This window comes from Bidens hawaiensis, unplaced genomic scaffold (assembly GCF_021521415.1).
Source record: "Bidens hawaiensis isolate Kalapana, Puna unplaced genomic scaffold, B.hawaiensis_p1.1 tig00020885_1, whole genome shotgun sequence".
NCBI lineage: Eukaryota > Viridiplantae > Streptophyta > Magnoliopsida > Asterales > Asteraceae > Bidens > Bidens hawaiensis.
The window spans coordinates 8,872-80,541 of record NW_027493212.1 but is presented as its reverse complement, the minus strand read 5'-3'; the positions used below and the strand labels follow the sequence as shown (position 1 = coordinate 80,541).

Below are 71,670 nucleotides of genomic sequence, written 5' to 3'. Positions count from 1 at the left end.
TGGTGATGTGGTGCCACCCCCCCCCCCCCCCCACACCCATTTTAATGTAACCATTTCACATAGCCTAAGACTATATCCAACGTATGAAGCGTTTTTTACTTAGGACGTGTCATGTACTCATGTCAGCTCTCATCAGCAACATTTCTATCAAAAACTTAAAGAATAAAAGAATAAAATTATAATGGAAAACGATAGAAAAAAAAAACAAAAACTAAAACGTGGTACACTTGTTCATCCGTAAACTCCCGGCTCACCTGCCCTCACAAACATGAACCTGAAAATGATTATGAACAAATCCGGACAATGTAGGCGCCAGTGACTTGCTCATCCTTGAGTGCTCTCGTCCGTTGTCCGTGGGCTCAAAACGCACCCATTATGGGTTCTCTAAAGGTTTTTAGAGTATTAATCTGATAATTAGTTTGGATGAGAAAAAAATAGGCTGATCAAATTAATTTAGCTAAATCTTTTTTTTTTAATATAAAACCAGGCCTACTAACCAGCTTTAATGTCCCCAAAACCCCTAAATTGGGTAAGTTATGTTATTACCGAAGGTTGTTGCAGAGTGTGTCATGAACATTTTAGCTTGTTGATCAGTTCAGTTCCGCCAAATAAAAAAAAGGTAATAATAAATTGATGTTATTTCATAATGGGTATTGCAGAGAATGTCTATTTATGGTGAGTGTTTAATAATGTAAGGTGACCCATCAAATTTGTTCCATTCCTGGGTCTGAAAACCAATCTTTTCTACATGGGTTTTTAGGGATCTGTGGGCTACCTTCACTTCTTTATATGTCTTCATAGGGAAGATGTTTAGGGCTTCATAAATATCTAAGAAAATAGATTTTTCGTACAATATATTTATTGAATATAAGAAATTTCATTAAAAGTATAGCAAGAAAATTAGGAGTTTGTAAATTCTTTAAATGAAAAAAATGGTTGTTAAGTTGTATTTAAACCCATATAATAGACATTTCATGTTATTACGTGTTTATTTATGCAGTTTAGTTAATATTAAATTAGCAATATCATGTTGTTGATTGCAGTGTCTCTCATAAAGAGATGTTATGCATGTCGAGCAATGTTGTTGAGACCGGATAGGCCGGAATGCGGTCTATTGACTGGTCCGGTTCTAAGCGGTTCGCTCAAATCCATAGAACCGGCCAGTCCGAACCGGTCAGACCGGAAAGCCGGACCGGTTGAACCGGTTTTACTATAAAAAGATTTTTCTTTTGAAAAAAAATATTTTCAGCCCTAACAACCATTTTTTAGACGGTAGTTGTTCGGCTGGTTCACCCGGTTGAACCGGTGATCCGGTTACCCGTCCGGTTCGCTGTCTTATCCGGTTATGAAAACGTTGATGTCGAGCATTTGTATAATGATATTTTTATATCAATCAGACTGCATCAAGGATAAAGTTCATTTCTCAAGGGTTAAAAATACCGGTTGTGTTTGATTTGACTTACATGACATGTTTAATCTGAATAAAATGTCTTTTATAACATCAAATTGCCAATCTTATGTGTAACACATTTATTACAACCCATCAACATATACATATATGATTGTTAAGATTGTTTACAATCTATCAACATGTTAAAACTGATCAACTTGTTTACAACCCGTTTGACACTAGAAGATCAACTTGTTTACGACCTGTTTGACCCTTAAAAATAACATGATTTCAAGTGTTTCTGAGTTATGTTGATGATTATGACATGAATGAAGTAAGAGTTGTATTATGGTTCATCAATTCAATATGTCAATCCGACACATGACAATGAAATACAACTAAATAACAAATTCCAAATGAGCTAGCTTTTGTAATTCAAACAATTATTTTAAGAACAATCATAACGTACGTGCAATCCAAGTGTCCGTATAAGAAACCACCATATTACTACTAATAGTTACATGTTCTATTTTGTTGTGTTTATGGCTCGGTAAAGTGTTCCAACGGTCACATATTAGGCTACCAATGGAATAATCTTGGCCCAAAGGTTTTAATGTGAGCTAATTTGTCCCATTTGGCCCAAAGGATATTATTTAAAGTCGCTGATATATGTTGAAGTGAGCTTTTATGTACGATAGACTTGTCGCGTAGGTCCATAAGATGCTTGAATTGGTATGATATGTTGGGAACCTTATAAAACCACTTTGAAGTTTCGTGAATGAAGTCGAGAGACTTATGTGTTAATTGTAAAGCTTGGAATTTGGCTAGTAAAACTCTAGAGACTAATTAGACCTATGCTTAATCAAATTATTTGTACACAGTTAGACTACTAAATATAAGTATAGTCTTAGTGTTTGTTTAACTTATATAATATATTAAGGATTAATTAAATCCTTGAAAATTGTTATATATGCAACCAAGTCGATTAAATCTTTTACAAATATAAATGATATTTATAATATTTATAAAAGAGAGTTAAATATACTCATCTTTTTTATTATATCCTTTAAATGAGGGGAAAATTCCCATAATGGTCCATTTAAATAATGTGTTTCCAATATTATCCCCTTTAATTCTAGTTTCTAACTTTGTGCCTTTGGTATCTCGTCGCCGACGAAATGATAGCGAACACCGACGATGCGTTACTGAAACAAATAGGATAACGACACGTGGCTGGAATAGGTCGTCGACGATGCGTTAGTGGATAACGCATCGCTGCTACCATACATTAGCAACATAACGCATCGTCAACCCTATGTTATACCCAACAAGTCACCGACCATGAGATCCGGCAGGTCGTTGTCGGTGATGTGAACACGGGTGTCAGGTATGGCAGCCCATCATTGACGTCGTTAACAAGAACACATCGTCTGTGATTAAATGGGCCGAAGAACACATCGTCGACGACCTATTCCGGCCACGTGTCGTTATCCTATTTGTTTCAGTAACGCATCGTCAGAGTTCGCTATCATGTCGTCGACGTTCATTGTCATGTCGTCGGCGACGAGATATCAAATGGACAAAATTAAAAACTTGAATTAATAAGGATAATCTTGGAAACATATTTTGTAAATAGACTATTATGAGAATTTTCACTTAAATGACAGCCTCTCTTCGCAACTGTTTAACCTATAACATAGGTTTGTATAAATGGCCTAGATCATTATAGGATCTAGCCTCTTATCTATAAATTATTTGGCCTTATAAGATCTAGCTTTGAAGTTTCAAACCTTGTTTAAAACGTTAGGTGTTTGTTTATGGGTTTAAAACTTGTCATCGAAATTTTGTAAAATATTTATTTTCACTATATATTTCATAGAGGCCGTTATGAGATTATATTTGATAAAATTGACGTTTCTTCATCACGAATATATGTGTCAAAGTATTCTTTCTTTTATTAATTTCAATTAAACCAACATAATAGTTAGACTATTAGTCTATCTGTTTGGACAGCCCTATCTTTGTTTACGAGGAAGATACGTTCTTTTAATAAAATCTTTGAAAAAACTATACTTATATAGTTAAAAATATTTATATCAAGGTTTGACAATACCTTGTCTAAGATCCTTATCTTTGGCAAGTTTAAAAACTAACTGTAAGACACTAAGACAAACGACTTCTAACGCTCGAAAAAACCTTCACACTTATTGGCGGCGAAGCAACGCTAGGGTAGGAGTTCGGGTCGCGAGAGAGTTAGATATCACTACTGCGTCATAAAACATTAGGATTTTAAATTTTATTGTGCCCTGAAAAAATGTGCACCACCGGAAGTTCACATCGCACACCTTTAGAGCCGCCCAAACATATCTTGCTTCCCTTCCCAATATGACCAGTTAGATATCATAAATAAAACTTCCACCGCATGGTGCACTTGATGAAACACATGATCCACTTATTCCACCTTCGAAGAGCAAGATTGGCATATACCATGATGAGCATTAACATATGCTAATAGAAGATTAATAATAAAATATTAAAGAATGTATTTAACTCTAGATTATATAATTGACACTTGAAGAAAATGCAATAAAATATTAAAGATCGGACTATTTCAGAAAAATAAAATAATAAATAACAAGTTATAACTTTTAATAGTCCGTCATGATTAAAAAATATAACGGGGGAGATGTATGTTGTGTACGAGAGACAGAATTGGACCCCAAATAAAAAATAAGTAAAGAATAAAGAAAGTAGAAACGTGTACGGATGGAGATAAAGTATGATCCACGTCAGTAAAATAGCCCACGTGTCGATTAGCAAATAAAGGCTTCTGATATTCCCAGAGGTCGTCAATCCACTGGTCCCACACGTGTCTCCTCTTCCAACTTGTTCAACTCTCATACACAGATACACTACTGGGACATAGTTATTTTATATTTGGTGTCCACTAGAGTTTAAACTAGTTTTCAGAAACCATTTTTGTAGCACACAGTTACGGTATTTTTAATGAATTTTAATAAATATATTGTAATGTAATAGTTCTTTAATCATTTTATCTTACTTTAAATATTGTATTGTGGTTCTAAAATCATATTATCTTTTATGACTTTCAACGGGGCAACTAGGTGGGAATCAAGAAGGTCCGCTGACCTCTAGCCTAGTCATCAAATTTTATTTGTATTTTATATATAAAAGTTTAATTAAAAAAAATTAAGTTTGACCCATAATTATGATTAAGAAGTTATAGTTCTATCAATGACTTTTAATACGAACAATGTTAGATGTTAAATAAATTTTTTCATCATAATAAAAACATGATCTTTCCTTCTAGTATGGGGATAAAGATAAAATTGTTTTATTACAAAAACTCAAAAAAATTCTATTTCTATTCGTGTTTGCAAAAACAATATTTTCTTCTCTTTCTAATATTTATTTATACTATACCGACCTGATTAAATCAATAAATTAGAAATTAGAATGAATTGACTAAGTGAGGGTCTATATTTTATGGTTAGTGGATATCTTTAGATCATGATTCTAATATAAAACTGTTAATTAACATGGATATTAGTCTGGATTCGTATTTAGTAACATATTAGATGAACGTGACATATAATCATCCTTTGAGTCTACATAGGTAACAGTTGTATTGTCATATTAAAAAAGTACAGCTCTATGTGATTAGACTCCTGCGTAAATGAAATTAGTTGCCATCTTGATTACGATAATATTTCTCTCTTGTATGAGACGGCAATTAAAAGTTTATATTTTGTCAAATATAATCCATCAAACATCATAACAAAATTCAATTTTGACAAATATTATGGATTTCAAAGTTATAATAAATAACGTTAGATTTTTCTCAATCATCTTTCTACATCCATTTAAATCATATCCAATGTCCATTTACTATTTAGAAAACGGGTAATATAATCGGGTCGGACCCCACAATTTAGGACCACACCCGTGTCAAAAAAGTCGTCTTACTTCACTTAACAACTCGTGGTGGCTTCTCATTGGGCCACGTACCCATCTCCACACGTGTACCCTCAGGATATCACCAGCATAAAGATTTTATTTAAACATCAACAGTCAGGATTCCATCTTGAAGTTCATATTTCCACATCATGTCCTTTGAGCCTTCCCGTGATGTTGACGGGCAGCTGCCCGTCCTTACCACTCCTGTAACACGTATTATATGATCTCTCTTCCCCATCTCCTTCCCACAAAAGTTATGTTATATATTTCAGCATCTGATAATAATCGATATTATTATTATTATGGCGGGTATGTGTTGCGGTGTGGTTGCTGATACTAATACTAGTACTAATAATATTAATATTAATACACCGTCGACTAGTGAACCTAGTGGCGGTGTACAAGCTAGGCGAAGAAGGATGGAGATACAACAGCTCCAATTATTTGCTTCATCAAGCATGATGGTTTCTATCCCTGTTGGTAATCGTAAACGGAAAACTATTGAAAGTAGTTGTGCTGATATTAATATCCCATCGAAAAGGCGCGTAAACTCGGATAATTCGAGATTCGGTTTGACGGTTGTGTGTGGAAGGAGAAGAGATTTAGAAGACGCGGTTGCGGTAAAACCGTCGTTTTGTAAAGCGAGTGGTTCGGGTTCGGACGATCTGCACTTTTATGGCGTGTATGATGGCCATGGTTGCTCACATGTAAGTTATTGTCTTGTTCTGTGTATTATGTATTCTGACTAGGCGCTGACTAATTGGTATATGCATATTTGAAAAGTTACATATTAATTTATTAATAGTTTTTTCTGTACCTGACTAGCTTCTAGCAATTTCTACAACACTATATAAATGAGAGTTAATTTCGTATGTTGATATATTTTCTTTTTAATTGTTTAGGTTGCAATGAAATGTAAAGATCGGATGCACGAGATAGTGAAGGAGGAAGTCGAGAAGTCAATCGAATGGAAGGAGACGATGGTGAAGAGCTTTGCGCGAATGGATAATGATATAACGGAATGGAGCACCAGTGCTTCCAGCTCGAATTGTAGATGTGAGCTTCAAACTCCTCAGTGTGATGCGGTCGGATCCACTGCTGTCGTTGCGGTTGTGGCTCCGGATAAGATTGTTGTATCAAACTGCGGTGATTCGCGAGCTGTGCTTTGCCGGAACGGTGTTGCTATTCCTCTTTCGACTGATCATAAGGTATGAATATAGCGTAACTTCGTATAACCGGATCCGATTCCCATTATTTTTTCAATCATTTTGTTGACAATTAATTTTTGTATTTAGCCTGATCGACCTGATGAACTTAAACGAATCGAAGATGCCGGTGGTCGTGTTATATATTGGGACGGCGCTAGGGTTCTCGGTGTTCTAGCCATGTCTCGAGCAATCGGTATGTTCTTATTACTCTAAATCGTGATTTATATTAATTTGACGATTTTGATCTATAATTAGCCTGTTATATAATTGTAATCTTTGTACCTTAAGTTTATTTAATAAAAATAAACTCTAGTTGTATTCGCGGTGTTATGTCAATTTGACCGAAAAACATAGATTCATACCATGTTATGTAATTGTAATATTTGTACTACCTTAAGTTAATTTAATATAAATAAACTCTAGTTGCAGTCGCGGTGTTATGTCAATTTGACCAAACAACACAGATTCATACCATGTTATGTAATTGTAATATTTGTACCTTAAGTTAATTTAATAAAAATAAACTCTAGTTGCAATCATGGTGTTATGTCAATTTGACTGTTATGTAACTGTAATCTTCGTACCTTAATTTAATTTAATAAAAATAAACTCTAGTTGCAGTCGTGGAGTTATTGTCAATTTGAACGAACAATATCAGACTCAAGACTCATACCATGTTATGTAATTGTAATATAAACTCTAGTTGTAGACTTGTGGTCGTGGTGGTGCTATGTCAATTTGACCGAACAACATCAGATTCAGTTTTTATTAATTGTTAATTTTTTCTTGCTAATTCTCAGGTGACAATTATTTGAAGCCGTACGTGATACCGGAACCGGAAGTAACCGTAACGGAACGGACGGAAGACGACGAGTGCCTTATCATCGCGAGTGACGGACTATGGGACGTTGTATCAAATGACGTCGCGTGCCGTGTGGCACGTATGTGTCTGAGGTCGGAGGAGGTTCCATCGCCACCACGGTCCGATGGTAGTCCACTTAACGTGGCCAGTGGTGAGAGCTCCGATAAGGCGTGTTCGGATGCGGCGATGTTGTTGACGAAATTAGCCTTGGCGAGACACAGCACAGATAACGTGAGCGTCTTGGTGGTTGATCTTAGGAGGGATTTATAACCATTATTAAGATTTATAATATGGTTATTTTTGTTTTAGAAGTCTAATCCTGTTTATTTGAGCACCGTTGATTGTATTACTTTTTAATGATCGTGTAAATGTATAGTTGCCTAGTTGGTGTAGAAATATATAATTAAAGCTATCTTAATATAATATACATAACATATAGTAGTAAATACTAATTACATGTAAAATATGGTTTACATGGTGTCTTTACAACAAAATACGTATGTCATTCATTCTTAACGTTTTTTAATCCGTATGAATCAATTGTACAATACTAAATTAAGCAATATCTTTTTAAACATAAATGACAAAAAAAAACAAAATATATGTCATAAAAACCATCCTGGCATATTTCTTTAGTCTAGTTGTGGAAGTTTAATCCACCAGCCCTTGACCTCATCCCTTAAGGGTAAGGGTGGTGAAGAGGAACGAAACACTGCGCCAAGTGGGACGCTTGGTGAAAGCAGGGCTTTAGTTGGTTAGCGCTCGAAGTGGCAGGACTAGGGCACAATACGAATGATGGTGGCGGCATTGCTGTTAAATTTCACATGATCTTATATATCAGGTCCGATCTAGGGGGCAGTGTTTGACCGGCCCTGACCCTAGGCTCAATTTTATTTATTTATATATATTTTTTTTGTAAACGAATATGTAATTTTAATCTTAAACAAAAGGTTGTGGGTTTAGTCTCACTTAAGACATAAATTTTGTTGTACGACCTAAATTATAATCAAGCAAAGCTATTTAAAAACTTAAATGTTAAAAAAAATTATTTTATTTATGGCCTAAAATTTATTTCGTCTTTATCTTAAAGGCATCTCGAAGACGGCCCTGGATTTTATTAAAATAACACATGAAATGCAGTACTAATAAAATGAATTAATTTAAATCGATACACATCTCTGTTCACATAACATATTTTTCTAAGAATTGGTCATTCCTGAATCAAGTGACCAACTGACCAAGTAGTAGTGGTCCATGAAGACGGCTGAGGTGGAAGTACCTAGGATCGATGGATAACGGTGAAGTCTTAGTCAAGTCTGGGAGACACAAGCCAGCATAATGTTAAGCCACGTCACCATTGGGTCCAATCCCACGGCCATCACTCTCTGTGTGCTGGATTTCAATCCTCTCAAGTCTCACCCTACACTATTCACATCTTTGCATATTTCGTCCTCCATATCAACTCTTTGTTGTTGAAAGAATTCATTTTACATGTTTCAACCTATGTTGTAATTGTTGGATATAGCTTTGTTGGTTATTAACGGGTTGTTTTATTTTTTTGTTGGTGTATGTTATAGACTGGAATACAATTATCAGCTCTAGATATTTGGAGGAGTATATTTTTAGAATGAAGATGTGTAAGGGTTAGAGTTGATATTGCTAGAATGAGAGCGCGGCTACATTTACGGAGTTTGTTGATGAGTTTAGGATTGACAAATTTCACTTTCTCGTACTTCGCCTACTTAGGCTTACAATTTTGTACATGTGGTTAGCAAAGATCCACCATCTTGTTATCTTCCGGGCAAAATGGACATAATACCCATATACTGATATACCCACTACCCACCCGTGTTTCTTCTCAAAATTGGCGCAACACGGGTTGCTATAATTTCCAACATAAAAATGTCACTTTTTTAGGTACCCAATTGTTTTTTTGTTTTTCAAAAGTCTACTAGCCTAATGATATGAAGGTGTGGTAAAATAAGATGAAGTCATTCTTGAAGGTGAAAGCTCAAGTCCCAATAGTACCAAAGTAAGATCAATAGTACCAAAGTAAGATGTTAAACCAATGGTAATTATGAGTGTATAATTGCGGGGGTTATGGGAAATCTGCAAAACACTTGTTTTGTTTCATGTGGTTGCAAATTTATCGGGAAATGGTGCAAGCTTCCGCCAATTTTTGTGTTTGGTGTTAGAGATCTTCTTGTGCATAAGTTCTATTTCGATTCCAAGAAGTAAATTTGGTTCACTCAACAATTTTATCTACTTTTTGGTGTTTGTAGAGACAAGAAATGATCTTGTGTTTAATGAACCCCCCCCCCCCCCCTCTTCTTTTACTAAGCTTGTAGGTGAAACAAAAGAACTCGATTTTCTTTGGGTCCATAATCGGTCGAATCACTCTCGCTCACTTGGGAGGATGGCAGTCTTTTAGTCTAATTGTTTAGAATCTTAATTGTGGTGTTTTATGTATAGTTTGGAGGTTTCAGTTTTGAATTTATGGGTGGCTGGGGTGACTTACAGACTTCTAACTGTAGTTCGTTTATATTTATAAAGATTTGTTGGTGGTTAAAAAAAATGCAACACTCTACATTATTCTATATAGTGTTACGTGATTAAAAGCATATCGAATAAAATGTCAATTCCTTCCTGTTCTTACCACAAAATCATATTCCAAGACAAATATTGTTCTTAATGAAACTGAACTACCTTTTTGCATGTCAAAGACAGTGATATCCATTCAATCATATTTTTTTGTCTATGATGGTATAATAAAAGAAAATGGTTTAACTTCAATATATTCTCTAAGTCCAGTATAAAAAAAGGTTGTCTATAGTTCAGGAAGTCTGGTTTAAAAAACGAAGAAATAACGTTTGTTTAAAAAAATGATATTCTTTGAAGACAATGTTTGCTAATGAATATATCTGTTTTCTGGAAAATAATGTGACTTTTCTGGTCAAAAAGGAAAAAACGTTTTTCTGGCAACCTGTAAGTAACGGTGTTGGGATCATGTTAGTCGTGGACTGTAGGAATAAATGGGTTAAATGGATCAGCCAATTTGTTATTTGAGACCAGCAACAATTAAAAGATGATCATGGGAATTAATAAAAACAATATACAACAAAAAAGGAAACACGTTTATTGCACATTTTAATATTGCTAATCTACGAGTCCCTTGCTGTAAATTTATGTAACATTCGGGTTTTTTTTTTGTTATTTCTTAGTGATACTTTTTTCAAATGAAAATATAGTAACTAAATAAAATGTGTGCTGTTAAAAAAAATACAAAACTATTTTATAATTTGAAATTTTATATTACTTGCTTGGAGATTTAAAACTATTTTGCAATCTAATTTTCATGTTTGTGATATGATTTACCCTTTACTACAAATTGTATATTTATAATTTCTTGAAATGTATACATTCGAACAACATAATTTTGATTTCTATTATATTCTTTGTTTCATTATGTTATTACCAACATATTTCATTTTTTCTTCAATTTTGATAATTATCTCTACATTCGACATTCGATTATTCTGATAATTATCTCTACATTCGACATTCGATTATTCTCTCTACAATTTTCGTAAAAGCTTCTCAACAATGACTGTGGAAGACTGAAAGTGTAGATTGAAGTTAGATTCTATATTAATTTAGCAATCCATCCTATTTTAAAAGCTATAGTTAACATTTTGAGCCCATATGCTCTAAGTTTGCTCAACCCATTTAGTAGCCCAAAAGTATAAAAAGAAAAAAAAAGAGAGAGAAGAAGAAGAAGAAGAAGAAAGAAAGAAAGAAAACCATTTCAACGACCCATTTTTTAGCCCAATTACCAACTCGATTACCGATTCCGCCCACCCAAATCAACATGAATACAACGACTCGATTACATATTAAACCGAACCTAATTTGAGTCGACATTCAATTAGGAATCTATATCGAGAAACGCGATTTAACCGACCCGTGAAACTTAAAATTATTTCACAACCCGAAGGACAACCCTATCAGATATACACTAATAGAGTAAGAGGACTCTTTTGATCCAAAGTAAACAAAGTGTTGCAAGATCATAATTAGGGTTGTTCGTGTGTCCAACACTCCAACTAGCTCGTGGATTGTAAGTGCATATAATTAGCTCGACATATTCACTTGTAGGCAAAGTTAAATTCACTTTGAGGAAAAGAGAAATCATAATAAATATTGTTATGAATTAGAAATGTGAAGTACATATTCTTTAAAACTAGTCTAACTTTGAGCAACTAGAAACTTTTAGCGTTCCAAGGGGCGAAGCCCCTAGACCCTGAGGATTTCAAGGAGGCAACGCCTGTGGTTAGGTTACAAAAATTATTTTGTTTTATATATAGAAATATCATTTGGATGGTTCATTGGATTTGCAAGACCGATAAAAGGTTGTATGAAAATGGCCGTAAATGGAAATTAATTATCAGTAGTAAGTTTCTGTTTATCATCAAACTAAGATAAACTGTGACAACTTGGTTCGGTTTTAAATTGTAGCAACGGTAAATGTGAGTAATAGTAACCCTGAGCAGTGAACAAATTTTCACCGATTAATTACAACTGAGTAGTTTCAATGATGCACGTAAATGTATAACTAACCAACAACTGTCATACCTCTTTTACGAAATCGCTGCTACATTTCAACATAATTACGTGGTGGTTCACTATATATAAGAGATGGAAACTTTGGTGTAAATAAAAAAACGAAATTTGAAGTCAGAATTTCACTTAAGTTACATTCTAGATCTTGTAAAAATTTTTGAGTCTTATCTGATTAATTAAGATTTCGTACTCTTGAAATACTTTAGTTTAATTGTAAATACACAATATATAAAAAAGCTATCCAAACAAGGTGAAAAAAATACTAAACATGCACAATTATGAATAAAAATGTCAAACAATGAGAACCAAATGAATAGACTTGTAGGAAAGTGAAATGATGGAATCTTACTCGTGGTTGGTAATTGAACAAGTTTCCAAGTATATAATATCTATCTTATTCTTTTATTGTGTTTTGTAATATAGAACGAAACTAAACCAACAAATTGAAGACATGATCATGTGGTTAGGATAACGACACCAAAACTAAATATGCAACCTTTGAATGATTGGAATCATCATCACTTTCTTCACAACACGTTCGCAATTACCAAACTGGACCCATCATACCTTATCAAGAACCATGTTGTAGGTACCACAACCCGCGAACACTAGGCTAGCTTTGCACATGTACTAAAAGACCGGGTACCGTACTGTTGGGTCCATCGCGATTGCGAATCAAACCACCTGATTCGGGGTCATGGGTAGCACTTGTCAGTCTACAACTCTTGTCATAGCCACAAGATTAGTAAGTTCATGATCAACGACGTGGAAGAGTTGTAACCTTTGGCCAAATTTTGTTTTCAACATTCACGGTCTTTGGTGTTCCACATGAATTCTTATTTAAGATGCAATAATTAACAACTTACATTGTAATGATGATGGTTAATGTTGGGTTTGTGAAGGCTTAGGCTTATTTTGGCCCGGTTTACTTGAAGCTATGTTTTGGGTTATATGAAAATTGGAGACATGGGTAGTCCTTGGGTTGACCATATATGATATATCACGTTATTGAGGTTTGTTTATGTTTTCGTGTTCTCTAAGCTAGAACCCTATGTATTGCAATCCTTATACTTGTAATTTCTCATCACAAGTGTTGAGAGGAAATAATAAATTATTGGTTGCACCTCGTGTAGGTCACTTAGATCGAACCACGTAAATACTTGACTTTCATGTCCGCTTACTCTTCGGCAGTTTCATTGTGTGTTTTTGCATTACTGATCCTAACTGCTTACGTGTGATAAATAAACATTAGTATCATCAGGGTTGGCTCAACGTCCTCGGAGGCCTAAAACTAACTAAAATGTTGAGGCTTTTCTCTTCTATTTTTTTAAGTATATATCGCTAGAGAGTATACAATAATGGATAGAAAGCGGTCCTCCTTAGCTTGTGACACATAAATGAATTACTAATTTTAAAATAACTCTATTTTCGTAATTCAATAATACATAACTCATATTTTAAATGGATGTCCTATAAAACTAGAGGCCTAAAGCTATGACCTCGTTTAGCTTACCCACGAGACAATCCTAAGTATCATATTTCCATGTTTAAATATGTGAAGTATTGTAATTGTGTGTATCGGATTTGAAAGTTCACTTAAGGACTTTCAGACTTCATTATTGAATATATATGATGCAAGCCTTGCATTTAATAAAATTAAAAATAAAATAAATTATGATGTGGTGAAATTGGTTGGTTCATGTCATGACACCGATAAGACGATAACCTAAAGGTGTCTATACTCTATAGGGAAAGATGGGATAAGCATATTCTTGAGATGGCATATGAATCTTAAGAATCCCATGTTTTATAAAACAATTAATAAAAATAATTGTAACTTTTCTATAACGATGAATATCTTTTAATAGTTGACGTATTTGTAAGTGTGTGACTTGAATCAAGACATCTCATACCCGAGCGGTTAAATGTTTTGCTATTGAACACCGAACAGGTCTTTTAATCTACTTACTTTTCTCTCTCAATAAATTATTATATGTTCAATTGTGAAAGAAGTCTCATCCTTTGAGTCAGGTTCATCACAACTATTAACTAACAATAACACTTGTAATATTTGGGGGTGTATTATTAGTTCAACACTTGTGGTCAAGAAACATGCTAGTGATCAAGAAACTTTACCACAATAAAATAAGTATCAAATTCGGTATATTCGAGGATCTTAAGAAGTAGAATATTTGTTTTGGATGCTAGTTAACAAGTAAAACATTTGTTTTGGGAATACAATAAATGCAAAGCACCGAATGATTGTACGGGCGTGTTTGGTCACAATAACCACATAAAAAACAAGTGGTTTAAACTTTAAATAGTTTAACATGGTTCCATACTTCCAATGTGATTGACTGATTGCAAGTTAGTCACATTTCAGTTTTAGTTGGTGGGCCGTAGGCAATAGAACGAATATATTCGTGTCAAGTTATGTCCAACGTAGGCCCATTGAAACATGTATGACCCAGTTCTTATCTGACCAAATCCAATAATCTTCGTGGGCCTTTTTGGGTTGTGGTAATGTGGTTGGAATACTTTTTTACATGGGAATATGGGATATGATACATTACCAATGTAACTAATTAACTATGGTAGGTCGATATGAGTTTTATGTGTCATGACATGAAAAGGTAAGTCATGTGCAGGTGCAGTTATTTTTTTGTTAGATAATGTTGGAGGTTAATGTTTCCATGAACAAAAAAGGTAACAATAATGTAAATAAAATAATTTATAGATGTAAGAGGGTGATATAGTAGTAACTGTGTTTTAAAGTCTTTCTATAAAATCTTATGTTTTTATAAACGTATGTCACTTAACTCGTTAAAGACCTGTTACTCTGTTTGATACGGTCTTATTGTTTAACAGGAAAATAACGTTTGTGTTAGGATTCAGTTATGCAAAACACACACACAATCAAACAAATATTAAACAAACATGAGATACAAGGATTTACGTGGTTCGTTCTAATTGACCTATGTCCATGAGCTACAACAAATAATTTATTATTGCTATGCTCTTAGCACTCATAATGAGGAATTACAAGTATAATATTAATATAAATAGATACATGTTGTGGTTTAACCTTTGATGAACAGTAAAACATAAATGAGTCATAATATAATAGATAAACTATGACTTGCCTCCTTGTGTAATATCGGCGGGGGCACTATTAACCCCTGAAAACTAAATTTCGATTATTGTACACATGTGTGTTTTATTATGTTGATATGAGCCACTGATTGCGCGTATTGAACCCCTGTAATTAAGTTGATCGTTTAGTTCAATGGCACTTTAGTAATTTGATAAATAATAATAATAATAACAACACAGATCATCATCATCATCATCTCACAACCTCCTCCTCCGTTGCCACCGCCATCCACTGAAAAACCTCTCGCCACCAAACCTAAACACGAACCACGTTCAATTCATACCAAATATCATCCTCATCCATATATAAGCCGCTAACCACATGGGTTTTATACAAGAATTTAAAAAAAAACATAGATGAGTGTTATAAATATAAGGTTCCGGCGAGCTCGAGGGTTCCAGTGAGCTCTAGGGTTTCGGCGATTCCGGCGAGTTCTAGGGTTCCAAGTCGGTGCTCGAAGTTGGCAACATGGAAGATGACTTGGTGTGTGGTGGTGATCGATGTCGAAAGGTCAATCAAAAACACTTATAAAATACTTTTATTAGCTAGGAAAAATAAGGTGTCGAATCCATAGGGAATCAGTGGAAAGTGCAAGTGGAACTCAAGTTTTATTATAAAAATAATAAAAATTGACAAACGATGTAAAGCGATTTAAAAGAGTAGTTTGTAAACAATGATATGAAAATAACCAAACTCCAGGGTTCAGGTTTTGCAACAAGTTTAGGAATTGATAAACTTCTTTGGACAGTTTCTTATAAAATATGTAAATCAAAAGACTTAACGATTGACTGTGTTATCTTCATAACTGAATCCGAACAATTGACACGGCTTAATGAAAATCTATTTGATAGTCGGTTTTACTTGTTTAAAGTTGAAACAGAAAATCAATAATATGCTTAACGATAAATGGGTCAATGACGAAAAAACTTGATCCTAATTGTTGATGACCACAAATCAATTAACTGACAAAAATTAAGTAAAAAATTAATAAAAACCGTTTAAGCACAAAAGCAAACACATAGAATTGATTAACCGAATGATTATTCAATTACAAATCCAAAGTTGAAGTATAGAATAACAAAACCTAACATGCAACTCAACCCTACACCCGAAGATGGTTATGAAGCCTTTAGCCTTGCATCTTGATCTTCATGCTCTTGATTATGATGTTGGAAATGGTGTTCATGGATCAATCTTGTGATTAGGATGAGTGTTGGTGGTGTAAGATGGCCTCCAAGAAGTCCCAAAACTGGTGGTTATTGAATTCTCCCGACTTTAGGGTTTTATGGTTTTAAATATAGAAGAAAATCACCAAATCCCTTTTTCCGTCAGACCCAAACCGTAAGATACGGTTGGGCCACCGTAGCTTACGGTCAGACCGTAAGCTACGGCTCTTGGTTTCTGCTTTACGGTTTGACCAGACCAAATACCGTTTTCTTCATAAAATCTTCATTTCAACTCTGTTTTCCTCCCCGTTTGCGGCCACGTCTTCGTGTTTCAATTCTCTATCCTATTATAGATCATTACTTTCATTTCCACTCCATCATGAATGCTCCAAATTCGCTCCTTTACGCTCCGCACACCTGTAACCACAAATGCACTCAAAGTACTCGTGTTCACAATATTTAACTAATTAAAACACACGAAATTAGACGCTTAATGCACATATTTTTATCCCCGCATCAGGTGGAGATGATGTTCTTGATAAAGATATGAAGATGATGATGATTGTGTTGTTATTATTGTATGTTTGTATAAGATTTATGTGTTTTTTGGGTTTGGGTTATTAACCCCTGATTTTTTGGGTTTGTGTTTGTGTTAGGATTCATAGATGAAGATAAAGAGTATATTGGTCATTTAACAAATAATTACACGACAAGAAGCATAGTGTGCCCGCCAGAAAAACACATGGGTACAATACCCGAAATTTAGTTTTCAGGAGTTAATGGCGCCCCCTTCGATATTACACAAGAGGCAAATCATAGTTTTTCTCTAATAAAATATTAAGGTCGGTTTGAAAGTCAACCCTCTCATGTCTTCCGTTATATTTTTTTAAGGCTGTATAAATAAAGAAGGATGTTTTAGCAATAGCCACAAACCCTACAAAGCACTTGCCATCCTTGAATCATCAAGGATTGTGTTGATGGTTGCTTCTTTGTTGTTGATTACCTTAGTTAGTATCATAAACTTTTCAAATACACAACACGTCACCCTGAGGGGGGAAGGAGCACCCATGGTATTACCCATGTATCGATCAATCATGTGTTGTCACCCCATTTCTACCCTTAATTACCTACAAACCACAAAATTACTGACAACACCTACGCGCAAATACTCTATAACTTTTTTAATTCATTTTAATTCTTCAATGGTTAACCATGAAACAATTTATTTGGCACATTTGCCATTGATTGAAATCATGCACTTTAACCATATAGGATGAGGTGGTGTTATCCATATGGATACCCTGTTCTCTCTCATGATCACACCTATGATATTGGTTAAGTGCTATAGTATCCATATGGATACCCTGTTCTCTCTCATGATCACACCTATGATATTGGTTAAGTGCTATAGTGAAAAGACGTATAAAGTTTTAATTTTGTATTAATGACTAATCAAAGTTCATACTGCATTGGCACTATGTAACTTCAAGATTTCCAACTAACCGGGTTTAAAACCGAGGCTTAAACCTCTACAAATCCAATACTTTGTTGGTGAGTTAGTTAAGTTTTCTAATTATTTAAAAACATAAAATAACATACAGCTAGAGCTCCACTAGACACATGTCTCCATCTGACTGTCTCAGAAAACTATTCTGATTCCAAAGAGTATGTTAAATAATCGAAGTTTTATATAATTTACTATAAAACGATTACAATAAAGTGGCAGGCAAACGGGCAACAAGCTGCGCCGCAACCCCCTTTTGAACAGCAAAGCCAATCCTGCTAAAAACGAAGCTTTGAGACCTAGAAGCTGAAGAGGTTCCGTGTATGACGCGCTGAACCCTACTAAAAAATTTCACAGCCTCTGGAGCCAGAAAACCAAATGTCTCAAAGGCAAATGATAGAAAGACATGTTGATTAAACTCAAATTTCCCTAGGTGAATTAATATTTAAAAATACACGTGTCACAATATAGATGGGCCAACCAAGAAACCACACTCATCATGAGCTTCAAAACCGACCTTCCAGAAACTTCTTGCAAATTCGTGGCTGAGAATAACTCACCGCATCCTTCGGCTCACATGACGCCACGTGGACAGACACCAACGTGGGTGTCAACGTGGCACACCCTTCCTCTCGAAATTGGTACGCCTCTCTTCTTATTCCAATGCTTCAATTTAGAACAACTAACACTTTATTATTATTATTATTACACAAAATAATATTCATAAGTATAATAATAATAAATACAGTAATCTTCAGGCACACACATTGTTACCACAAATTCAGTCAATTCAGCGTTTGTTTCAGGTGGTTAGGTTGTGCTAGGGTTTTGAGAAATTAGAAATGAATGGTGACGGGGATGGTGACGTGGATATGAAATTGGAGATGAAGACGGAGAAATCGGTGTATATGTGGGGGTATCTGCCCGGCGCGTTGCCGCAACGCTCGCCGATATTGTCGCCGGTGGAAGTTAGGCTGCCGCAGTCCGCGGATTTCGGTAGGTTTTGGACGGATGTTTGCCGCGGCGGGTGCGGATTTGCGATGGCGATTTCAGGTTGTTCGTTTTTTAGCTAATTTGTTTCATTTGGTTTATGAATTTTTAGTTTAATTGTTAGGGTTTGATTTTAATCGCATTTGCAATTAAAAGTCAAAATGTAGTAAATCTGGATCTCTTGTCTCTGTTTTTTGACTTACGAGAGCTCGAGCTTGAACTCGGCTCGTGAGTTGCTTCCTCATGCTCGGCTCGTTTACTATTTATCAATTAATTTGCATATGCTTTAAATTATTATATTTTTTTAATTTTGAGATAAACCTTAACAAGTGGAAGCTCGACTTGAGCTCGTATGGTACCTTAAATGAGCCAAGGTTCGGCTCGGCTTGAGCTCGGCTGTACAGTGTGAAATTAATACATAGAAGTCCATAAGAGGTAAACTTAAAAAATACACAAGGCTCGTTAAGTCTCGACGAGCCTAATCGAGCTTCTCATACTAGGCTCAAGCTTGGGCTCATTAGTTAAATGAGTTTTATTTGAGGCTCGGGCTCGAAAATTGTTGGCTCGTTTCAAGCTTTTTATCGATTTGATTTTGAGTAGCTCACGGGTGGCTCGGCTTGTTTGCACCCCTACGTACCGGTACCGACTGAACACAATCGGTACTGGTATCAGCATTCGTGTTTTCATACTTTTGGTGTTGGTACCATTTGGTATAGGTGATTTCAATTGGTATCGGAACTTTTACCCATCTCATCGCTATCTTTAATGAGCATATATAAAGTTTGATAGTTGATATAAACTTTCTTTAACCAGACACAGGGAAGCTGATTACATGGGGATCAACAGATGATCTTGGTCAAAGCTATGTGACATCAGGGAAACATGGGGTATTACAATACAGCTTCATCTACTTCAAACTATATATCAAGTTTTATATATAAGAAGCTAACTTGCAGTTTCTTTACATGCCCTTGTTAAGGAAACACCAGAACCTTTCCCTCTTCCGAATGAAGTTTCATTAGTGAGAGCTGCAGCCGGTTGGGCACATTGTGTCTGTGTAACAGGTACCACTACTTCTATCTGTATTCGAATCAGTAATTCTGATTATTAGATTCATTATATTTATTTATTTATAAACTTCCTATTTGTCTGCAGTAGCAGGAGAGGTATACACATGGGGATGGAAAGAGTGTGTCCCATCCGGGAAAGTCGTTGGTGATTCAAACACGAATCAAAATCAAGAGAAAGATCCATTTGAGAGACACAATGCGTTTTTAACAGAACAAGGTAGTAATACTATTTTGGTGATGTATGAGTTTATAGTAACTGCTCATTGACCAAAAAAATAATATTTACAGTGAGCCCTCGCCAACAAGGATCAAGATCTACAGGTGTAGACGGTAAAGCCATTGGGGATGAAAGTACAAAAAGGAGACGCGTGTCATCAACCAAACAAGCGGTTGAAAGCTCATCATCTGGTGATGAGCCTCTGTCAGCTTTACCATGTTTGGTTGCATTGAATCCAGGTGTCAGGATAGCCACGGTTGCAGCTGGTGGGCGACATACATTGGCATTATCAGGTACTTTTAGACCACACTAGTAATTATTTAGTATTTTGAATGCATTGTAACATTTGCCAAATTTTAGATGTAGGGCAGGTGTGGGGATGGGGCTATGGAGGTGAGGGGCAGTTAGGTTTGGGATCCCGCATACGTATGGTGTCGTCACTGCACCCTATACCTTGTCTTGCCACACCATCAGCGGGAAAAGATAGATCCACATCGCTTCCAAGGGTTACCATGGAGGGTTATCGAGTCCCTGGAAGTTATATTAAAGGAATTGCCTGTGGTGGACGACACAGCGCTGTAATTACAGGTAAGTTTTTAACTGATATTGTCGTTTTTATTGTTAAACTTGGATTTTAATATTGTATAATGCGTCTACAGATGCAGGGGCGTTGATGACTTTTGGTTGGGGACTTTATGGACAGGTGAAGCTCTCTTGTTCTCAAAGTATTTTGTTCTTACTTGTTTTCTTGGTTTTTTGTTTTGTTTTGTGTGTATCTTCTTACAATTCTTTGAACACATGTTTTGCTTTTACCCTTCTATGGTGCATGATATATACTTATTAAAGTCTTTTGTTTCTTGACCTTCCTGGATTGGTGGAGTTGCCAGGTGTCATATGTATCTGGTATCAAATTTTTATAGTTTGTTTTGTGTTTATTTGTTATGTGCTCCTTGGTTTAAAAAAGTGTGAGGTATGCACATCATGTACGCGAGGCGTTGCCATATGTACCCCATTAAGTTTTATTTACAACCAGAAGCTGTGTCTCTCTCATTTGTTTTATATCAACTAATCAACTTTTTTTCATGCAAAGTTTTAAATTTTTCCATCCTTTTTGTTGTTTGAATATATCAGTGTCCTGCAAACCCTAATTTGACCAATATGGTTGTTTTTATATATCATTGTCCTACGGATCTTAGTTTTGACCGACTTTGACCAATTTGGTTGTTTTTATACATCATTGTTTAGTGAACCGTTTGTCGACCGCTCGGCTGGAAGTTCTTTTATGTTCGTTTATCTAATAAACAAAACAAACGAACATGAGCAAATTTTTTTGCTCATTTAGTTATACAAACGAACACGAACACGTGTCTCTTGTTCATTTAAATTTGTTTGGTTATGTATGTTTTAAGTTTGTTCGGTTATGTTTGTTTAAGTTCGTTTGTTTGTTCATATGTTCATTTAACTTTTTTTAGGTCCAATACAGTTTAGTCTAGTTTTATGAATTTAGAATATTAGTCATTACAACTTAGCATAGTCTTATAAATCTTTTAGGCCCAACAGATTGATGCACACATATACCTTTTAAATTTTAATTGGTGTTTGCTTGGTTATATTTGTTTATATTCATTCTTTTTTGTTTGTTTACGTTCATGAACCGTTCATTTATACCATTAATAAATGAAACTTGACAAACATGAACACATTCATTTTCTATACAAACGGACATAAACAAGAAAACTCGTCCGTTTCCTTGTTCTTTTTTGATTGCTTCTTCTTTTCAAGTTATCGTTTAATTTGTTTACCTACAATCAGAAATTGTGATCAACTTTTGCCCCAAAGGCACACGAGGTGCCTTTCCAACCTCCTTGTGTGCCTCGCACATTACGTACACCTTTTTAAACCAAGATGTTTTCCATGTCGAGTTGTTCTAAAATTGGTGTAGATTCAACTTAATCGTTTTGCTCTGCAAAACGGACATGTAGGTAAGGTAGAAATGATGAAGAAAAGGGACACTGAATGTTCAAGATGAAGTTCTATATTGAAGGCGATAAAACATATATTTTTTAATTACATCTATTTTCTTTAGATTTCTGTTTGTTGATTGTGTTTTTCTAGTTTCATATTGATGTGAATATTTCTCATTGTGTAGTGTGGGCAAGGAAGCACCGATGATGAGCTAAGCCCTACATGTGTGACATCGTTGCTGGGCATCCCCATAGAGGGCGTTTCTGCAGGCCTCTGGCATACAATCTGCATTTCAGGCGATGGTGACGTGTATGCTTTTGGCGGGAATCAGTTTGGTCAATTGGGTACTGGCACTGATCAAGCCGAGGTAATTATATATATCATTAATATTAATTTTGATGGTCGGTGAACATATAGAATTCAGTGTTCACAACGTCAAATCATTATGTACAAGCCATTTGAGCTAAGTTTACATATAGCACCCTCATGAAGATGCACTCAATTTTAAGTGGGACTTGCTACTTAAACCATATACTTTTCCAATTTCTTTTTCTGGGCCGACCAAAATTCGGTTTAGCATTTTTACATAACTATGTTCTATAAATTCCAAATATGCTATTACGATGTGCTTGTTTTTATCTACGTTTTGGTGTAAATTTCATTCAAAACATTATACAAGTCTTCGAAGCACAAACGTACAAGCCAAAAAGCTGCATCAAGGCTTTGTTTCTTTTACAGTTTTTGTTTTTTTATTAAACCTTATAAACTATAATGTTTCATAAAATTCTTGATTTCCCATCGCAACGTGCTCATTTTTATCAGCGATTTGACGTGGTTCTTTTAAATTACTGTCGCAGAGTGTTTTTTAATCTTTGTGTTGGTATATAAAACAGAGCCACAACAACCTCATACGATTCTCTTTATGTAAATTACCACGTCAATGTCACTGCTGCAGCACTCGACTGCCACCAACTTGTTTATTAATATCCCTTATCCTTTGTTAATTCTTCTAGTATGCATAATATGTAGTTGTTAATCTGTGGTTTGTTTCCTATTCTCTCTTGAATTCTTCTAGTATGCATCATGTGTAGTTGTTAATCGGTGGTTTGTTTCCAGACATTGCCACGGCTTTTGGATGCTCCGAGTCTTGAAAACGAAAATGCAAGAATTGTATCATGTGGGGCCCGACACAGTGCAGTTGTAACAGGTATGTATTGTGGGATACTGGCTTGTTACAAACTTTGTTGACACTTGATTGGAATGTCAAATGGCTTGAATTTACTTATTTATTTTGCTTTGTTTTTTCTGAAGATGGGAAGGTGTTTTGCTGGGGATGGAACAAGTATGGTCAGGTACACTCCTAAACAGAGTTCATTAATGATTTATTATCCTGATAACAAATTTGGACACGTTGTGAACATTGCAGCTGGGTCTGGGAGATGTAATAGACCGTAACATTCCGTCTCAAGTCGCACTAGATGGGTGTGTACCGAGAGTGGTTGCGTGTGGATGGTGGCACACACTTCTACTCGCAGAGTCACTTACCTGATGCTTTTAGAGAGCCAGAGCTAGAAAGTTTTGTTAGGTTAGTCGCTGCTCTATCATTGAGGTCAAGAGTGCATGAATATGCATATGTATATACTATATAGTCTGCTTACATGTATGCATGTGATCATCATCATTCTTTAAAGTTTCCAAGGTTTATTTACTATTGGAACTGATTCTCAAATTATTGTACATATGTCAATAAAACTGGATTTAGACTTGCTGTGTTCCTTCGTTCAAATGACGGTTAAGTTACCGACTACATGAAGTGTCATGAATAACTTCTGTGTATAACTGCAACCAATTAGTAGGTTTTTCTTGGTTTCGGTTTGGTTAACCAACTTTTTTATTGTAACGGATTTCAAGTTTAAATATTTTGGGCTGAAATCGATTTTAAAGTATGTATTCGGTAAGCTCGCAGGTTATTAGCTCTACTGTTCTGATACCTTAAACTCAGATCACATGAACTAACAAGCCTTCTTGAAGACTTTCGGTTCAGTTCGGTTAATTTGGTTATAACACACACCATAACCAAAACCGACCCACAATTTTCGGTTAAATTGGTTGTTGCTTAACCTAGCGGTTGGTTATTTGTTCGGTTTGGTTAATTCGGTTATTTGCTTATATGGAGATTAGTTCATATATCATTCGGTTATTTCATATATTATTTTGTGCATATATGGAGATTAGTTCCAAAGTGTTTGGAGATCATAACAGGCTTCCATCCCTAAATCATATTTTGGATCTCAACAACCCTTTGGAGCTGTGTCCATTATTTGAGGTGACACGTATATATGCTCACATGAAAGACTTGGTTAACAACATTTCATAATCCTACAAATACTCACAATAATAATATTACTTCTTGTCACCTCATTCTAACAGCATTTAACATGCCAGTAAGAATGTTGGTACTGATCATGGCGGTCTTGATAGCACACACCGGTTGTCATGTGGCTGCTATCCGCTGCCCAAGTCGTGGGACCACACCAGTCCCGTACCCACTCAGCACCGCACCTACATGTGGCCACCCGTCCTATAAGATCAGGTGTGACACGGGTGTGTTGAAGTTTGACACGCTCAATAACACTTACCTGATCATATCAATCTCCCCTAAGGATCAAAGACTAGTGATCGCGCAATCACCCTTCTTACCGAACACATGCGTCACAGCTGATCTTCCTACCCAGGGCATACAGCTGGACCCAAACTTACCCTTCACAATATCCTTGAACAACACTATAATCTTCTTCAACTGTACGGAAACAATGTCTTCACTTTCCATGGATTGCACTCCCACAAGTCCTTGTCGGGCCTATGAAAACGCCTCACCTTGGATGTCGGTGTGTATGAAGTCCCCACGTTGTTGTTCTTATTATAAAGGAAGCTCTACAAACCTGTTCGCACTCCGTCTAACCATGGATCGATGCAGGGCTTACAAAAGCTTTGTTAATCTAAACAGCTCCTGGCCATTTGATAAGTGGCTGGAGCCTAGTGTCGAGTTGATGTGGGCTCCACCACCAGAGCCACCGTGTACGAAACAGGCTCATTTTGACTCGACCTCTACTTGCAGGGCGGCTCTTGATGGCTCGCGGAGGTGTGTTTGTAAGTCCGCATTTCTCTGGAATGCAGCCGCCGGCCAATGTGTTAAGGGTAGGTAATTAGATACAGCCTAGGTAAATTTCATGTCGGCCGTGGACAGTAAAGATGTTAGTTCTTAAATAATACATAACATTAGATTTACCAACACGTTTTGGACACAATGACTGTGGATGAGTAAGGGACTCCACAGTCAAGTGTGATCGAGTGAGATTAGTCCTGGATGGGTACCTCCTGGGAACTGGGAAGTCTTCATTCGGGCAACAAAAACAAATCTGTGAGCTATTTGTGAGCAAAAACGGACAGTATTGGTTAGTATGAGAGGCCAAATGTTATATATAATGTTAATTATTGAATATGGTTTTGCAGATATCAAAAAGGTTAGAAGAAAACGGACTGTACGTGTTGCATCGACCGTATGCATTGGTGGGACGGTATTTTTAACGACTATTTCTGGGATGGTGATATTTATCCGCCGCCAAAAAATAAAATCCACACGAAAACGCCTTGCTCGTGAGCGAGACAAGATTATCGGGGCAAGTGGTATTGGAACACTAGCCAAAATCTTCACAAGCAAAGAGATCAAAAGGGCAACTAACAACTTCTCAGCAAGTGGTCTTCTTAGTGTTGGAGGGTTTGGAGAAGTATATAAAGGTGTGATGGAGGATGGCACGGTAGTGGCGGTTAAATGCGCGAAGCTTGGGAACACCAAAAGCATTGATCAAGTCCTAAACGAGGTTCGAATCCTATGTCAAGTCAACCACAAGAACCTTGTCCATCTCCTAGGTTGTTGTGTGGAACTCGAACAACCATTTCTGGTATACGAGTATGTTCCGAACGGAAGCCTCTTCGATCACTTGCATGATCAGAATAAACAACCTTTAACATGGACTCAACGGTTAGGTATTGCTCGTGACACTGCTAAGGGGCTTGCGTACCTCCATTTCTCTGCATCGCCCCCTATCTACCATCGCGACGTGAAGTCAAGCAACATTTTACTCGACTACAACATGAAAGCGAAGGTCTCAGATTTTGGTATATCAAGACTAGCCGAGGCGGATGTAACCCATGTGACGACTTGTGCACAAGGTACTTTCGGGTACTTAGATCCTGAGTATTATTGGAACTATCAGCTGACTGACAAGAGTGATGTATATAGTTTTGGAGTATTGTTATTGGAAATGCTTACGTGCCAAAAGGCTATAGACTTTGGTAGACCGGCAGAAGATGTAAATTTGGTTGCCTACATTAAACGACTAGTGAAGGAGGAAAGATTGGTGGATGCTATTGACCCGGTGCTTAAGACACACGCATCGTCGTTGGATATTGATGCTATGAAAGCATTCGGGTTCCTTGCAATGAGTTGCTTGGAGGAAAGAAGAGCGAACCGGCCTTCTATGAAGGAAATATCCGAGGAGATTGAGTATATCATGGGTATTGTAGCAACCACCGCGAATGATAATAGTCGAGAAAGCTAGATTTAAATCATCTAAGCATGATCTCTACATCATGCATTAAAAGTTGTGAATTATGCACCAAATTCATGTATTAGTGTTTCGGTGTCAACATGTTGATTTACACAATGTTGTTAGAAACTACGTATAGATGCTATCTATGATTTTGTACATAACATGTGATGTGACAATCAAAAGTTGTATTATCATCCTAAAACATAAGCTATTTAACTTGACGCATAATATAAAAAAACTAAGTCTTACAAACGGGATGTACGGAAACCTACTACAAGAATCGATCTTGATTGTTCTTCGGTTCGATGTGTCTTACCTCAAAGTATATAATTAACAACTAATTAGAAATGCCAAGTGGAGTTACTAATTAATTAAACATGAGTAATTAACCCAAGCCCCCAACCTTAACACCAAGTGGGACTATTTATGGGAATGGCTTCAAATTGTTTGTACTACTAGATGTTTGATCAACTTTACCGAACCAGTCAACCTATATAGAGTAAAAGTGACGGTTGGTGCCACAAACTTAAACTTCCTATTTTAGGTTTTAGATAAATTATTTGGGAGGTAAATCAATATGTTGTTTTGGTCGGTGGTTGATGTTCTATTTGTTGAAACACTGATGGAGTGGGTCGCAGGTTCAAATCCGGTTTCATTAGTATTACGACTGTATTTGCTTTGTTAATAGGTAATGCCTTTTTAAATACTTTAATTTTTTAAATGTTAATCAACCAAACACACATTTGTGCACAACTGCAAAGCGACGTGTATATAAACAAATTCGACCTACCCAACACGTTATCCGACCTGGCCGGATAAAACATTAGTTCAAAGTAAGATTGGTGTTAGTAAGTTTAGAATTTATGGGCCGTCTTTCTGATCATGGGCCCTCTACAAACCCATAATATTCGCCATCATGTGGTCCACCCAATCTTTGCCGTCGAAGGTTCTTCCATACTGATTACTGAGCCTCATGATATCAATTTGAAAAGGATATAAGATATGATTCTATTAAAGTAAACAACAAATTATAATTACCATGTATTTAAATTTACTGCAATATAAAATGTTTATAACTGCATAAGTTTTTATATTTTATTATATCTCGTTAACACCACCTATAAGTTTTTTATGATTTTATGGTTAAAGTAGTAACTAATATTGTAGATTAGAGGTCACATAATTATGATCAAACATTATTTTTGTTTTTGTTTTTGATATACTAACATTTTGTTGACATTGAATAATTAGGTTTGGCTTCCTACCTAAGACTTATGCTAGTAATTGTTGCGTAGCCCCAAAGAAGCACAAGCATGGTCTACAAAGACCATTTGATTTTTAGTCACTGATATATTGTTACTAAAACAATACGCATTGGGTCATAGACGTCTTACTAATCCAACTATTACTCTAGTCTCTAAATGGCCTATTGTGATGATGTTTGATGAACGCTTTCATATTGATCGTCACAAATTATAACTAAAACGTTTACAAATTGAATTTGATAATTCTGTCACCGAAATTAATCCATGGTAAATTAGCGGTAAGTATATTTTGTGATGTTACATTATCGATATCTAAATGGATATTCTAAGGAACAATATAATTAGTTAATTACTGAGGATGGATTAATATAAACCAACTCACCCTCCGAAGTAGACTTCCACAGGGAGTATTGTAGTTCATAAACAAAAGTTGTTTTCTTTTTTAATATTTTATGCAATTTTATTGGCCGCGTTGACACCATTCATTGACTTGATCAAGAGCATACGTCTGGGTTTTTGTCGAAATCATGTGCAGATAGTTGACCCAGAAAGATTATAAATGCTTACGTCATTCCATAATTGGGGGTATGAATTAATTTGACATTGGCCACCAAATACACGGTTTCGAGTTTAGTTTGAGGTTTGGTTTGGGTTAGTTTAGGACCCTAGGTCGGAACTCAAACACGTTTAACTAAACATATCGTGTTCAAGTCAACCTGACGTGTTCACCTGTTTATCCCTTAAAAGTACATTAAAAGTGATATTTTATATCGTAACATAATAGAATCGGGTATTTATTGTTAAAATTTGATAGATAAAAAGAGATATAAGTAGGGATGTAACGAATTAAACGTTGAACAAACAATTTGTGAATCGTTAGCCAGGAAGTTCGTTTATGTTCATTCTTTTATTAAATGAATGAATGTGAACAAGAAATTCCATTCGATTAGTTACATTAACGAACATGAATAAAGCCTCCGTTCGTTTAATTGTGTTCGTGAATGTTCGATAATGTGTTCATGAACGTTCGTTCATGTTCGTTTGTATATGTTGTTCATGAAGGTTTTTTGTACGTTTATTTATTTTATCGAAACATTTTAAATGTTTTAATTTATTACCTCTAACATAAAATAGGAAACCACATTCTCACATTATTTTTGCATTGTTTTCATTCTCTTTCTCATTATTTACATTGATGAATACATCGATCTTAATCTCTAGGCTCCGTCAATTTTATTTGTGTTCGTGAACCGTTCGTGAACACATTCATATCCTTAACAAGCGAACACGAACACAAAATCTCCTTCGATAAGTGTTCCGAACCGTTCGTGAATACATTATTTCTTTAACAAACGAACATGAACGAAGCCTTGTTCGTGTTCGTTCATTTCATTTATAGCCCTAGATATAAGCTTTATTAGTTTAAAATTAATGGTTTAATATAAGCTTGTTCCTTTTTAAATAGTAGTTTAGAATATTAACATCCAAAAAAAGGATATGTTCGGGTTAAATTGGTTGTGTTTGTGTCAACTCATGAAATTCATTTCGTTTTGGGTTCATATTTATGACATGATGTTTGGATTTATGTGAAAAAAATGTTGGGCGTGTGCCAATTAAGTTTAATCCACAAACTAGACTTAACACATGCATTTTAGATAAAACGGATTTGAACACACGCGCGTACACACACTGACACACATAGAGGAGGGTTCGTAAAAAAACCACAAAATTATGAGAAGACTACTACTAATCACATTTTTTTGAAATAGTTTATATTAATTATAAGGTTAGAAATATAAAAGTTTAAAATATGTAGTGTATTAAAACAAACCAAGCCCGTTCCATGGCTCGTTGGCTCGGTATATGTATAATAGTTGTAGTAGTAGTACTACTACTACTAATAATAATAATAATAATAATAATAATAATAATAATAATAATAATAATAATGTGTGTTTACTTTTTCAACAAAAATGTATGAACAAATATTATGCTTTTTGAAACCTGCAATATCTACTTTAATTTGTCAATGCATGCATATATATTATATACCTAGCTTCTGAGAAGATCGGGGGAAATAATTGATCAACTAATTTGGTGAGAAAGTCCTTTCGTACCTATTTCGATCCCAACCCAATACCTAATAAGTTATTTAATCTCCAACTTGATGCTTCTATATATTATTAGTTACTTTAAATCTTCATTAAATCCACAATAAAAATTTATTACCATACACAATTAATTAAAACCCAATTTAGACTTTTGTCATTTAATGTTCTTTCATTACCTAACATGTAAGCCAAAAGCGAGTACGACTTAACAAGAGAGATGAATCATATGGTGGGTATGACCCTTGTATCATAAGTGTCCAAAAGCAACTTGCTCTCTTTTGGGGGCACTCTCTAATATTGCAATGAAATGAATTGGGTTATAGGGTGTTGCATGACTCAAGCTTGGTATATCAATGTCATACTCGCATAGTCGACAATTGTCCTTAATCACACATGCCTCTACAAAGGGCCGGGTCGAAAGTTTAATGACAGGACATGAATTCAAGTCCTGGATTTTAGAATTGATAGAGGTATTGAGACCCAATAATAAATATATGCGGGGATTTTCAAAAAAGGACAACCAATGTGATAATAAGAATGATTTTTTCTAACTAAAACTGCTCTCCACTAGCAGCGTCAAAAACTTGATTTGTATATTGTCTCTAAATGTTATATAGGGAGTTAAGGACTAGGACACAATTATGCAAGAACGTGTTTGGTATCAAACTCGAGAGTGAACAGCCGAGCATTTCAATCATAAGTGTTTATAATATGCAACCTAGTGAAAAGATATAGTTGCTCTATTTAAAGCCCAAACTATTTGAAGTTACTTATTACTCTCTCCGTCCTGTTAAAGTGTCCATATTTCTTTTTTTGTTTGTCAAATTAGAAATATCAACTTGCAAAATTTATTAGCTAATTTTCAAGTTTACCCTTAAACACACACAACTAACATTAATAAACAATATTGACGGACCCAATTTCTAAGGGCATTATTGTCATTTGGTAAATAAAAAAGGTAATATTCAATCTGCCTTTAACATTGTGTTTTTCAAATCATGACACTTTTAATGAGATGAAGGGAGTATAAGTTAAAATATAGTAACTTTGGCCTTTGGGTAGAAGATGTTCAAGATGGTGAATTTGTTAACTTGATCGTATATGCCTTTAGCGGTTTCATTGCTAATGACAACATATACGATTAGCGACGAGTGCCACAAAAGTACAATAAAGTTCTAATTAGGTATCTAAACTAAAACTATTAGAAGGCTAATACGAAGGTCTTTTCACAAACCACCACAATATGCTTTGATTTGACATTTATATCTAGCTAGGTTGAATCCTCGTCCGGGGGTATCCAACTTTCTAAGCATTCAAAAGTTGACAAAAAATCACCGTAGCTGATTTCTAGCCAATCATATCAGATCATGCACTATATTCATTGCCAATTACCTTAGATGTTGATCATTTACACATAATTTATATTTATCTCACGAACTTATATAAATAAACCTACTAGATGAATCAACATGTTATGAACCTTTATCTTCTTCTCCAATCTTATTGTAGTTTAAAATTTTACATATCTCTTTGAAAGCCCTATATTTATAATCTAACTCTAACTTGATGAAAAAAACATTATCATAATCATCATGCTACAATTAGGAAACTAAACCAGCTTGACCAACTTGCCAACTTAGGTCCCTCTATATTCACAAACTTGTGAACACGGTCCGAAATTACCAACAATCATCCCCGTAATTTCGGAACCGTAACTGTAACTTGATTTTTTCTTGTTCTTCAGCTATTGATCTTCTTTGGTTCTTGATCCATGTCTTTGGATCACTAATTTGAAATCAAAATTTGAATTGTTTAACCAAGAAAATAAAACAACGGTCTTCTTGTCACTAACTTAGGCAACAAATATGGCTCACTTTGGTTCTACGGTTCCCAGAACTAATATAAAAAGATTTGGCGTGGCTTTCTCAAGCAATCGGTCGACAATCCTTAGATCTTTCTTGGAGTCTCTGATCTGTTGACCCCAGATCTCATTCTGTAGATCGCTCCTTGGCAAACACGATTAGCCCTAGATCTATTCACGACAACGCAACATGCTTCCATACGGCGAGTAGATCTTTATATTAATCTTGGGTACCTCGAGCTTGGGCCACGATTACACCAAGCTCTTATACCACTTCAATGCACAAGATCAGTCAAACACGTTATTATTGTAAAAGAAAAATGACTTAAAATTTGTTATAATAATTCTCTATTGATCCAAATTCTAAAACTTTTAATCAAGCCCTATATCTATATCTATACTATATATAAAGCATGAGTGATAGACCTCTTAAATTTTAAGAGGTACCAAACTTGTTGCTTTTAGTACAAAGTATAATGCATAAAATTAAGACATGTTAGGGGCAATTTTGTATTTTGACAATTTTGTCTTTTAGCAAAAACAAAATCTTACGGTTTGTTTTTAGTTTATTCAAAAATAAATACAAGTTTGATCCTTTAACATTAATCACATTTTGTTAATTTATATAATAGTTACATATATACCCCTTATTTTAAACCAACTACCCTGACGACGTTTAAACGTTTATAACTTTTTCACACGCTAATATTTTTTTTTAAAAAAACATTATACCATTAAAATAAGTATTTTATTCTCTTTAATTTGAGTATGGTATTGATATACTTTTTTCATTCAAAAACTTAACATATTACGTGATTACTATTAAAGATCGGCAAACGAATCGGCCGGGTTCGGCCGTTCGGGTCATGGGTCTAAAAGGTAAAGGTTGGAATGAGTCGATACAAAAAGGTTAATTTGGTTTGGGTCAGGTTGGGTTTGGGTTGAAAGGAGTCGAGTCATAAAGAATTTCGGTTAGAAAATTATCAAGCGGAACAGGTTGCGGGTCAAGACGAGTTCAATGTAGCGTTAAGTGCGCACCAACTCGTGACTGAGCGTGCACAATCGTTGTGTGACGTGCTTACTAACACCGGTTAAGATTTCAATGTCGCAATACGAGTATAATATCGTCGGGTTACACACGTATTATTATGAAGTCATGCACATACAGAGACAGTAACACCGGTTACACATCCAATGTCATGTTTGCGTGCATACCTCGCCGCATCGCGCGGGCACGCAACTAGTTTATAATTTAACTTTAACTTGGTGACCAAGACATTACTATAATAATCATATTACAATTAGGAAACTAAACCAGCTTGACCAACTTGTCAACTTAGGTCATTTCATATTCATCAACTTGTGAACACGGTTCGAAATTATCAACACCAAGAAGAATATAAAGTAACGATAGACATATCGAGAGATAGTGGGTGATAATTTCCATGCATCAAAATATAATACACAATACGTTTTGGTACAGTAGATCAAGTGACAAAGTAAGGCAATGACAATCTAGTGGAATTCGGTATTCTACATGATTTAAAACTTTTATTCAAAAACTTATTTTACATGTTTAAAAGGTAAAGATAAGACAACAATGAATTGAAAGGATGCCTCAAACAACATAATTATTTATGACAAATTGAGTAATTGGCATAATCTTAGTTACACCAGGAACAATAAAACACTTTTAAGCAAAAGAGTACGATGTGATAAACGGAATCATGGCCAATATAGTGTGATGTTGTTACCAATAATGACTTTCTCCAAACCTAATATATATGGAGCAACATCATGTATACATACAATAAATGCATCAGATATCATATGTCTAGTGGGACCGAAGTCAAGAATTCATGACTCAACCTGCTTACAAATAATATTCGAGAAATCATTAGGGAGACCAATATGTGGTGAAGCTTATTGAGTGAACCAGATAAAATAAATGAAGGTCTCAAACCAGTCTGATCATAATGAAGTCTTATATGATACGAATGGTTCATGTTAGTTATTTTGTAATTAGTTTAACTGTTAGTATTTAATAGCTTTCTTATGTAGACTAATTTGTTTTCGGTCAGTTAGTAAAAACCAGAAAATTCTTTAAACACTTTATCTCGATTTAAAGTATGTATCGATATATTTTACCAATATAAAGATATTATGAGATATTAATACACATTTAAAAAAAATAAAGTAACAAAAAAGGAGAAGGTTTGCGCGTCCCTTTGGCCGTGTCATCTCACATGACCAACCTGATCTCTACCTAAAAAAAGCCATGATATCAACTATATATTCATGCATCTACAATTAGTAATTTATTTTTCTATTTTAAAACCACTTTAAGGATAAGTTTAAGCTTGTTAAGGTTTCATTCTCCTTTAGAAATGTATGAATTTGATCTTTCATGAATTAAACTCATGTTTTAAAAATGTTTGATGATTATAAAAATGCATCATTAAACGACTATCATTATGCAGACTTTTCTTTTTAAATATTGAACCAATTATTTAATTTCTATCCACTTGCTTTTTCTAACCACTAGTTAATTTAGTAATATTTCCAATTTCCATTTTCCACCAATGACAAGTGAGAAAAAGACTTTATAATATTTGTTATGACTTAGTCCTAGACGCTTTCCTAAATCAAACGTTTTGTAACTAGTTTTATACTTTTATACTCCTCGTGGACGGGTTGCTTATTTATACAATTTGGAAGTATCCTTATCATATTTCATTGATAAGACTATTTCAAATGATTATAACATATTTAAAAATATTACAATTCGGACATCGTAAAATATAAACCGTTATATATGTATTTAGAACATTTTTGACTGTTAAAATAAGGCTCGTGGGTGTAGTTGTGTGTATCAATGTCACTATCGATGTTCAACCACCTTAGGTTTTATATCAACAACACAACCCTAAACTCCATTTAAATACTTTCATTCCTCTTCATTAATCACACCAAATCAAAATCTAAATATGACCACTCTACTCTCACACCGCAAATTCGCCATTCTTGTTCTCCTATCTTTCTTCGCAACCCTCTCTTATCAAGCAACACCTCCCCCGAACCCAAGACTCAAAAATGCCTATTTTGCTCTCCTAGCATGGAAACATTCAATAACCGAGGACCCTCGAGGCTTCACTTCAAATTGGTACGGTTATGATGTTTGTAACTACACCGGAGTGTTTTGTGCACCTTCTTTAGAAGATCCAAATGTTACCACAGTCGCTGGTATCGATCTCAACCATGGAAATATCTCGGGATCCCTCCCAGAAGACCTTGGATTGCTCACTGACTTGGCACTGTTCCACATAAATACAAACAAGTTCTGTGGAACAGTACCAAAGTCTTTTGAGAAACTGCGTCTTCTTTATGAGCTTGACATAAGTAACAATCGCTTTTCTGGTGATTTCCCGTCAGTCGTGCTTTCACTTCCTTCTCTCAAATTTCTTGACATCCGTTACAACCAATTTAATGGCAGCATTCCTTCGAAGCTATATGATCTTAAACTCGACGCCATTTTCATCAACAACAACTTATTCGAAGTCACTTTTCCCAAAAACCTAGGAAACTCTCCGGTTTCGGTTATTGTTTTCGCTAACAACAAAATCAATGGTTGTTTGCCTTCAAGCATCAAGAAAATGGCTAAAACATTAAATGAGATCATTCTACAAAATGTGAGTTTAAGTGGTTGCTTAACATCCGACATAGGATCATTAAAAAACCTAACAGTCTTTGATGTGAGTTACAACTCACTTGTCGGGTTATTGCCCGAAAGCATAGAGGAAATGAAGAGCTTGGAGCAGTTAAATATCGCACACAACAAGTTTTCAGGCGACATTCCGGATAGCATTTGCTCGTTACCGCGGTTACAAAACTTCACATACTCGTATAATTACTTTGAGGGTGAGCCCAAGATTTGTCTGAAATTAAAGGACAAAGATGACAAAAAGAATTGTATTCCGGATAGACCAAAACAACGTGAAGAGAAGGAGTGCAAAGCGTTTTATACCCGTCCGGTGAACTGTCGTGGCTGCGGTGATCCTCCGCCACCACCGCCGCCGCCACCTAAGGAGCATTGGTTTCCACCTTATGGCTACTTCACATCGCCACCATTGAAACATTAAATAAAAAGTATATCAAATGACTTTTGAATATTGATTTAAATACGTATAGACGAATAAGAAATTTGGAATTAATTTCGTGTGAGATATGTTGATGTTAACGTGTTAATTTTCTTAATTGTTATAGATTTTTGTTTAAAGTCTGTTTTGTAATATTGACGGTGATTATTTTAGTTTGATGTGAATATATTAAATATTTTGGTATAATAATGGGATTATTTATTTCACTTTATGGTTTAATATATTTCACCTGAATACTGTAGTTTCAAACTTTCAATTGATATTGTAGGCTGGCTGCTAATGGAACAGGGAAAGTTAGATAATAGGTTAAAATATGTATCATTAAAAAAATATAACCTTTAAAACAGGTAGCTAGAGTCAAGTTAACTCTTCGTTATTTAATCAAAATCAATTAACTTGACTTGTTTTATGAATCATAATCATCGATTTTTTACTACACTAAAATAACAATAATAATAATTTTTGCGTTATAATTTTATTTGGTTGTATATAAAGATTGTTAGATGATAAATCTTGGCAATAATTTAATACAAATTTAGTAAAATCTATTATTATTATTATTATTATAATTTTCTTTTTGTCTTTTCGTTTCGTTTGATAACAAATTTATGCAAATACCTTATTGGCCAGTACCATTGCGATCGGTTTTGCAATACTAAAAAAAATAAAATGTAATATCATTTGGAGGTTTCGAAATAAAAGGCTAGTGTAACAAAATATTCTTGGATTGGAAAACTGACAAGTAATGGACTGTTTCTAATAATTAATATAAATTTGTTTCTTCAACCAAAAAATATATTATCTTAGAAAGAGTATTATCCAATACAAAACTAGTGTTAACTACTACATCTATTTAAAAATACAAAATCTGATAATTAATTTAAAAATACAAAAGTAGTTTATAGATAAACTTCTTAACGTTCAAATTGAAGTCGAAGTAGATAAACACAATTGGAATTGCAAAGTGCCGGCTCTATTGGGTTATGAAAGTGGTCTGGACTGGAGTTTGGACTAGAAAAATGTGTAAGAGCCCAACAAATATTTCTAACTCAATTAGCAATGTTGTTTTTGTCTAAGGGGCTACACTAACGCAGTTAAATGCTAATGGGAGGCCCATTTTACTTGATTAACAATGTTGTTTGCTGGATTCAGATAAAGGGCCCATTGAATCCACACCGGTTTTGGTTTTCTCGGTTTGAATATTTTTTTAGCTTAATGGTTACTAATCATAGCTAAACCAAATTAAAAATTGGCAAAACCCAAAAACTTGAATTTCAATAAAACAAGTGTTCATCAGTTTGATTTTGCGTTAATTGTGTTACACCATTTTTACCAAATTGAGTTTCTAGAACCGAAAGCAATGACCTAAATCGATTCGATTTAAAACTGAATATATAACTATTTAACTTGGTTTAAATTTAACCGGGTTCTGTTTCGTTATCTATTTAATCAGTTGAAATGAATATTGACCACTTGATATTATCAAGATTGACGAGGGCTTTGGGTTTAGAATTATAGTTTCGGGTCGACAAGATGGAGTGATGAGCGGGCACTCGGGTAGGTTCTTTTATAATTAAAGTAGGCCCATTATTTTCTCGTTTATGCGTGTTGAATTCATTTGTGCATTGTGTGTTTGTTTTCCAATGTGCCACTTGAATCTAACAATACCATTAGATAAAAATAAATAATAATAAACATCCATTCATTTATTTAAGTTTAAAAGTTAAGAAAACAAATATTCCAATTTCAGAAATATACAAATTTTATTAGTACGATCTTCCTTTATGTTGGTAATACGATTTGTACCCATCTTGACTTGACCATTTTATGTTTGCTTTAATTTCAAAATTGACTTTATTCCTTTATGTAAGAAGTGAGAAACTAACCGACTTGGTAACTTGGATAAGGGTCATCGTCAAAATAAAGTAAGTCAACACGTTATCCCGTTTGACATTATGTTTTCTTCACATGAATTCAATGTTCAGAGCTTGGCCGATTCCAACCATCTCCACCACTTCTAATAAACAAATGACAAGAATGATATTATACAATAAAATATACTGATCTATAACATTAAATAAGATCTGTAAGTGGAAACTAGACATCATAAAGTGAATCGAGCATCTTGAGTCCATTATACACTACTCATTACTCGACATTGAGTCGTCAAAAACTCATAATAAAACGAATTTAAATGAGCTCGAGTTCACGCTTGAGTTTATATTAGAGCTTCAGTAAACCAGGCTTGAAACGAGCCTATCATTTTTATATTTCTTTCATTTAATATATTAAGTATGTATTTACAAAATATTTAATATTATATATGAAGTTAAGATATTTTTTAAACGATATATATTTTGCTTCTATAAAATTATAAATCTATAAAAATTTAATTATAAACACAAATGAATTATTATATATAATAAACAAGTTGGACCTAAATCAAACTTAAAAGTTGTTTTACGGTAGGAGCTCAAGTTTTTGAAATAAAGTTTTAATGAGTTTGGCTAAAGCATGAGCTTTTATTCTTAAAGTTAAACGAGTCAAGCTTGATTATTTGAATTAAGCGAGCTCGAACTCGGTTTGGCTGGTTTAAAATCATGAAGTGGCAGTTTGGGCGTTTGGCACAGAAACCTGACTATGCTGTATCGATTTGAAGGACGGTGCTATTCCTCTTTTATTATTTAAACAATAAATATTGGGAGAAATGTATATTATAATAGTGGGAAATATAGACAATATTGCAAGCTGTCACACGTGGAACATGGCTTTCGCTATGCAAAAACTGTCAGCTTCCATCCATGTGTTATTTAGTTACAACCGATATCACTTTACCTTTTTTTGCAAACTATAAAAAGGTCTTTTATATTATATTTAGAAAAAGAAAAAGATAAAAAAAAACCTTATTAATGGTATGCTCTTTTTGTTACCAAGATAAATGTTGTATTGGTAAAAAGAAAAGAGAACAAAATGTTTAACTAATAAAGTCTGAAAAATCTCTTTAATTGATTTGCTAACAAACTTTACCAGCAAATCTCGAGCATTATTTATGGTTCGAATTTAATCCTATTTGGTGAATGTTAAAACATCATTATAAATTATACGAGTAGTTATTATTTCTATCATTTTGTGAAAATATAGAACACATAGTTACTTGAAATTGATTTGATACCAAATGATGATTTAACATTAAACAACATTGATTCAAAATATATATCATGCGATGTACGTCAAGTGTTTTGGTGGATGTTATAAGAAGTTGGTCTAGTGGTAAGAGGGGTGTCCTTCAAATGTGGAGATTCAGGTTTGATTATCACTTAGGCTGGTTCGAAAGATATCTGGGTGAAGGGACGAATTAGGGCTTTAATCCGAGGTTCACGACAGGGGGCGAGGGTTTACGGATTCCATCAGGTTTCCGCACATTAGGGGGGTATGGTCTCAAAGCGGCCAAGTCGACTTTGGACATAGACCTGAAAATGTGGGTTTACACATGAGATTCTCTGTTAAAAAAATGTGTTTTGATGGATGGTGTGAGCCTCTCTCATGTAGGCGCCAAGGGCGCATAACACCGCCACACCTATGTTGTGAATGAGTGAGATTAGAGATTTAAGAGTCCGAGTGGACGTGATGGTCATGTAAGTGTTATTATTATTATTATTATTATTAATAAATAATATAACCACTCATTTCATTCTAGCTTACATCACAACCACATTCATAAAATATAAAAGTTCTACTATCTACGCGTCACATACATAACAAACTCACATATCACATTTTACACCTCATATAACTCATGTCCATATACTAAATCTATAACTTCTATTATATGATATAACCTTTTTATCTACAACTAAATAAATCGTCTAATCTAGATCTTTAAAGATTAAAGAAGTGACCACCTACCACCAATCATTTCACACTTGAATATAATAAAATTTTATAGAAACACATGAATCACGTCTACCATAACTTAACAATAAAATACTACACAACTTTTAAAACATATCAACACAATTATTTAAAAGTAAAAACAAAAATAGTACACAAACTTATTAACACACATAAAAAAAAAACCAATAGCAAAAATAATCAAGGCGTTTTTAAAGACAATCTTTTATCTTCTACGAAAGAGGTAACGTTTATAGTTATCCTATATTTCCTAGACCTTACTCTACCGATAAAATCTTAAGGAATACGTTTGTTTGTTTGTTTGATATAAAAATAATAGTAATATACATAAAAAGAATATCCTAGAAACAGATTTGTTAAAATGGGAAAAGAAATAAAAAAGTTGAGTAAAAGTTATATTCCTAATTATCCTTAAAAAAAGAAATAAAATAAATATTCCAGGTCAGATAATTTGTCACTCATTCATGTTTCACACACTGTGACGTGGGAATATACCATACGCATATACAGGCGTGTATATATGTATTCACAGATCACAATCACAATCACTGCAGAAGCTTCTTGTTGATTGGAAAGAGAGTGGATTTAGGATCCTCAATTGGGTTTGAATCTATTCCAAGTGTGATCAAGGTAAACCCTTTGTTTTATTGTTTGAATCTTGGATATGGTTTGATTAATGTGAATTGAATGAATTGAACAATGTGGGTTTGATTAACGGCAATTGGGTTTTTGAATCGGTGTTTGTAATTGCTGATTTTGATGTGTTTTAGTTAGATCTGGTGAGTTATTGAGTTTATTATGTTACAGGCTTACGTTCAATTGGATCAATATGTTTCGGGTTTAATTATCTGATGATTACAGTTGAGAAAACAAGAATCAGTCAACCATTTTTAGCTAGCTTTTACCTCTTTTTAGTAATGTACAATACATTTAATTAACCTAGCAAGTAGTGGTGCAAACAAGTTGAGATCGGCTCGTCAAAAGATCGATCCGAGCGGAGGTCGAGCCTTAAAATAGGCTTGTTTAATAAACAAGCCCAAGCTTCGCTTGTTGAGTTTTAGCCGGCTCGCGAGCATAAACTAGTCTGTTATTTATATAAATTTTATTAGTCATATTAAATATAAAATATTATGATAATTGTTATTATATATAAACTTATGAAAAATAAGTAGTTAATATATATTATGTTGAATGTAAAATATATAATTGAAAATTATAGAATAAATAAGTTTAAATATAAGTAAATTGTTAATAAATAACGAACGAGTCGAGCCCGAGCAAGCTCAAGCACTAGAAATAAAGCTTGAGCTTGAAAAACTACTCACGAGCAGCGCTCGGCTTGGCTCGTGTACACTCCTACTAGCCAGTAGCTAGTTAAGGTACTCATCAGTCATCTGGCTCTTGATTCAGCTCTTCCATCTTCCATAATTATCATTCATCAATAAGCAATGTGATCATACAGAATTTCATTTTTGCGGTGGTTTGTACAGCCTGCTTAGGTACCAAGACTATGATATTCTTGTTTTGCAGTGTTGTCTATTAACAGTTGTCTGATTTGAGTGTCTAAAAATTTAATACATGACTGCAAAATTCTTCAAAAGTTCTATATTGCTATTTACTTCAGTGTTATAGTTAAAAATGGTAATGAAAAAGATAAATAAAAAGTAAATGTTTCTTGCCACGTAATCGAATTCAGGCAGTTGCGTATCTGGAATTTGATTGTGTATCCACTATCCAGCAAGGCTATCTTGTTCATGTGGCAATGCTTGTTGGGAAGTTCGATTGTTGCATATTAACTCCGGCCTTAACTCTCCTATATTTCCTACCTAATTCATTCATGAATGATTTTCAAATCTTTATCATCTTCTTGAAATGCAATGTACGCGTGTCGAATTTGATATACACCTGTCAATCGAAGCACCGTCATTTTACAAATTTCAGCTTTATATAGCGTTGTTGTCATAGTGTTATATATGTTCTTCATCTTTCTTTTTGTTAGCACTTAAATTAAAGGTTTTTGAATCTCTTTCTTGTATGCTCTTATATTGCATTCTTTCACTAATTTCTGATTATTCTTGTTTTGCAGCAAAAGGTTACAATATGAAGGCACTTATTCTTGTTGGAGGATTTGGAACTCGGTTGAGACCATTAACTCTCAGTGTTCCAAAACCGCTCGTTGATTTTGGCAATAAGCCCATGATCCTTCACCAGGTGCATATTCATATTCTGTAAAACTAACCTTGTATCAAAGAACTTATTAAACCAATCTCGTATGCGTATGATCTGTATCAGATTGAGGCTCTTAAGGCTATCGGAGTTACAGAAGTGTGCCCTGCTTGTGGTGCGCACATATGATGTATATATGTGTGAACCCTCGGGTGGGCAAAAGTGAAATTGCACTAATTTTGACGTTATTTTACTAATCTCGTGAAAATAACGTTAAAAGTGACGGACGGTTAATCAGGCATCATGTAGTGGCGTTGATAGCCGAAAGACAAGGGTACATGCACCGATCAGCCGGTGTCCCGATGATTGAGTGCTATGTGCCTTATGTCCAAGGCTTGATGCAAAACTACTATCGAGCCGGGGGTCTCACCTAAAGCAGCCTCTCTATCCTTATAGGGTAGAGGTAAGGCTGTCTACATCTTACCCTCCTCAGACCCTACCATAGCTTTGCTATTGGTGGGATATACTGAGTACGATGATGATGAATGATGATGGAGTTACAGAAGTGGTTCTTGCTATCAATTATCAGCCAGAGGTAATTAAAGTTTAAACCTTTTGTTCTTTCTTTTAAACACAACAGAATTTGATAATCTTATGTTTTATGCAGCTTATGCTCAACTTTTTGAAAGATTTTGAGACCAAACTCGGTATTAAAATCTCATGTTCACAAGAGACCGAGCCACTTGGAACCGCAGGGACCCTGGCCTTAGCTAGAGACAAGCTAATAGACAATTCTGGTGAGCCGTTTTTCGTTCTCAACAGTGATGTCATCAGTGAATATCCCCTGAAGCAGATGATTGCATTCCACAAATCCCATGGTGGTGAAGCTTCTATAATGGTGACCAAGGTAAATTTGAGTTAATTTTGTAATCAATTTTGGATGTTATTCTAATTAAGTTACATGTATAGGTGGATGAGCCTTCAAAATATGGTGTGGTGGTTATGGAAGAGTCAACTGGGCAAGTCGAAAAATTTGTTGAGAAACCGAAAGTGTTTGTCGGTAACAAGATTAACGCTGGGATTTATCTATTAAACCCATCTGTTCTTGACCGAATCGAACTCAAGCCCACTTCAATTGAAAAAGAAACGTTCCCAAAAATCGCGTCCGAGAAATTATTATATGCAATGGTTTTACCCGGGTTCTGGATGGACATTGGTCAACCCAAGGATTACATCATGGGTTTAAGGCTGTACCTCGACTCGTTAAGAAGGAATGACTCATCTAAATTGGCTACCGGGTCCCACATTGTGGGCAACGTTTTGGTTCACGAAAGTGCAAAGATCGGTGAAGGGTGTTTGATTGGGCCCGATGTTGCAATCGGGCCGGGCTGCGTTGTGGAGTCGAGTGTCAGGCTGTCAAGGTGTACCGTGATGCGTGGGGTTCGGATCAAGAAACACGCGTGTATATCAAGTAGTATTATTGGCTGGCATTCGACTGTCGGCCAGTGGGCCCGGGTTGAGAATATGACGATTCTTGGAGAAGATGTGCACGTGTGTGACGAGGTTTACAGTAACGGTGGTGTGGTACTGCCACATAAGGAGATCAAAGCTAGTATCTTGAAGCCAGAGATAGTGATGTGAAGAACTGAAGATTGTGTCAATACATAGTTTCTATAATGTGTGTTTATTTATGTTTCTTTTATATGTTATTTATTTTTTATTTTTTTTCTCGGTTTTGTTCTGTAAGGTGTAAAGACCTCATTAGACATTATAAGATGTGTTATGTCTGGTGTGTCGGTAAATTTAAATATACGTTAATTCGGTAAGAAAGAAGTTTCATACTTTTACACTCAACAAAACAATATTTAAAGTCAAAATCAAATACTGGCCAACAGCCAAAACATGACATATGAAGAAACAGCAAGAAGAAACCATGCAACAAAAGCTAGAACAACGGCTACTTGAAACGTGTTACACGACAATGTGATTTGTGATCTGGTGCATATATCTGTGTCTTTCATGAACACAACCATGACTCCAGCCGATGAGCAAGCAGCTGCAAGTGATAGAATCGTAGTCACCTGCTTACATATTGCATCAATATCAAATTCCAGATTTTAAAATCATTTTCTAGCAACAGTTTATATCAAGGTACTAACCCAGTCGCCGATCACAAGGAGGCTTAAGACGACGTGATTGTGTAGGTCTTTCTTTAACCTTAGAGCATGAATATCAAGACAAGCTAGCCCAAAACTCCACAATACTTGGAGTCCCATTGCTGCAATCAAAAAGCTAAAACCAACAACAATTACTTCATATTATTATTACAAGATGTTTTAAGTGAAAGCAAATACACAAAACAAGAACACAATTATACTCCAAATAATAACAGAAACTATAAATTATTGTATGATTGTTTAGAGAGATATAAACCAGAAGGAAGTAGCAGTGGAGAAGCCAGAAGCAGAAGCCATGACAGCAAGTGAACAAGCAGCAAATAAACACTGACCGGTCCTCAAAACGAGCTCACTGACCTTCCCCGGACTACCAAACAACGATTTCATCTCTATCTATATGTTTGGATAATTGACTAACTCAAGAATGGAAGTTGGATGTTGCTACATGTTATGTAGGATTGATTGGTATTTTAGACTGTTACAACATTCTAAAGAACATGCAAAAACAATTGTTCCTGTTTGATTAATCAAAGTGGAAGATGACTAAACTACAAACATGACGTTTTATTAATTTTTTAAGAGTTTAGAGACAACAGATTTGGACCATCACCAACTTTACATAAACTTTTGACTTCTCAGCAGTCTCTTGCAGAACATTCAACTTTGTGACCATTGGTTTGTGGCTTAGGTTAGTTTGACCTTTTCTAAAAACTCCTGCTGCTTTAAAAAACAGACAGACCTGTAACTTGTTACTCAAGTTTTTAAAAACCGAACCGATTATTTAAGATGCGGTTTTTCATAGGTCTGTCCAAATAACTCGGGTTTCGAAGCTCGATAAAAAAAGCTTGCTCAAAATTGGCTTGGTTTGTAAATGAACCGAGCCAAGCTGAGCTCAAACCAAGGTTCACTCGTTAGCTCATTTGTTGGCTCACTCATCTACTCACCTTATTTAAGCAGTGTTTTAAAAGTCGGATTCCAAGGTCCTCGGACATCAACGTTGCCGCATTTTCCCAACTCGGCCACCATTACTCGCCAAGATCCAACTCGGTCAAAAGTCGGAGTACTCGACCTCCAAGGTCAACTCGGCCACAAATTTTTTATTTTTTTTTTAAAAATTGTTATTTTTTAGTAAAAAATTAAAAATAACATCAAAACGTGAATATTTTGAATTATGTTTTTTTTTATATGAATTATGCTTATTTTGACGTGAATTATGCTTATCTTAACATATATATAATATCCAATAATTAATTTATGTTATATTTATCATGTTCAAGTACAAGCCGAGTACTCCCTACAAGGGGGTCGGCTGCCTAGAGACCGCCTAGCAAGTTTTACAACATTGTATTTAAGTCAAACTGTTAACATTTTACAGCCCGAATAAATTGCATTTAATCTTATTATCTAGTTTACTTTGCATCAAGACCTTTTCCTAACAGTCTAGCCAAGCCGAAATCAAACAAAGCTAATTCATTTAAAACAAGCCAAACCGAGTTAGCTTGATTAAAAACTGAGTCGATCTCTGGCTCAAGTTTTCAACCCAGTTTAAAACCTGAGCCGAGCCAAGTTGGGTCGGAATAAAATATAAGGCAAGCTTAAGTTGGCTCGCCTTGGTTTGACTCGTGAATGACCCTACTTGGTTGGCCCACAATTTACTAGATGTTTTTTTGGTCTAACACGATCACTATTTTACTTGCACGTTTGAATTTTAGAAGTCAAAACTAAGAAGAAGAATGGTACCAGGGCAGAATATGGTATTACTGCTTCTAATTAAGTTCTAACATGAATAGCTAAAAAGCAATTAGACCGATACTAAACACCACCTTCTTCCCTCCCCAATCATAACAAATCACCCACCCATCCGGTCCGTTTAAGTCACGGACACATTTAATATACCATTACAACATTCGACAACGCAACAACAAGACCACTACTCATTACTTAAGCTTCGTGAATGAGATCACGGTGAGTATACACAATGCCTTTATCATTATCCACCACTTGTCCACTTCCTCTAGCAATCCTGAAATTAAAACGTAACGTTGCACATTTACATCACTTCGGTTATTGTATTTAATTCTAGCAAGTAGACAAAAGGTTAAAATATGAACAATGATATACCAGCGCGTTGTAAGCAATCCTTCAACACCCACCGGCCCACGAGCATGAATCCTGCTAGTACTTATACCAACCTGTTAAGAGTCAACCAGCCATTAGTATGTATGTATGTATTATTAACTAATAGGGGTGTAAACGAGCCAAGCCGCTCGTGACTACTCGAGATTGGCTCGCTAAAAGCTTGAATCGAGCCGAGCTTAAACCAGCTCGATCTTAAAAATAAGCATGCTTAATAAACGAGCCCGAGCTTCACTTATCCAGCTCAAGCTGGCTCGCGAACCTAAACTAGCCTATTATTTATACAAATTTTATTTAATATATTAAATATATGTTTGAATGATAATAATAATAATTATTATTATTATATATAAAACTATGACAAATATATAAATATATATATTATGTTGTATATAAAAATTATGATGTATACATATAAAAAGAATAAAAATGTATATAAATTAGATAGTAATAATAAACAAGCCAAGCCCGAGCTCAAGCTTAAAAAAACTTGTTTAATAAAAAGCCCAGGCTTCACGTATCGAGCTAAAACTAGCTCACGAGCCAATACAAGCCTATTATTTATATAATTTGATTTAATATATTATATATGTGTTTGTATAAAAACTATTAGATATATTTATAATATTTAAAAATGTTTATAAATTAATTAATATGTAAACAACAAATGAGTTGAGCTCGAGCTTTGAAAACTACTCACTAACCAAGCTCAGTCTTTAGAGAAAGTATTAGAGCTCTTGTAAGTCAATCGAGATGAGCTCGAGCCTAGTCAAGCTTGGGCTCAGATTGGCTAATTTTAACCCCTATACTGATACGGTGTGATACCAGTAGAAATGTAATTACTTACCTCTGCACCAAGACCAAAGCGAAACCCATCACTAAATCTTGTGCTTGCATTGTGAAGTACAGCAGCACTACAAAATAAAACCAAGCAGATGATTAAATTATGCATTATTCAAAGTTTGATCAATATTATTATCCAGAAAACAAGAACCTGTCAACTTGACGAAGAAAGACGTCTGCAACTTCCTGATCTTGTGTTACAATACAATCAGTGTGCGCACTGCAAGTAAAATTAATCATTACACATTAAAACAATAATAAGTAATAATTACTATAAGATATAAATAAATAGTTTTGAGTAAAAAAGATATATTACCTTCCATGCTTGTGTATATGATCAATTGCAGCATGCACATCATCCACAATTTCAATGGTGCACGCCAGTGAACTGTACTCATGATGAAACGAAGGTGCGGTTGGAAGATTAAGCAACGAGCTAGCGCGCGGACCACCGTTTATGCTAACACCTTTAGTTTGAAGCTCAATAAGAAGCTCATTAACACCATCATTATCCAACAGATCCTTATGAACAAGAAGCGTTTCCTGGTTTTAAAGAGCAAAATAAGCTAAAATACAAATATCATTAATAGGAGTGTATACAGTTTTCCAAAAAGAAAGATACCATAGCGTTACACGCGGCAGGATAATCGGTTTTTGCATCTGACACGATTTTCTTTGCCATTTCCATGTCAGCAGATTTGTCAACATAAACATGACAAACTCCATCTATAATGTTACAAAAGGTTTTCCACATCTTACTATATTTTATATTCCTATAGAAAGAAGTTTAAAGCATTTTTTCGTCTTACCAGCGTGACCTAAAACGGGAATTTTTGTTGAAGATTTGATTTGCGAAACGAGTTTATTGCTGCCTCTTGGAATCACGAGATCGATGACATCATCAAGCTGATGAAGATATAAAATTGCTTATTATTATTACCAATACTTAACGTAGAGGAGAGCTATTATAAATTTATAATACAACTAACCTTAAGCAATTCAGGAATCTCATCTCTAGATGTCACAAGTCCAATTAATCCCCCACCAACTTTTTCTGGTATGGCGGATGTAATAATCTATAATGTTGGAAAAAATAAAAAATATTAGCAAAATTAAAAGAAATATACTGATTAAATTATACAAAAAAAAAGACCTTGTGCAAGATTGCATTGGACCGTCTTGCTTCTTTTCCCCCTTTCAACAAGAGCCCGTTCCCTGATCGTATTGCCAGTGATGCTATCTGTTCACATTGTAACAAAATTTAACACTTGCATATAATTGAAAGATATAGTTGCAACTTGCAAGTGAAATGAATATTAAGATATTATTGTACATATATACTAATATACCTGAACTAGCGCATCTGGCCGAGACTCAAAGATAACAAGAAGGACGCCTAAAGGAGATGATGTCTTATCTAATATCAATCCATCTGCCAGCTGTATTAAACAATAGTTATTAAAACACAATAAACGAAATAAAAAAGTAAAGCACGAAATGTCAATTCCTAACCTCTGTTTTCTTTAATATTTGTCCGATTGGTTCTTCCATATTTGCAAGCACACGTATGGCTTTTGCAAGATTAGATACCTATAATAATATGCTGTGCGCGTTATGTAAAATAAATTAAAAAAGAAAGTTAATTAAAAGCAAAATGACTTTTACCTTCCCGGGCTTGAGAGCCAACCGAGAAATTAATGACATTTCATACCCCGCATCTCTAGCAGCTACCAAGTCAGCTTCATTCTCATGTACAATCACTTTCACATTTGCTTCTAACGCATCCGCTACATCAAGTAAAATCTTACTTCTTTCTTTACCAGACAACGCCTGCATTAATCAAAACACGTCAATAACTAATCAAAACATATCATAAACACGCGCACAAACCAATTCATAATAATACCTGAAGCCTTCTAGAACTTTCTCGTGCAGCAACCGCCATGTCACGCGAATTCAACTCTCCGTTCGACACCCACGTGTGCGCATCCTGATGAAACAAAGTACCAATACGCTGGCCTTGTAGCACTTTCACAATATTATCCCCCGCAAACCCGCTTCCAAACATTTAAAAAAAAAAGTTTGTTATGAAAAAAATAGGATCATAATATCATAATAATGTAATATCATATGCATACCTGGTTATAACAACTGGAATGCCCGCTTGTGAAGCATAAACCGCAGCTTTGACTTTAGCTGTCATTCCACCTCGTCCGAGCCTTGACTTATCACCAAAAGTAATTGTGTTTTCAAGTTTTTCCTTAATGTATGTATTAATCAACTTTGATTGTGGATCACTGGGAGGGCCACTGTAGAGACCGTCCACATCACTTAATAAAACAAGAAGGTCGGCTTTTAGCTCCAATGCTAAGAGAGCTGCCAAACTGTCGTTATCCCAGAAGATTCCGGAAGAATCCTACAATACGCGTGTCGCGACAATAAAACATAAGTACACGTTATTATTACCATTATTATTATTAATGAAACTTTTACATGGAAATGTTTATTAATGAAAACATACCTCATATGGAGCGCGACGAGTACTAACCGCATCGTTCTCATTAAATACGGGAATAACCTTATAAGACAACAACGAATCCACGGTTTCGGTGAGCTGTTGTCTAAACTCTGGACTTCTGAAGTCGTTATCAGTCACGAGAAGCTGAGCTGATGTCACATCCAGCTGCAAACACAATATTAAGCGTCTCATTAAAACAAAAGTTAAAGATGTGGTGACATGAATTAAATTAAAATAAAGAAATAAATCGAACCTGACTGAACAATGTGTCGTAAAGTGCCATAAGACCGTTTTGTCCTACCGCTGCACACGCCTTACCGTCAAGCTCAACTTGTGGTTTCTGAAGATCCGCAAAGCTTCAAGACAATAAACATTTATTAATATTTTAAACCAGATAATATAGTTTATGTTGCGGTCACATCATGTAAATACTGAATAAACCTGCTGTGGACTAATTTTCGGTATCTAAGTCGTTGTCGACCAGCACCAACTGCACCTGATGAAACCAAGATAACTTCGAATCCTTGAGAATTTAGCGTTTGAAGCTGCATTTAGAATATAACATAAAGTACATAACTTAATAATCATAAAAATTCGAAACATTCTACAAAAAATATTTTTTAGAACGTGTTCTGCTAAAATATATACCTGCTCACAGAGAGCTCCTAGTCGTCCAAGCGCGAGTCTTCCGTCCTCCCTGGTGACGACAGCTGTCCCTACCTTTTAATATAAAATTTATCAGTTCATAATTGTCATTACGTTTTCCATATTTATCAAATACTGGACACTATAACAAAAACAATTCATTTCATTCTTCCAATTAATACTCGGAATTGCATAAAGAGCAACTTTATAATCTCTTTAAAGTAATTGTGTATACAATTTCCTAATTCATTAAGATTTATGTACATCCAGAAATAATACCAAAAGTAATTTTCATTGATTTTGCATAAAAACTAATATATTTTTCAATCCTCATAAAAAAGCTACAAAAACACTTGGTATTTTAATTTTAGTAGGTGAATTATATGGTGTAAGACTTATGCTAAATCTCAATGTATAACATAATCACATAAATCATCAAAAAAAAAAAAAAACCAGAAGCAAAATAATAATTTCCCAAATGTTTAGATAAAGCACACCGATTAATTAACATACAATAACAAATTAGACCGATCCAAATTGATGAACTCGCTCAAATTATTAAAACTAAAATTTAAACCTTTGCATGAATATCACTTAATTAACAAAAACCCAAATCGAAAAATGCAATCTCGAATTTAATCATCACCCATTAAAATTAAGCGTATGAATTTAAGAAATGAATCAAACCCAAGTGGCAATTAAATCGATTTCAATCAAAAAATGAAATTGATTGAATAAAGAGTTGATTACCTTGATTACAATACGCTTGACATCTTTGAGAAACCGACGAGTTGGATCAATCGCAGCCATTGTGAAAGCAGAGGGAGATGAGGCTACACGTGAGCGTAGGGTTTCAGTTTCAGTGTCTGCAAATTGTTATTTGTATGTGTGTGTGAGAGAGAGAGTATATATATATATATATATGAGTGTTTGTGTATATATATATGTTTTGCTAACTAGGGAGTAATAAGAGAAAGAGATTTTGACTAAAAGTATTTGACAGAAGGGTCACGATCGCTGCTGTTTTTGACTAAAAGTATTTGACACAAGGGTCACGATTGCTGCTGTTTTAGACTTTTAGTACCAGGTTGTGACACGTCCGTTATTATATCAATATCATTATTATTGATTTATTGGAAACTATTAGGCTGAGGGGTGTGGGGCGCTAGCCTGGGCGCGTGAGCCCCTCCGCTCGCGCCCCCAGGCGCTAACCCCACACCACCGGGGCGCGAGCCGGGCGCGAGCGCGGAAATCCAGGCTGGCGTGAGTGTGGTCACCGGAGAAGAGAGAGGAAAAGCTGGTGGGCCCGCCCAAAAGAGCCGTTGAGCTCGGTTTTTTTTTTAAAAAAACCTTCAAAAACTCCTATATAATACCCCTAAATCAACCCATTTCAACCATATCAAACACAACTTCAATCTCCAAACTTATATATAATATCCCAAACTCCTATATAATACCCAAAAATGTCTGGAAATTGGTACCCAAACCTAGATTCAGATTATAGTTACGACGATTTATGGTCGTCACCAGACCAATCGATGTTTTATACGGGGCCGCAAGAAACATCCGGCTTTCAACCATACAACATACAACCGTCTCCTAACTTTGTTGTTCCAGAGACACAAGAATCACACGGTGATGCTACGGGAGCAAGAAGACGCGTCCACCGGAAAAAACAACTTGCAACGGACGGGCCGGGACCGGCTTCGACTCCGAGGATGAAACGGAAAACCACTCCGTGGTCATCGGATGAGAAGGAAGCCTTGTGTCGGGCTTGGATAGTCATTTCTGATGATCGGCGTTGCGGTAATTGTTTTAACGTTTTTAAAAATGATTTTTAATAAAAAAGTTAAATAAAAAAGTTAACTGGAAATCTAATTTAATTATTCATTTTGCAGCCGACTACCAAAAAAGCAAGGTTTTTTGGACAAATGTTAGGGAGACGTTCTATACGCTCGTTGGGAGTACAGAGCGAAACGCCGATATGATTTCGGGTCGGTGGTCCGAAATCAGAAAATTTGTCGGCTTGTTTACTAATCTTTTCAACAGGAACGCCGGTCGTATGAGACCAAGTGGCAGTGATGATTTGGCGGTTTACAATTTCACTGTCGAAGAGTGGAGGCAGGAGTGTTTGCGGAGGTATGGGACGGTGAAGACGTGGGACGATTTAAAGTTGTGGGAGATGTTGAAAAGGTGTTCCAAGTGGGTTGAGCTTGTGGCGCCGGACCATGATGCGGAAGTAGGGCCGAAACGGACTAAAACTAGTTCGTCTGGAGCGTATAGCACTTCTTCCGGGTCGGATTGCCGCGTTGGATTCGACCTAAACATTGTGGGGGAGGAAACGTCTTCACCGCCGAGGAGGCGGCCATTGGGACGGGACGCCATGGGGAAAAAACCGGCTGAGGGGGGAGCCGTAAACATCGTCGATCTTGTTGAATCCCTCAATAAATTCAACAAAACCATGGAGGTGGTCTCTAATGACAAAAAGGAAAAAAGTCGAATGAGAGATTTGGACTTCCTTACAAGAGACTTCAGTAATCTAAATCCGGTCGATCAAATGCTGATGGAAAAGCAAAAGGAACGTATCCGAAAGAGGTTGATCGAAGAAGACCAAGCCGAAGAATAAGAATAATGTTTTTTTAGTACTTTAATTTTTATTTTATTTTTAGATATTAATGTGTTTTTTTTTAATGTGTGTTTTTTTAATAATTTATGAGTTTTTTTAATAATACGTTTTTTGAATATATTTATAAAAAAATAAAAAAAAAATCCGCTGGAGCCCCTGCTGGAGCCCCTCCACACCAGCGGGGGCTCCAGCGGGGGCTCCAACACCCATCTTATCCAGTTTCTCTCTCTGCCACACGTCACAATATTATTGGCTGGAGCCCCCACTCGCGCCCCCGTTAGAGCCCCCCCACCCCTCAGCCTTAGCCTTTTATGAGTATATATTTCTTCTTTCTTTTCATGAAAAGACAGTGTTTTTACTAACATATTTTGTTGTTTAAAAAATATTTACTCAAATAGTGTGTTTTTTTTATCTGTTTAAAGACCTTTTTAGTCTAATGGTATAGAAAGCTTGAGATTTTAATGGTATAACTGTAGATAGAAAAATTATTTATTTAGTGTACTTTAAAAATATTTACTAAGTTGGTGTAGTTGGAAATTTTGTTTCTCTCTCTCCTCTAATCTTATTTGATTAAATCTGATTTATTAAATATTAAATAAAAGAACATTAAATGTTATTTATTAGTTAATATCACTAGACTAAATCAGAGAACCCTGGCATATTTGTATTAAATATGACTAGACTAAATTAGAGTCCTGATCTCACCCGGTTTTACCGGTTACTCGCTGTCGTGCCGTTTGGCGGGTGTGGGGGTCGGGTTTTATCTGGTGAATCCCTCAATAGGTGGACCGCTAGGGGCTCCGTCCGTCCGGACTAGTGGCTGGCTCGGGCTACCTTTAGCAAATGGGGGCCGCGTACGGAATACCCGGCGTTACTTAGATGGTCGTTCAAAAAAAAGGAGAGAGAGAAAGATATCAAATTGGTAAATACTAGGGCCGTCCAAACCGCTCGACGCTCGAACTCGCTCGCCGCTCGCTCGAAAATTGCTCGGAAAATGTTCGCTCGTTTTTTCGCTCGATTGAAAACGAGCCGCTCTGCTCGGTTCAGTTTGTAAGCGAGCCAAGCAACGAGCAAGGGTATGCTCGGTTCGGCTCGGCTCGAATATTTTTAATTTATATTATATATAATTATATATGAACAAATATATAAATATATAGACAAAACACATAAATATAAACTTACAATTATGTTTACCCCTTAAAATTTTTCATATTCCGTTAATTTTATAGTTTTATTTGTTTAATTCAAGTTTTTAAAAAACTAAAAGTTTGTTTACATGATCATTATATCTCACTCTAAACTTATTTATAATAAAAAATTACAATATATTACATGTTTGTCTAAAAACAACTAATTTTTTTTAAAATATATTATTTACAACATTTAAATTAATTTCTTATTGAATTTTTTGAAGTGAAAAATAAATAAATAATGCTCGAAATCGCTCGATGTTCGATCAAAAAATGCTCGATTCGATTTTGGCTTGTTTTGGTTTTCGCTCGGTTCGAATTTCAGCCGCTCGGTTCGGTTCGGTTGTAAACGAGCCAAGCAACGAGCAACCTTTCGCTCGGTTCGGCTCGGCTCGTGAACAGCCCTAGTAAATACTTTTCAAATTACATAAGTTGGTAAATAATTTTTTCATCTACACCCTTTTGAAGAAAAAAAAAACTCTAGAAAGGTTTGTCAGCTAAAAAGCTTAACGGTTCAAATCATGTAAGTTAAATAAAAATAAAAGCATCATATAATTTTTGTTGTATTTTTTTTATTCGTCTAGCCCATTATGCTTTTCTTTAGTATTTTTCCCGTATCATCGGATTTTTGATTGTTGAAAAGTAGAACTATTTATTTAGGATGTGAGGTTTAAATGTAACACAAAGTATGGGATAATAATAAGAGTCCAATAGTTTATATGCTATTTAATTCGTAATTGGGTGTAAATGGGGCTAACTTTTAAATTGGATACATATGTGGGTTGGTAGAGTGGGATTATATCCCTATAGATATTGGTATTCGATGAAAAACTAACCCAATGTATCCTCACTTAAACCTATCAGTGTCATCCCTTCTCATTATGATTGGCATTTTCAAAAGAAAGATAGAGGTGGTTTCAGGCTTTCGGATGTGGCACGAGCAAATAGGTAGCGACTTCAACATGTGTAAATTACACCAATAGTGTGATTAAAGATCATGTTGTGTAATATGATGCAAGCATTCGTGATATTTCTAATTTTTGCAAGATTCCGCTTCTTTTTGTCTCTTGACTCTCTTTTTTGTTTATCAAAGTATGGAAGCGAAATATCCATATTTGTAATATGATCAAATTACTTGAAATGAACTATCAGATATGATTCCACTGAATATATTGTTGTTTAATGACAACTGACTGGAAATGTTGATGTTGTTATTAGAACCACGACATACAAAAAAATGCATGCCAAAAAGTTATTGGAACCCTTCACCTCTAGCATCCATGTCACAAATGTGGTATCGATTTTATTCAAATAAAAATGTGGATAAACTCAAATGCTAAAATAAGATTATACGGTAACACTATCTCAATCTTAACAAATACAAACACTTGAATTGAGAAGAGGAATCACACACAAGACGTGATAAGAACCATAATTGAAAACTTAGACCGATATATATGAAAAGATGAAGCTTTGAGTCTTTATTGAGCTTAAACTAGAGACATCAATTTATAGAGGAGCAACTTGTGCTAAACCAAAGCCTTGAATTGATTGATACATGATGTTAGCTAAGAGTCGTAGAATCCTCCAACATAGAGAATGAGCAGCATCCGGAGAGAATGAGAGTTGAGCCCAAGTGTAGAAAAGGAAACAAACCCATATGCAAAATAAGTAGAACAAATTAAAAAAGAAGGATTATAAATTGACAAAAATAGGTAGATTTAGCAATCCACTTATATGGTTATACCCTAAAAAGATATATTGTCTTTTCCTGTCATCCACATTTAACAAAAATATTTTTTTACGCGTATGTAAGATGTCCTTGATTCTTCGGTGAAATAAACTTCTACAAGGTGCTTGTGAGCAGCCACACAATATCTATATATATTTTTTCGTCTTCTGGATTTTATGTATCCGTAAAGATAACAATTATGACATCACACGAACTATATGATTCCACAACGCGTGTTTATATGAACGATTTCTCAATCACTTATTATATGTCTCATTTGATTACATGCTTAAGTGTTTATTGCTTAATGGTTTGGCCCAATGTTTTAAAAACCGGTATTTTACTTGTACCGGATTGGGCTAAAAAATGGTACAACCGGTTGAACCGGGTTGTACCGGAAGGTTTAACCGGTTGAATAATTTACCTTATAATTTCTTATAAATGTAACTTCAATCCAAAAAGACCCCAAAAGTAAATGATTTTATAACAAAAAACTAATTTAAAAGTTAATCCATATTAGAAAAATTATGCAAAGTACTCAATTTTTAGAAAAATAGTCCTAAAGTTTACACGTTTGAATGTTAATTGTTGGGTTAAAAGTAATTTTGAAAAAATATGGGTCACAAATATCAACAATGTCTCGGACATAAAACCGGTTTGCCGGTAAAAACCGGTATTTTAGACAAAAATCGCCGGTACGATGTTATAGCAAACGGCCAAAAATACCGGACTCAAAATACCGGCCTTCTGTGCAAAATCCGGATTAACCGGTTCAACCGGCCATTTTGAACCGGTTTTTAAAACACTAGTTTGGCCTCATCCTCAATAAGTATGATTGTAGAAACGTGAAATGAATCTGACCTGACCCATGACGATGTTTCCACGGACTTCGAGATGTACGAACCACGACTTGCTTGCTTCTGCTCCGACCGCTGCTGTGATCTGCTGTGACTTTTGGGGGTGTGGAGGTGACCGCTAAGAAATCCAGAGGATCTCTTGTTCACAGACACAAAAATATGGTGGTGGCTCTTATTGAGCTATTTGCCAACCCTTGATAAGGAGGTGGAGACCTCCTTATATAGGGAGCCTCATGGCCACCATCATGGTACCCTAATGGGCCTAGCCCAGTTAGGGTTACCTCCACAAAACCCCCTCAGCCCAAAAACAAATGTATTAGCCCATATAATAAAATAAGCCCAAAACACAATAAATATCAACAATGTCTCGGACATAAAACCGGTTTGCCGGTAAAAACCGGTATTTTAGACAAAAATCGCCGGTACGATGTTATAGCAAACGGCCAAAAATACCGGACTCAAAATACCGGCCTTCTGTGCAAAATCCGGATTAACCGGTTCAACCGGCCATTTTGAACCGGTTTTTAAAACACTAGTTTGGCCTCATCCTCAATAAGTATGATTGTAGAAACGTGAAATGAATCTGACCTGACCCATGACGATGTTTCCACGGACTTCGAGATGAACGAACCACGACTTGCTTGCTTCTGCTCCGACCGCTGCTGTGATCTGCTGTGACTTTTGGGGGTGTGGAGGTGACCGCTAAGAAATCCAGAGGATCTCTTGTTCACAGACACAAAAATATGGTGGTGGCTCTTATTGAGCTATTTGCCAACCCTTGATAAGGAGGTGGAGACCTCCTTATATAGGGAGCCTCATGGCCACCATCATGGTACCCTAATGGGCCTAGCCCAGTTAGGGTTACCTCCACAAAACCCCCTCAGCCCAAAAACAAATGTATTAGCCCATATAATAAAATAAGCCCAAAACACAATAAATTAGGGTTCTTAGTACCATACCCCGACAAGCCCCCCAAGTCCAGTGTTGCTCCTAGGCGTGCAAGCGTTTAGGTGGAGCACTGGACTTTATAAAGTGTTTTAGATCGTGAGGCGGTTTCTTCCTTTTTCTTCGGCCTTGTCTTTGAGTTTTGGGAGGTTTTCTCCATGATGATGACATGTTGTGATCCTTATGATGATGATGGTGCACTAGTATGAATAAGATATAGCACGCATCATAATAATAGTGGCGCGGGGCCTGATAATAAAGCTTGCGCGCGAGGCGACTTATGAGCTATAATAACAAAAGCCTGCGCGCGAAGCGACTTACGAGCTGAGAATAATAAAAGCCTGCGCGCGAGGCGACTTACGAGCTGAGTAATAAAGCTGGCGCGTGCGGCGACTTACGAGCTAAGAATAATAAAGCTGGCGCGTGAGGCGACTTACGAGCTAAGAATAATAAAGCTTGGCGCGCGTGGCGACTTACGAGCTGTAAAATAATAAAGCTGGCGCGTGAGGCGACTGACGAGCTTGTAGAATAATGAGAGCCTGCGAGCATGGCGACTTACGAGCTGTAATAATAAAGAAGCTGGCGCTCGAGGCGACTTACGAGCTTGTAGAATAATGAGAGCCTGCGCGCATGGCGACTTACGAGCTGTAATAATAAAGAAGCTGGCGCGCGAGGCGACTTACGAGCTTGTAGAATAATGAAGCTGGCGCGCAAGGCGACTTACGAGCTGTAAAATAATAAAGCTGGCGCGTGAGGCGACTTAAGAGCTAAGAATAATAAAGCTTGGCGCGCGCGGCGACTTACGAGCTGTAAAATAATAAAGCTGGCGCGTGAGGCGACTTACGGGCTAAGAATAATAAAGCTGGCGCGTGAGGCGACTTACGGGCTAAGAATAATAAAGCTGGCGCGTGAGGCGACTTACGAGCTAAGAATAATAAAGCTTGGCGCACGCGGCGACTTACGAGCTAAAAATAATAAAACTTGGCGCGCGAGGCGACTTACGAGCTTGTAGAATAATGAGAGCCTGCGCGCATGGCGGCTTACGAGCTTTAATATGATGATAATGACCGGCTGACAAGGGCCTCTTCTGCGCAGGATGACTATCCCGGCTTGCCTTCAAAATAATAATGGAGGCACAAACGGCCAGATAATAATAATGATGTCATAGGTGCTTGCGCGACTCGTGGCCGAACCTTTTAGTATGGCGCGTAGCCATATGGGTTTATGAGTATTCCACCCTTGGCGCGAGGCCTGTGGGTTTATGAGTATTCCACCCTTGGCGCGAGGCCTGTGGGTCTAAGTATTCCACCCTTGGCGCGAGGCATGTGGGTTTATGAGTATTCCACCCTTGGCGCGAGGCCTGTGGGTCTGAGTATTCCAAACTTTTAAATTTGAGCTAAGGCTCATATTTTTGGGCTAAGGACCTGACGTTTTAGAGTTAAGACTCGTCAACGCGTTTGAGCTTGAAGCTCGCGCATGTATGTTTTACTTCGTTTTATTTTTAGTTTGATGTCAATATAATGTTGTCATATTGCTCAAATTAATAAAATGAAGTGTGAAACATGTATGCAAAAACATGTATGCGGTGGCGCGAATGCAAACCGCTGTGGCGAAGAGTGATCGCCGGGAGCGCGCATGCGGAATCCGAAGTTGATCCGCGGTAGCGCGCATGATCTAGAGATTTTGAATGCGTGAGCATCTATGATGTGTGAGCATGCGTGATGCGTGAGCATGCTTGATGTTTGAGCATGCTTGATGCTTGAGCATCGATGCGTGAGGATGCTTGATGCTTGAGCATGCTTGATGCGTGAGCACACAAATGTTTGAGCATGCTTGATGTTTGAGCATGCTTGATGTTTGAGCATCGATGCGAGAGCATGCTTGATGCTTGAGCATCGATGCGTGAGCATGCAAATGTTTGAGCATGCTTGATGCTTGAGCATGCTTGATGCGTGAGCATCGATGCGTGAGCATGCAAATGTTTGAGCATGCTTGATGCTTGTGCATGCTTGATGCGTGAGCATCGATGCGTGAGCATGCAAATGTTTGAGCATGCTTGATGCTTGAGCATGCTTGAGCATGTGCTATGCGCCATGAGCATAGGTTTTGGCTGTCTTCATGACATCTTGATTTTAAGCCTCGGTCTGTATCCTGTGGGTTGACCTTTCGCGCGCTCGGTGCCTGCGCGCATGTTTGAGCATGCTTGATGCTTGAGCATGTGCTATGCGCCATGAGCATAGGTTTTGGCTGTCTTCATGACATCTTGATTTTAAGCCTCGGTCTGTATCCTGTGGGTTGACCTTTCGCGCGCTCGGTGCCTGCGCGCATGTTTGAGCATCGATGCGAGAGCATGCTTGATGCTTGAGCATCGATGCGTGAGCACACTTGATGTTTGAGCATGCTTGATGCTTGAGCATGTGCTATGCGCCATGAGCATGCTTGATGTTTGAGCATCGATGCGAGAGCATGCTTGATGCTTGAGCATCGATGCGTGAGCATGCAAATGTTTGAGCAAGCTTGATGCTTGAGCATGCTTGATGCGTGAGCATCGATGCGTGAGCATGCAAATGTTTGAGCATGCTTGATGCTTGAGCATGCTTGATGCGTGAGCATCGATGCGTGAGCATCGATGCGTGAGCATGCTTGATGTTTGAGCATCGATGCGAGAGCATGCTTGATGCTTGAGCATCGATGCGTGAGCATGCAAATGTTTGAGCATGCTTGATGCTTGAGCATGCTTGATGCGTGAGCATCGATGCGTGAGCATGCAAATGTTTGAGCATGCTTGATGTTTGAGCATCGATGCGAGAGCATGCTTGATGCTTGAGCATCGATGCGTGAGCATGCAAATGTTTGAGCATGCTTGATGCTTGAGCATGCTTGATGCGTGAGCATCGATGCGTGAGCATGCAAATGTTTGAGCATGCTTGATGCTTGAGCATGCTTGATGCGTGAGCATGCAAATGTTTGAGCATGCTTGATGCTTGAGCATGCTTGATGCGTGAGCATCGATGCGTGAGCATGCAAATGTTTGAGCATGCTTGATGCGTGAGCGAACCCATATCTGATTCAGCACAGATATGAGGGTTTTCCCCAAAATATCGGGTATTTCTTCCTGTGTATTTCCAGATCATTGTTCAGATCCGATAGTATTTCTTTCTGTGTATTTCTTCCAACAGATCTGATAGTATTTCCAGATCTGGAAATATTTTTTAGATCTACGGAAGAACATATCTGAGAGAAGAAATCGTAGATCTGAGATATCGATGAACAGATCTGGAATATTGATGAACAGATCTAAGATATTGATGAACAGATCTGGAATATTGATGAACAGATCTGGAATATTGATCCGTATATCTGAGATCTTGATGAACAGATCTGTAGATCTTGATGAACAGATCCGTAGATCTGATGAACAGATCCGTAGATCTGAGATGCTGATGGACAGATCGGAGGGCCGAAACGAGAAGCGAAGTGTGGTTCCTTGCCGTCCCACGGATGGGAGCCAAATGTAGAAACGTGAAATGAATCTGACCTGACCCATGACGATGTTTCCACGGACTTCGAGATGAACGAACCACGACTTGCTTGATTCTGCTCCGACCGCTGCTGTGATCTGCTGTGACTTTTGGGGTGTGGAGGTGACTGTGACAACTGCCCGAATCCGACCCGACCCAGGTACCCGTTTCTCTGATCCGTTTCTTTTTTTTGATTTAAAGTTTATTACTAATCTTTGTAAATTTAACTAAGTAAATTAAATATATTTATTTTATTTGTTCATTCTCGCCTCTTTCTCTTCCCCTTTCTTTCCGCCGTCCCGCCTTCCTTTCTTGTCGTCCCGCCTCTTTGTCTTGTCGCCGTCCCGCCCTCCTGCTTAACCCTTAAGCCTTGAACCCTCCTTTGCTTGTCCTTTGGTTCTTCCCGCCTAAGGATGTCTGCAGCTCCACGCGCTAAGGAAGCCTGCGTGAAGACATCTTGTTCCTGCAATGCGTGAAGAGAACTCTTCTCGCAGCGCGCGAAGAATGTATGTTCTTCCCGCGATGCGCTAAGAATTCTAGTTCTTCACGCAGCACGCTGAGAATTTGTAGTTCCCGCGGCGCGCTAGGAATTTATGTTCTCGCAGTGCGCTAAGGATTTGTGATTCTTCCCGCAGCGCGCTAAGGATTGTTGTGCCAGCCTTCGCGCTCGCGCACACAGCCTTCTCGCGCTGAACCCTTGTTTAAATCTAGCCGTTTGCTTTTGTGTTGTCTTATCTTTTGAGCTGTTGACCTGCTTTGCTTTATGTCTGAATAGTTGCTTTCGGCGCTGCATGCGTACCAACCCCATTGGTTGGTAGATAAAGTAACTGACATTATCTTTTGAGGATCTGCTTTTGCCATGCTTGACCTGTACCTTTTTCTGTCCCTGCCCATGCCTTTTTTACTGTTCCCTGACAGCTTTCCCCTTTTGCTTTTCCTCTTTTCCTGCTGCCATATCTTTTGAGATCTTTTACTTTTTGCTTTTGATATCTTTTGTTATCTTTTGAGATCTTGCTTTTGGAATCTTTTTGCTGTTATCTTTTCTTTTACTTTTGGAGATCTTTTCTAGGGTTTATGTCCCCTAGGGTTTGCCTATAAATAATAGTAGTATTTTCTTAACACTTCACACACTACACTTATTATCTCTTCCTCCCTCTTGCTCTCTGCCGTTGTCCTCCTGCCGCCTCCTCTCTTGCCTCCGTCTTCCTCCTTGTTCTTCCTGCTTTTCCGGTAATATATTATATATAATAATTTACTTATTAATTATGCTAACTTATTACCTAGACCTAAAACCGATCGTTGAAACATAATCTTTAATTATAGGTTAACTTTGCTTGTTTAAGAGTTGGTTCTTGCATTATCTTACATCGCATCTTTATCAAGTGAGTAATCTCGTATCTAATCCCTTTTTGTTTTAATGTTTTGGGATGTTCATGTGTTCGTACAAAACTGAGTCTTAAACTGTTTATGAAGTTTTAGTCGCGCAGTATCCCATGTGTTATGGATATTTACTTGGCTGTTATTTGTATGTGTGTATCATTAACCGCTTTGTTCGGCCTATTCCGAAGTTCTCATGGATCCATTGGTAGACACGGGAGAACCTATCGTTTATGTTTTCTCTTTTGTTTACACTTGCACAGTTTTCTTGTTTTTGTGCTCAATTGGGAGTACGGATTGAACTATGAGCTATGAATCTAAGGCTTGGTCACAATCTGATTTCACCCTTGTTAGATACCAGATTAACATATGTTGCGCGCAGATTTACTGTTATTATCTATGATTATCTATGATTAACTATGAAGACCTATTAAACTTGATTTCTCACCAACACGCAAGTGTTTGACGTTTATTTTAACACATGTTCAGGTTTGCAGTAGCTATTATGGAGCTTGTGGACACGTAGGACGTTTTCTTTATTTTGGACCTAGATTAAAATGTATCAAGACAAGTTTTTGCTGTTCGAATATTATGATTTATAATATATTGATTTATGTTGGTTTATTTATATCTTATGTATACGTTGCGCATGCGTGAATGAACATATTTATTAAATATTGACACCCAATAGTGTCACGAGTAATGAAACAATATGTGGCGCCCCGATGTATAATCCGCCTTTGGTCGGGGTGTTACAGATTGGTATCAGAGCCAGGTTGACTTTAGGATAGGTGGTTAGACGTAACGACCTAGAAAACCTAAGAGTCCCCTCTCGCGCATGAGAGAAATCTCATGTTCGCGCGCTTATTGTTATTTACTCGTTATTTATTAAACATGCTGGCGCTTACGCAGCGTATGGTTTTATGTTTTATTTCGCGATTTTTCGATTTTTATTCGTTTGTTGGAATTGAAAATCCGGAAAGTCATGGTGATACATGAATAGTTGACTTTCAATTCCCATTTACTTTATGTTTTTAAATTGAAGATTGAAAAGTCATGGTGATACATGAATTGTCAATCTCCAATGCTTATTTCTTGTATGTTTTATATTGAAGATTGAAAAGTCATGGTGATACATGAATCGTCAATCTCCAATACATATTTACTCGTATATTTTAAATTGAGAATTTGGAAAGTCATGGTGATACATGAATTGTCGATTCCCAATTCGAATTCGTTCTGTATTAAGTTTGCATTTAAATTCATGTTTTACTTCAGCATTTGATAGCATGTAACTTCGCGAAACAAGTTTTATAAGGTTATACTTTGCGCTGAAACCAAGTTATTAACTAAAACTAAAACTTTTATAGAATGCCTCCACTATCAGCTCGCTATCGCCAGAGAGAAGCATCACGCAGGCGTAAACAGCAACGTTCCCAGGAAATGGCCGCCGCAATAGCCCAAGCTTTGAGCCAAAACAATGCTAATACCTCCAGTTATAACATTAAGTCCTTTAATGCGGGTAACCCTCCGAAGTTCACAGGTCTTGAAGGAGCCACCGTGATGCTCCAATGGCTTGAGAAGATTGAAAACACTTTCCTCCACACCCAATGCCCCTCAGACAGACGAACCCTGTATGCTTCCAGTGTCCTGGAATCCAGAGCGCTTACATGGTGGAATGGAGTAGCTCATGCGCGTGGCGCAGAAGCTGCTTCTAGCGTACCTTGGGAAGAATTTAAGGATCTCCTAATGCGAGAATTCTGCCCTCCCAACGAAGTCAAGCGCCTGGAAGAAGAATTCTGGAACTTGAAACAGTACAGCGGCGAAGCGCGCGAGTACGCGACGCGCTTCCACGAGCTAAGCTTACTGGTCCCTCACCTTGTTACCCCTACCCGCCGAGCCATCGAGAAGTTCCTTGGGGGTCTCCCCATGGAAATTCAAGACTCCGTATGGGCCAGAAACCCAGCAACCCTCTCTGACGCCATCGAGTTGGCCGCTGTGCTCAGCGACAACCATGTCAGAGCAGGAACCCTGTTCCTGCGGGGAGCTGAGAAGACCAAACCCACCAAGACTGTCCCTGAACCATCAGAAACCAAACCAGAACCCTCACACCATAATAACCCCAAACGCAAGCGCAGAGCCTATGCGCTTACCAACCCTCCCATTGTCCAGCAACCCATTTATCAATCCCCAGTTTACGCGCCTAACCCACTGTCAACCTACCCAGCACCTCCTGCAGTCCACAACTATGCCTTAACCACTCCAGCACTTCCTGCCCCGCCAACTAAGAAACCTTACACAGGAAACCAACCCTTCTGCCCAACCTGTAGACTTCATCACCCACCTCAAACCCCGTGTCGACAATGTAACAGATGTGGCCGCACTGGTCACACTACTGAGTACTGTAGAACCCCTCCCGCCAATCCAATTGCGCCAACACCACCAGCCTACCCGCAGAACCCACAACCAACATACCAAAACCCACGACCCAGGTCGTGCTATAACTGCGGTGATCCCAGTCATTTCCGGAACGCGTGCCCGAGGCTACAAGTCCAGATTACTCAAGCGAATCCGGTGAACCAAATTTCGAACCAAGCGGCGCGAGGCCGAGCCTTTAACATAACAGCGCACCAAGCGCAAGCAAATAATGACGTAGTTAATGGTACATTTTTACTTAACGGTCACTATGCATCTGTACTTTTTGATACTGGCGCCGATAGAAGTTTTATCTCTCGCGCTTTTGAGCAGAAGCTTGCGCGACCGCGCGATAGCTTAAGCGAAAACTTTTCAGTTGAATTGGCTAATGGTGAAACTATTTTAATAAACGCTGTGATTAAAGATTGCACGCTGAACCTTAACGAAAACGATTTTCTAATTGACCTCATTCCTATGCCTCTTGGAAGTTTTGATGTTATCATTGGTATGGACTGGCTCTCGCATAATCGCGCCGAAGTTATTTGCGCTAAGAAGTTGATTCGCATTCCTCGTGAAGATGGTGATCTTCATATCTTTGGCGAGAAACCCTCCCGCGGTCTTAAGCTTATGTCTTGCGCTGAAGCCCGGAAACTCATGCGGAAGAAATGTGTTGCATTTTTAGCCCATGTGGTTAAACCTGATGGAGAAAAGAAGAAACTTCGCGATATCCCTGTTGTGCGTGACTTCCCTGAAGTTTTTCCTGATGATCTTCCTGGTATCCCTCCCGCTCGTGAAGTCGAGTTTCGTATTGATCTTGTCCCTGGTGCTTCCCCCGTAGCTAAATCTCCTTATCGTCTTGCACCCGCTGAAATGCAAGAATTGGCAAGCCAACTTCAAGAGTTGACAGCTAAAGGATTCATCCGCCCTAGCTCTTCGCCCTGGGGTGCTCCGGTGTTGTTCGTTAAAAAGAAAGATGGATCGTTTCGCATGTGTATTGATTACCGCGAGTTGAACAAACTCACCATTAAAAACCGGTATCCCTTACCGCGTATTGACGATCTCTTTGATCAACTCCAAGGTGCCTCTTGTTTCTCCAAGATCGATCTCCGTTCTGGCTATCATCAGTTGCGTATCCGCGATGAAGATGTTCCCAAGACTGCTTTTCGTACTCGTTATGGCCATTTTGAATTCTTGGTCATGTCCTTCGGTTTAACCAACGCACCCGCCGTTTTCATGGATCTTATGAATCGGGTGTGTAGGCCTTTCTTGGATAAATTCGTGATTGTATTTATCGATGATGTTCTGGTGTATTCTAAGACCAAGGCCGAGCACGAGCAACATCTCCGATTGGTATTGCAAAAGCTTAGAGCCGAGCAACTCTTTGCCAAACTCTCCAAGTGTGATTTCTGGTCGGATGAAGTACAGTTTCTTGGTCATGTTGTAAACAAGATGGGTATTCATGTCGACCCATCCAAAATTGAAGCAATCAAGAACTGGATTACGCCATCTACTCCAACCGAAATCCGTTCCTTCTTGGGCTTAGCTGGTTATTACCGGCGTTTTATTTCGAACTTTTCAAAGATCGCTTTGCCTTTAACAGCTCTAACGCACAAAGGTAAGCCGTATATTTGGGGCTCGAAGCAAGAAGAAGCCTTTCTAACGCTCAAGCGTTTGTTGTGTGAAGCTCCTGTTCTTGCGTTACCTGAGGGAAGTGATGATTTTGTTGTGTATTGTGATGCCTCTAACCAAGGTCTCGGTTGTGTTCTTATGCAACGAGGCAAGGTTATCGCTTACGCATCAAGGCAACTTAGGATTCACGAGAAGAATTATACAACTCACGATCTCGAACTTGGTGCAGTTGTTTTTGCCTTGAAGATCTGGAGACACTACCTTTATGGTACTAAGTGTATCCTCTACACTGACCATAAAAGCCTTCAGCATATCTTTGATCAAAAGGAACTTAACATGAGGCAACGCCGATGGAACGAACTCATCAGCGATTACGATTGTGAGATCCGGTATCATCCTGGTAAAGCTAATGTGGTAGCTGATGCGCTCAGCCGTAAACCCAGCCAGCTTAACTGTATCTTGCCGCGCACCCAGCTTCATTTCGCGCCGATCCTAAACGATCTTGAATCGCGCATTCGCGACTCGCAGCGCGCATCCATCAGCAATGGCAACCTTCGTGCCGAGTTAGCGTGTGGCGCGGAAGCGCATTTTGTCCCTAATCTGAGTGGAATTCTCTGCTATCTCAATCGCATCTGGATCCCTTGTGATGAGAATCTTCGCGCTGATATCCTTTGTGAAGCGCACAAATCTCGACATTCTATTCATCCTGGCGCTGATAAGATGTACAAGGATTTGCGCATTACTTATTGGTGGCCTGGCATGAAAAAGGATATTGCTGTGTTCGTAGCTAGGTGCCTGACTTGTTCTAAAGTTAAAGCTGAACACCAACGCCCATCTGGTTTGCTCGAACAACCAGAAATTCCTACGTGGAAGTGGGAAGGTATAGCAATGGACTTTATTACCAAGTTACCTTTGACAGCAAGCAAACATGATAGCATTTGGGTAATAGTGGATCGTTTGACCAAGTCTGCTCATTTTCTGCCCATTCGTGAAACCTACCATGTTGAGCATCTCGCGCAGCTTTACGTCAAGGAAATTGTCTGCCGCCATGGTACTCCTTTGAGCATCATATCCGATCGCGATGGCCGTTTTATATCTCGCTTTTGGAAATCTCTCCAATCTGCGCTAGGAACTCGTTTGGACATGAGTACAGCATATCATCCTCAGACTGACGGACAGTCTGAGCGAACCATTCAAACCCTTGAAGATATGCTTCGATCTTGTGTTCTTGATTTTGGAGGTAATTGGGATTCACACCTACCTTTGATCGAGTTTTCTTATAATAACAGCTATCATTCTAGCATTGGTATGGCCCCATTTGAAGCACTTTACGGTCGAAAGTGCCGTTCACCGATTTGTTGGAACGAAGTGGGTGAAGTTCAAATCACAGGACCCGAACTAGTTCAAGAGACAACCGATAAAATCGCCAAGATCCGTGATCGTCTGCTGACTGCCAGAAGCCGGCAGAAGAGTTATGCTGATCGCAGGCGAAAGCCTCTCGAATTTCTAGTTGGTGATCTTGTTCTCCTCAAAGTGTCGCCTTGGAAGGGTGTTGTCCGCTTTGGGAAGAAAGGTAAACTTGCACCTCGTTATGTTGGGCCATTCAAGATTCTCGCGCGTATAGGAAAAGTTGCCTACAAACTTGACCTGCCGCCCGCGCTCAGCAATGTGCATCCAACGTTCCATGTATCCAATCTCAAGAAGTGTTTAGCTGACGAGAACCTTCACATTCCTCTTGATGAAGTTCAAGTTGATGAATCTATGCATTTTGTTGAGAAGCCCGTGGAGATTATGGATCGCGAGGTGAAGAAAACCAAGCGCAGTCGCATCCCTATTGTTAAAGTTCGTTGGCAGTCCAAGCGCGGAGCCGAGTTCACTTGGGAAAGGGAAGATCAGATGAAGATCAAGTACCCGTACCTTTTCTCTGCGCCACCTACTACGAGTTAAATTTCGGGACGAAATTTCTCAAAGTAGGGGAGACTGTGACAACTGCCCGAATCCGACCCGACCCAGGTACCCGTTTCTCTGATCCGTTTCTTTTTTTTGATTTAAAGTTTATTACTAATCTTTGTAAATTTAACTAAGTAAATTAAATATATTTATTTTATTTGTTCATTCTCGCCTCTTTCTCTTCCCCTTTCTTTCCGCCGTCCCGCCTTCCTTTCTTGTCGTCCCGCCTCTTTGTCTTGTCGCCGTCCCGCCCTCCTGCTTAACCCTTAAGCCTTGAACCCTCCTTTGCTTGTCCTTTGGTTCTTCCCGCCTAAGGATGTCTGCAGCTCCACGCGCTAAGGAAGCCTGCGTGAAGACATCTTGTTCCTGCAATGCGTGAAGAGAACTCTTCTCGCAGCGCGCGAAGAATGTATGTTCTTCCCGCGATGCGCTAAGAATTCTAGTTCTTCACGCAGCACGCTGAGAATTTGTAGTTCCCGCGGCGCGCTAGGAATTTATGTTCTCGCAGTGCGCTAAGGATTTGTGATTCTTCCCGCAGCGCGCTAAGGATTGTTGTGCCAGCCTTCGCGCTCGCGCACACAGCCTTCTCGCGCTGAACCCTTGTTTAAATCTAGCCGTTTGCTTTTGTGTTGTCTTATCTTTTGAGCTGTTGACCTGCTTTGCTTTATGTCTGAATAGTTGCTTTCGGCGCTGCATGCGTACCAACCCCATTGGTTGGTAGATAAAGTAACTGACATTATCTTTTGAGGATCTGCTTTTGCCATGCTTGACCTGTACCTTTTTCTGTCCCTGCCCATGCCTTTTTTACTGTTCCCTGACAGCTTTCCCCTTTTGCTTTTCCTCTTTTCCTGCTGCCATATCTTTTGAGATCTTTTACTTTTTGCTTTTGATATCTTTTGTTATCTTTTGAGATCTTGCTTTTGGAATCTTTTTGCTGTTATCTTTTCTTTTACTTTTGGAGATCTTTTCTAGGGTTTATGTCCCCTAGGGTTTGCCTATAAATAATAGTAGTATTTTCTTAACACTTCACACACTACACTTATTATCTCTTCCTCCCTCTTGCTCTCTGCCGTTGTCCTCCTGCCGCCTCCTCTCTTGCCTCCGTCTTCCTCCTTGTTCTTCCTGCTTTTCCGGTAATATATTATATATAATAATTTACTTATTAATTATGCTAACTTATTACCTAGACCTAAAACCGATCGTTGAAACATAATCTTTAATTATAGGTTAACTTTGCTTGTTTAAGAGTTGGTTCTTGCATTATCTTACATCGCATCTTTATCAAGTGAGTAATCTCGTATCTAATCCCTTTTTGTTTTAATGTTTTGGGATGTTCATGTGTTCGTACAAAACTGAGTCTTAAACTGTTTATGAAGTTTTAGTCGCGCAGTATCCCATGTGTTATGGATATTTACTTGGCTGTTATTTGTATGTGTGTATCATTAACCGCTTTGTTCGGCCTATTCCGAAGTTCTCATGGATCCATTGGTAGACACGGGAGAACCTATCGTTTATGTTTTCTCTTTTGTTTACACTTGCACAGTTTTCTTGTTTTTGTGCTCAATTGGGAGTACGGATTGAACTATGAGCTATGAATCTAAGGCTTGGTCACAATCTGATTTCACCCTTGTTAGATACCAGATTAACATATGTTGCGCGCAGATTTACTGTTATTATCTATGATTATCTATGATTAACTATGAAGACCTATTAAACTTGATTTCTCACCAACACGCAAGTGTTTGACGTTTATTTTAACACATGTTCAGGTTTGCAGTAGCTATTATGGAGCTTGTGGACACGTAGGACGTTTTCTTTATTTTGGACCTAGATTAAAATGTATCAAGACAAGTTTTTGCTGTTCGAATATTATGATTTATAATATATTGATTTATGTTGGTTTATTTATATCTTATGTATACGTTGCGCATGCGTGAATGAACATATTTATTAAATATTGACACCCAATAGTGTCACGAGTAATGAAACAATATGTGGCGCCCCGATGTATAATCCGCCTTTGGTCGGGGTGTTACAGTGACCGCTAAGAAATCCAGAGGATCTCTTGTTCACAGACACAAAAATATGGTGTGGCTCTTATTGAGCTATTTGCCACCTTTGATAAGGAGGTGGAGACCTCCTTATATAGGGAGCCTCATGGCCACCATCATGGTACCCTAATGGGCCTAGCCCAGTTAGGGTTACCTCCACAAAACCCCCTCAGCCCAAAAACAAATGTATTAGCCCATATAATAAAATAAGCCCAAAACACAATAAATTAGGGTTCTTAGTACCATACCCCGACAATGATCATACATCCCCTATCTATTGTGGCTTTGTGTCAATTAAACAGAATAGAGCCTTGGTTACATCCTCCTTGTAATATGGTTGTTACATATTAGAAACGAGTCTCAATCATTTACATTACATATGCAATTGTTGTTATGATGTTCTATACACACATGTGAATTGTGACCTTTGCCTCATTATATAAATAAAACAAAACTAGTGTATTGATCGCCAACATTTGTGTTGATTAAATCTATTTTTATGCATGCTACAAGTTTGATGTTAGGTTGAATGAAGACTTTATCATCTAGTTAGACCGTTAGGATATTTAAATTGGACAATTTACTTTTATTGTATTGATATCTTTGTTTGATTGTAACGTGTTTTGGACAAGTTGTATTTGGGTTTGAATTAATGAAATGAATTGTTTAATTATTGTCAATTTAATTGTATTATGTGTTCAAGTGCAATCAACGTCGCGCCCCGGCATGTTTCACCGCTTTTGGTCGGAGTGTGACATTGTACACGGAGGAGGAGGGACGCCAACCGATTTACACTGCAGGCATACACGAGACCCCGGGCGACGAGTTGCGGCGTTGGTAGACCACGTA

General features: G+C 37.0%; 6 protein-coding genes and 1 pseudogene across 6 annotated transcripts; 5 read left to right on the top strand and 2 right to left on the bottom strand.

Moving 5' to 3' along the window:
- Positions 1-5,458: 5,458 nt before the first annotated feature.
- LOC143561904 (protein phosphatase 2C 37-like) lies at positions 5,459-7,850 on the top strand. The gene is made up of 4 exons (XM_077049869.1): positions 5,459-6,075; positions 6,271-6,576; positions 6,664-6,769; positions 7,377-7,850. The coding sequence occupies exons 1-4, from the start codon at positions 5,671-5,673 to the stop codon at positions 7,706-7,708; spliced, it is 1,149 nt and encodes a 382-aa protein (XP_076905984.1). The 5' UTR covers positions 5,459-5,670; the 3' UTR covers positions 7,709-7,850.
- Positions 7,851-18,664: 10,814 nt separating this feature from the next.
- Positions 18,665-23,841, top strand: LOC143561903 (ultraviolet-B receptor UVR8-like). Its single transcript, XM_077049868.1, has 11 exons — positions 18,665-18,935; positions 19,686-19,759; positions 19,852-19,936; positions 20,028-20,159; positions 20,231-20,452; positions 20,520-20,747; positions 20,819-20,862; positions 22,309-22,491; positions 23,241-23,331; positions 23,436-23,476; positions 23,551-23,841. Exons 1-11 carry the CDS (start codon positions 18,725-18,727, stop codon positions 23,671-23,673), a joined length of 1,434 nt encoding a protein of 477 aa, XP_076905983.1. The 5' UTR covers positions 18,665-18,724; the 3' UTR covers positions 23,674-23,841.
- A 547-nt stretch (positions 23,842-24,388) lies between these two features.
- On the top strand, positions 24,389-26,772 carry LOC143561885 (wall-associated receptor kinase-like 20). The gene is made up of 2 exons (XM_077049850.1): positions 24,389-25,322; positions 25,638-26,772. The coding sequence occupies exons 1-2, from the start codon at positions 24,563-24,565 to the stop codon at positions 26,744-26,746; spliced, it is 1,869 nt and encodes a 622-aa protein (XP_076905965.1). The 5' UTR covers positions 24,389-24,562; the 3' UTR covers positions 26,747-26,772.
- A 7,976-nt stretch (positions 26,773-34,748) lies between these two features.
- On the top strand, positions 34,749-36,287 carry LOC143561884 (leucine-rich repeat extensin-like protein 6 pseudogene; annotated as a pseudogene).
- Positions 36,288-40,621: 4,334 nt separating this feature from the next.
- On the top strand, positions 40,622-43,898 carry LOC143561902 (mannose-1-phosphate guanylyltransferase 1-like). The gene is made up of 6 exons (XM_077049867.1): positions 40,622-40,673; positions 42,136-42,254; positions 42,336-42,371; positions 42,778-42,804; positions 42,877-43,116; positions 43,179-43,898. Exons 2-6 carry the CDS (start codon positions 42,144-42,146, stop codon positions 43,848-43,850), a joined length of 1,086 nt encoding a protein of 361 aa, XP_076905982.1. The 5' UTR covers positions 40,622-40,673; positions 42,136-42,143; the 3' UTR covers positions 43,851-43,898.
- Positions 43,899-44,079: 181 nt separating this feature from the next.
- LOC143561883 (CASP-like protein 5B1) lies at positions 44,080-44,976 on the bottom strand. Its single transcript, XM_077049849.1, has 3 exons — positions 44,643-44,976; positions 44,369-44,501; positions 44,080-44,290 (listed from the first exon to the last, which is right to left on the bottom strand). The coding sequence occupies exons 1-3, from the start codon at positions 44,771-44,773 to the stop codon at positions 44,087-44,089; spliced, it is 468 nt and encodes a 155-aa protein (XP_076905964.1). The 5' UTR covers positions 44,774-44,976; the 3' UTR covers positions 44,080-44,086.
- Positions 44,977-46,122: 1,146 nt separating this feature from the next.
- Positions 46,123-51,458, bottom strand: LOC143561901 (delta-1-pyrroline-5-carboxylate synthase-like). Its single transcript, XM_077049866.1, has 19 exons — positions 51,279-51,458; positions 50,532-50,603; positions 50,325-50,428; positions 50,137-50,239; positions 49,887-50,048; positions 49,504-49,781; positions 49,272-49,422; positions 49,031-49,195; positions 48,878-48,955; positions 48,715-48,804; positions 48,519-48,605; positions 48,355-48,441; positions 48,175-48,271; positions 47,988-48,091; positions 47,682-47,908; positions 47,517-47,585; positions 47,370-47,436; positions 46,508-46,578; positions 46,123-46,409 (listed from the first exon to the last, which is right to left on the bottom strand). The coding sequence occupies exons 1-19, from the start codon at positions 51,336-51,338 to the stop codon at positions 46,328-46,330; spliced, it is 2,154 nt and encodes a 717-aa protein (XP_076905981.1). The 5' UTR covers positions 51,339-51,458; the 3' UTR covers positions 46,123-46,327.
- Positions 51,459-71,670: the final 20,212 nt, after the last annotated feature.

Coding starts and splice junctions, on each gene's coding strand:
- LOC143561904 (XM_077049869.1), top strand. CDS start 5,671: ATGGCGGGTATGTGTTGCGGTGTGGTTGCTGATACTAATACTAGTACT. Junction 6,577..6,663: donor CTCTTTCGACTGATCATAAG/GTATGAATATAG, acceptor TTTTGTATTTAG/CCTGATCGACCTGATGAACT. Junction 6,770..7,376: donor AGCCATGTCTCGAGCAATCG/GTATGTTCTTAT, acceptor GCTAATTCTCAG/GTGACAATTATTTGAAGCCG.
- LOC143561903 (XM_077049868.1), top strand. CDS start 18,725: ATGAATGGTGACGGGGATGGTGACGTGGATATGAAATTGGAGATGAAG. Junction 20,160..20,230: donor TGCGTTTTTAACAGAACAAG/GTAGTAATACTA, acceptor TAATATTTACAG/TGAGCCCTCGCCAACAAGGA. Junction 20,453..20,519: donor ACATACATTGGCATTATCAG/GTACTTTTAGAC, acceptor GCCAAATTTTAG/ATGTAGGGCAGGTGTGGGGA.
- LOC143561885 (XM_077049850.1), top strand. CDS start 24,563: ATGCCAGTAAGAATGTTGGTACTGATCATGGCGGTCTTGATAGCACAC. Junction 25,323..25,637: donor CGCCGGCCAATGTGTTAAGG/GTAGGTAATTAG, acceptor ATGGTTTTGCAG/ATATCAAAAAGGTTAGAAGA.
- LOC143561902 (XM_077049867.1), top strand. CDS start 42,144: ATGAAGGCACTTATTCTTGTTGGAGGATTTGGAACTCGGTTGAGACCA. Junction 42,805..42,876: donor CTATCAATTATCAGCCAGAG/GTAATTAAAGTT, acceptor TGTTTTATGCAG/CTTATGCTCAACTTTTTGAA. Junction 43,117..43,178: donor CTTCTATAATGGTGACCAAG/GTAAATTTGAGT, acceptor TTACATGTATAG/GTGGATGAGCCTTCAAAATA.
- LOC143561883 (XM_077049849.1), bottom strand. CDS start 44,773: ATGAAATCGTTGTTTGGTAGTCCGGGGAAGGTCAGTGAGCTCGTTTTG. Junction 44,502..44,642: donor TCCACTGCTACTTCCTTCTG/GTTTATATCTCT, acceptor TGTTGGTTTTAG/CTTTTTGATTGCAGCAATGG. Junction 44,291..44,368: donor TCCTTGTGATCGGCGACTGG/GTTAGTACCTTG, acceptor ATATGTAAGCAG/GTGACTACGATTCTATCACT.
- LOC143561901 (XM_077049866.1), bottom strand. CDS start 51,338: ATGGCTGCGATTGATCCAACTCGTCGGTTTCTCAAAGATGTCAAGCGT. Junction 50,429..50,531: donor TAGGAGCTCTCTGTGAGCAG/GTATATATTTTA, acceptor TTCTAAATGCAG/CTTCAAACGCTAAATTCTCA. Junction 48,805..48,877: donor AAATATTAAAGAAAACAGAG/GTTAGGAATTGA, acceptor TGTTTAATACAG/CTGGCAGATGGATTGATATT.